This window comes from Zingiber officinale, chromosome 1A (genome assembly GCF_018446385.1).
Source record: "Zingiber officinale cultivar Zhangliang chromosome 1A, Zo_v1.1, whole genome shotgun sequence".
NCBI lineage: Eukaryota > Viridiplantae > Streptophyta > Magnoliopsida > Zingiberales > Zingiberaceae > Zingiber > Zingiber officinale.
This window is the reverse complement of record NC_055987.1, coordinates 159240984-159313072: the sequence shown is the minus strand read 5'-3', so window position 1 is coordinate 159313072 and position 72089 is coordinate 159240984.

Genomic DNA, 72089 nt, shown 5'->3' with positions numbered 1-72089 from the left:
TAATTGTCCAAATTTGCAACAAGGGTATGTGTCAATTAATTCTCTATTTGTATGTTAATTGTATTTGCAAATTAATTACCTTTATTAAATTGTATAAATATGACAATGTGCTGATTGACAGATCAACTTTGGATAATCATCATAACAACGATGATGACCCATACGAAGAAGAATTGGCATCAATAGCAGGCAAGGACAATTATTAAAGACAATATGCTGATTGATTAAAGACATTTATTACAAATAATAATTATCTTTATTATTGTAGGTTCTAACAATATGCGCTAGCAAATAATTCAATGGACAATTCGTATTGAAGGTTTATTTTTACTTTTGTTAATTATGTCTACTTAGTTCCATAGAAGATGCATGTACAATTTATTTTTAATTTGTTAGCTATTGCACTTATGTTAGCTTTAGTTGTGCTTATAGATGCTCATGGAGACCTAAATCTGAAGCTGTTCTAAAGGTGGAGAAGACGATGTATGCTGCATCATGGAGGAGTTGCAAAAACAAGCACCTAAATCTAAAGTTACTGCTTCTCTATGTAGTTTTTTTTTTTATCAAACATTCATCTGTTACAGACCATGTATGCATGTAAGCTTCTTGTGGATTTACTGGATGTTGTCTCTTCTAGCATAATTTGAACCCTTACAGTGTGCAACTGTCCTCAAGTTATCATTGAAACAGGTCCAACAGGATGGCTGACACTGAAGTGTTTAGATATTGTAGATGATATTAGCACTCAGTCTTAAGTAACTTCTGGGACAATAATGTAAAATGTTTACGTATTTCTTGAAATTATATTCTTCTTCTGTTTAATATTACCGCTTTAATTTGAATTCTGTCCATGTTTTATTCTGATGGTGCTTTCTAGGATCTGACCTTCAGTTGCCCACTTAAACTGATGGTTTGGATTAATTTAACATATTTAAAGCATGACAAATATCATTGTGCAAATACTGGGGTTCAGCCTCAGTTGAAGGAACTTTGCGAAAAGATGGATGCAAAGGGACTTTTGATGTATATCATAGATATGAAGAACCGTACCAGATTCACCACCTTACGTGAGGAACTTCCGTTAGCATTGAAATATGCAATTGAATCAATGAATAAGAAGTAATTTCCAAGATTTAATTTTCATTTGATGTGGTAAGTAATGACAAACACAACTGTTTAATTCATAAACAAACTGAAGCTCTTTCACAGAGAACAATATCAACTGCACTTTCAATATACAATAATCAATGGTATATAATGGCATATGAAGATCTTTGAATAAGGTTTTGGAGCACATCCCATGTTAGTACAGTTGTAATACGTTTTTAAAGCACATCCCATGAAGCAAATCCACAATTTAATCACATTACTTATAACAACGTAGATAAATCAATTTAGATTAAATCATCGTTTTAATTTCAATACAACACTTGTAACAGCATGTCTAATCATCATCATTATCATCACTGATCATAAGAGAATTTAACTGATGCTCTATCTCTTTTAATGCATCTTTCAACTTAATAATTTTTTCAGTTTTTGAAAGTTTTCTCTCCAAATCTGAACTTGACCTTGAACTTGAAGTTGCACATGATATTTTATTTGGACTAGATGCAAAGGAAGTTGGTGTAGATCTTTTTTCAAAGTATTCCTCATAAGCTTTTTGTGCCTCCTCTCTAGTTTTGAATGATTTGTGTATAGCGCCCTTAAAGCCATTAACATGATCAGAAGCTTCTACCCACGTTTCATAAATTCCCGGTTTACACCCAACAAATACAACATATGTTTTCCCCTGCATTTTAAAGAACATTCAGAATCTTATATAAACAAAATATTATAACTTAAATCAAATGATTTACCATAGATTGTCAGTCGAAGTTTTGCAAGTTTCCTGTAAATTGTAGAACCAAAAGAATATTAGCTATCACTAGTTTCTTATACAAGGAATATTTCAACTGTTTTAGATAACTCTTCAATTCTCTAATTTTCAATATGGTAGTAAATAACTAAAATGAATTATATTATTCAAACATCATAAAACCTTAGCATATAAATTAAGGCATCTACTGAATAGGTCAATTTCCTTGAAAAAACTCTGAAAAGTCCCAATACAAGCTACTTTTCCAAAGTTTGCAGTAGCTAGCAAGAGTCAAACATGAGAATCCAAAATTCAGCACTGCACTGCTCAATCAAGTAACACAGAAGATCACCCTACTCACCTTAGAATAGTACAGATAACATAAGATGGACAACAACCCTACAAAAACGTGCAAGAGGAATTCATCATAATCAATGTGATTAAATCACCATAACCAATGTGATTAAATCAGATAATACTTTAAGCCCTAAGATGGGAAGAGAGGAAAACTATGAACAAGCATTCTCACAGAGAGGGGTCGGCAGCGAGAACAAAGGCTTCGTGGAAGCTTCGGCGGAACCACAGGCTGGAAGGGGCAAGGAAAGCGAGATGGCGGCGAAGAAGGATCTGGAAGCTTCGGCGGAACCACAGCGCAGATCCAGCGGAATCAGGTGAGGGGCAAGGAAGGATAGCTTCGGCGGAACCACAGCGCAGATCCAGCGGAATCAGGCGAGGGGCAAGGAAGGACAGCTTCAGCGGAACCACAATGAAGGAGAAACTTTGCTGGCCAAGCTGTGCTACCCTAGCTCTGATTTTGCGTGTCGCTATGAGGAGAACAGGTCGCGACATGCCCTAGCTTCACGCGTTCTGTGAAGAAACCAAAAGCCAACTAAAAGTCAAAAAAGTAGAAAAAGCAAAATGAAGTAAAAAAGCAAATAGCTTCACGCGTTCTGTGAAGAAACCAAAAGCCAACTAAAAGTCAAAAAAGCAGAAAAAGCAAAATGAAGTAAAAAAGCAAATAAGCCACGTGGAGAAGCCAGGTGTGCAGGCGCGGACGAAGCGCGGAAACGAAGTCGCGCAGGTTAACATCTCTGTATATATATATATATATATATATATATATATATATATATATATATATATATATATATTAGAGAGAGAGAGAGAGAGAGAATTTTTATAAAATTTCGACCGTTTTCGTGGGGTGAACATACCGCCGAACCTTGATAATTCTCTATTGTTTCTTTCTCGTGTTCGATGCTTTTTCATGTTTTCTTGATGAGATTCCTTCGTTGCCTTGTTGCTACGATCTTCTTTTGTCTCTCCTCTTCTCCCATAATTGGAGTTGGAGAGGTTGTTGCCCAAGGTGCAATAATTGATATCAATGCAATGGTTTTCAGCATGTCGAGGACATCTTCTGCAAAATTTGATTTGATAAAGTTTGACGAAATCAGAAACTTTGGATTATGGCAGAGGAGGGTTAATGACTTGTTGATGCAATAAGACATGGTGAAGGCGTTAGAAGAAAAGAAACAAAAAATCATGGAAAGGATGGATTGGGAGGAGCTTCAGGCGAAGGCAGTGACAATGACCAAACTTTATCTTATGAATAATGTGATGTCCCATATCATAGACAAGGAATCATCGATGATAGTTTGGCAAAAGCTAGAAAGCCTTACATGTCAAAGTCGTTGACAAATAAGTTGTATCTTAAGCAGAAATTATTTGGATTGAAGATGACAGAAAGTGTTGGTGCAGGTTGCACTAATAATCTGGTTTTGATGTATGACAAATATGTTAAAGTTAGATGTGTTGTTTGTCTAACTACTCTACAAGTATGTAGGAGTTGACTGGTCTGAGGGACCTGACACCAGGCTGAAATTTAACTAGGTCTACGACCCTGATAGCTGGTGAGAAGTCCAGATAGATCCGCGGGGCCTAATATCTGGCGGGAAATTGGTTTGTTCCGCGGGGCCGGGCAACCGGCCGAAGTCCAGTTGGGTCAGCGGACTTAACAACTGGTGGAAAGACCTACCGGGTCAGAGGCAAGTCAAGTAACTGCAGTTGATAAGTGAAGGTAAACAACTAAATGAGAGATCTAGTGAGGGCGCGTTCCCCATTGAGGGAACTTTAGGCGTCAATCCAACTTAGGTCCATTTGGGAAGCCTAAGTTAAGATCTTGACTAGATTCTGGTCTCGAGGAGACATGATCAAATTACTACCCTATCTGCTATGTTGTGCTAACTTTGTTTTACAAGGTAGATATAATTTTTATTGCCCGGGCTAACCTTTTCTTGTAGGGAGAAGGCTGCTGAAGAAAAGGACTCCGGGCGCCAAGACTCTGAGCCGTTTGGAGGGGTTTCAGGTGCCCGAAATGGAACTATTTAAAGGACTTCGATCCGGAGCTTCAGAACAACAACCATGACAAGTTTTTCTCTTGTTCGGTGCTCCAAAAAAGCTCATACGATACTGTAAAGCTCCTACGACAACTTGCGACCAAGAATTTCCCATTTTATTGTTATTGGTAACTTTTATTTCCAGTTGTAATTAACTCCTGTAAACTTTTTACGAACTGTTAGTGAATTGTCCAATGAAAGCACTCGACGAGTGCAGGTCTTGGAGTAGGTGTCACACCCCAGGGGGAGTCCCTGCCAGAAGAAATTAGCAGCATCTCCCCTGTACGGGTGACAATCTAAAACATCCTACAACATACTCATACTCGGCCAACACGGTCGGAACAATATATATATGATAACATTCCACGCAGTTTAATAGTAAACTAAACTAATGCAATGATAAGGAAAACCATCTTAAAAATCCTACTCAATTATACCCATAAAGCTCAAAACTTATATCCTACTCAACTACACTCATAAAACATAAATCACAACGACGCAAATAAAATCAACTCACCTCTTCTGCCGTCCAGGCTTGCATGTAGCAGAACATATCCAAATAAATATAAAAAGAAAACCCATCGACAAATAAAAGACCATATAGTAATCCATAGAACAAAACTAGTACAAATCTAAAACGTAGTCTATATAGCATCATAAGAAAAACCAAATGACCAAATAAATATCCTTGCGATCTGCAGGGGGACTAGCGATTGGAATTCTCCGGACAGCCTCAACCTGATAATAGTAATAACACGGGGTGAGTCAACTCCTCAGCGGGTAACTACTGACATGCACAGTAAGAAATAGCCAATAGCAATAATTATGCGTACAGTCTCCAGATATAGGAATGATAAATGCAAACTGAAAGGAATAGGGAGTATCTGTACTAACCAGGACCTGGTGTATGGGTAATAGACCGAGAGGTATAGAAATCTTGTAAGCATGTCAAACATATGCATCCACCAAATATGCAGCATATAAGTGCAGCAAACATAAACAATAAATACATCAATGTTTATGATGCCAATGACATGTCCTGGTCACCCCTACTACAGTCTGCCGTCTCACACACAATGGTGAGACCGAGTGGGTAGGGCTGTGACAACTGTACACTCTGCCATCACTGCTCTTGAGTGACCGAGTGGACGGGATGTTGTCAGAGTACACCTATCATCCTTACCCCAAATCATAAGTGGGGGAGCTCAATGCTCTCATCTCCCTGAGCAAGTCTAGAGAGGGATCCTTGTCCTGCTACCATGTTGCGTTACACTACCCATGAGTAGACCAACGGAGCCCTTGACAGAGCAACCTGCTGCAACACACCCTGCCTGATAAAAATCACTAATCCATGAGTGGTTGTGTGTGCAGATCCATGTAATTGGCGATGTGCTCAACAATAATGGAGTCAACTATCGCACAGCATGCAATCATGCGAGATGGTGCATGATATTAAACATGGAAATATCCTGAACTTATCCATCTCTACATAATGTGTACCATAGGACAAATGGACCAAATCAATGGTCTAGGTACACAGGTCAGATGAGGTATAAAAATCTAGGTCCTGAACATAATAAGGCATGATTATGTCACTACCTCTATAAGCATATAAAATCATGTGAGTACTAACATGGAATGTATAACAAGTAAGCAAAACAAGCATGTAACAGGTATCCGATAGTGACAAACTGATGCAGACAAGAAACATAATTATTACTACTTATTAAAAACTACTATACATATCAAATGACATATCTAAAAAGATAAGTCAAAGTGCCCGCCTCTAATAGAAAGGTCCAATCCAGTCCAAATCCGACATCGAGATACTCGTCTCGCGTCAAAGTCCTGTGTTAAACAATACATATATATTTTTTGTTTAGCTAAATTCATATAAATAGCTAAATAAAATCTCTAACCCTAAATTAGGGCAAAACCCTAATCAACACATAAATATATACCTAATTCACACTTGACCAATTTGTATCAAATTCCCCTACACCTTACCTCAATTTACAACCCCCTGTTGATGCTGGAAAGAGGGGTTATCGTACACAAGAACAACCCACAGCAAAACCTCCCTCTGGATTCCTCTCCCAAAATTCAGCTAGGGCACACAACTCTCTGTCCTTGAATCTGTGTCTTCTCTGGGGAGGAGGCAAGGCACGGGAGGTGTGACCACAGTGAGGGAGAAGGTGCGGAGGCAGTAGCGCGAGGGAAGAAAAGCTCGCCACTGGATCGCTAGTCGACCGACGCTAGGGCACAAAAACGGCGGCGCTGCTCGGGTCAAGAGACGACAGCAGCGTCATCAGGGCACTGTGGCGGCAGTCGACGCTAGGGAAGAGGGAAAGAGAAGCGGAGGTCGGAGAAGCGAACTCGGCGGCGACACAATCAAATCTAGGGCACAGTTCCAAGAGAATCAAGAGAAGAAAAAGAATCACCAACTGTGCTAGGGCACGAGTCGGTGGAAATCCAGAGAAGAGGAAGATTCGGTTAAAATTAGCATACCTACGCCGACGATCGAGTGGATCTGGATCGATCCAGTGGCGTCGGGAGTCAGTTAAAGAAGACATGACGCTGTGTCTACAACCCAAAGAGGAATAGCGTCGGCTAGATCTGAGCTTATGATGTTGACGCCGATAGAAGAAGATCGTCAGAGCTAGAAGTCCCACTCCCATCGGCGTCGACTCATCCGCGCGAGAGAGAGGGAACAGAGAAGAAGAAGGGACGAAGAACAGAGGGTAGATCGGGGAAGAGAGGTCGGGATCGCAGTGATTTGGGGAAAAGCGGCTGTCGGGGAAGAAAAGAAGAAGAAGGAGGAGATGCAAGAAAACCCTCTATCGTGGCTTTAATTGCGCGGAAGTAACCGTCGTGTGCGGCGCCGGTTAGGAAAGGGAGGAAATGGCGTCGCGGTGGGGGAGAAAGAAAAAAAAAAAGAAAAAGGAAAATCAACTTTTCCTCGTTTAAATAGGGTAGCATATGTTAGAGTGTATACTAAAAATCTAGCTTTTGGTATAAACATTTATCTAGAAATAAGAATCACATTGGTCAAATATCTACATTTATGATAAATGTAGTTGTTCAATTAATTTATATTATAGATTATTGTAACGACCCGACCCTCTTGGCCTATTTGGCGATTTACTTGGCGACCTCTCATGTCGTCGACCGTCGGCCCTTATGTCGTCGGCCCATTTGGCGACATCACTTGGTTACCAGGATTCATTGACTCTGATACTTCGAACTCTAAACCTCCAGGTTTAAGTATTAGAGTTTATGAATCCTGGTAACCAAGTGAGATCATCTCACTTGATTACCAGGATTCATAAACTCTAATACTTAAACCTGGAGGTTTAGAGTTCGAATCCTGGGGGAGGCAAAAATCCACTGCCAGGGGTGGAAAGTCCTAGTGAGTAACGGCACGGCCAAGGGTTGTCGATCGACGACATTAGAGGTCGCCAAATGGGCCGACGACATAAGGTCCGACGGTCGACGACATGAGAGGTCGCCAAATAGACCGCCAAATAGGCCAAGAGGGCCGGGTCGTTACAATAAAAAGGCGTCTTTTTTATTGTAACGACCCGGCCCTTTTGGCCTCTTGGGCGGCCCTTGTGGCGGCCCTTATGTCGTCGGCTCATTTGGCGACCTCTCATGTCGTCGACCGACGACCCTATGATGCCTCCCCCAGGATTCGAACTCTAGACCTCCAGGCTTAAGTACTAGAGTTTATGAATCCTGGTAACCAAGTGAGATCATCTCACTTGGTTACCAGGATTCATAAACTCTAGTACTTAAGCCTGGAGGTCTAGAGTTCGAATCCTGGGGGAGGCAAAAATCCACTGGCCAGGGGTGGAAAGTCCTAGTGAGTAACGACACGACCAAAGGGTCGTCGGTCGACGACATGAGAGGTCGCCAAATGGGCCGACGACATAAGGACCGCCAGTTGGGCCGCCACAAGGGCCGCCCAAGAGGCCAAAGGGTCGGGTCGTTACAATAAAAATACTGTTTATTGGTGATCCGTTGACGGAAGACTTCTTCGTAAAACTTTGTCTCGAAGTCAACCCAGCTCATCTGGTTGACTGCTCACTTACTCTTAACTCGCTCACACTACATACAAGCATCTCCAGATAGGCAGAAAGAGGCACACTTAATGGTATTAACCTTCTCGACTTCTGGTCAGTCAAGAAGCTCCATTGTGCTCTCAAATGTCTTGAATCAAGCCTGGGCATCCCAGGGCTCACTCGTGCCTGAGAAGCTTTCTGGTTTCAGCTTCAGCCACTAGATGAGGTATGCTTCTTGTCTTCTAGATGTTGTGGCGACTTCTAGGACAACCGATAGGACTTCAGTCACCACTGGGGTCTCCACATTAATGGTTGGGAGAATAGGGGGAGCTGACTTCTGATTGGCCATTAGATTGGCAATCACTTGCTGCTGCTCGCTACTTGTCTCTGAAGTTGAGTAACAACTTCAGAGAGAATAGGCTCAGGGGTTCTAGGCTCTTCGTTCTCCTGAACTCGGTCCTCAGTACGAACAGTACGGGGACGTCCTCTTCTTGACATCTAATTATGCAGAGGAAAAAGACTAAATAGCTTCTCCAACCCTTCTAATCATACTTATATATGAATAAAGAAAAGGGAAACTAAATCTTCTATCTTACTTTAGTACTAAAAAAAAAAAGTACTCTATACTGCAATTAATAATAAGGAAAGCAGAATAAAGAAAGAATTTTAAATACTTTCTTACTTGGAGACGGCAAGGATGATGCTGATGTGTGTGTGATGCTGGAGAATGGGAACTGCTCTGATACCAACTATAACGAGGATCATGTTATCAGCACCTTATAAATTATAAATAGTAGCTCACGACCAAGATGGAAAAGAACAAACCATTGGAAGGTCGTAGTGTAATTAGGTATTAGTTTATCTTAACTATATAATTACACTAGTACACTTAGAGTGTATTGAGTAGGACCATTAGAGGTCGTTTCTTTTTATACTGACTTTATAAAAGAACAAAGACCTCAGTTATTATGGAAGTGTATGCTCTTAATCCTAATATAATAACAAGCACATATATTTGATATTTATTTCTTTAATTTATCAATGGGTGAGATTTAGTTTGATAAATCAATAAGCATGATAAGTTGAGAAATGATATCACTTATAGTGTGTGTTGTTGATTATAGAAGGAAACTGTGTCTTAGTGATCTAGGTTGATAATGTCCCCAAGAAGAGCTAATAAGGATTGTCATGTTAAACCCTGCAGGTGGACTTAGTCCAACATGACGATAAGGTTGAGTGGTACTACTCTTGGACTAAGATATTAATTAAGTGAGTTGTCAGTAACTCATTTAATTAGTGGACATTCGACATCTTAAACACAGGGAGACTAACACACTCATAACAAGAAGGAGCCCAAAATGTAATTTGGGATTGGTGCGGTAGTTCAATAATAGTTCTTTAGTAAAATGAATTATTATTGATGAAATTAAGTTATGTGTTCGGGGCGAACATGGGATACTTAATTTCATCAGGAGACCAAAACCAATTCCTCCTCTCAGTCCCTATCGTAGCCTCTTGTATATAGAGATTTATACCCACCACATACCCACCTTCTTACCCATCCTAATGGGGTCCACCAAGCTAGCTTGGAACCCAAGCTAGGGCCGGCCAAGACCAAGTGGATGAGCCAAGTTGGAGGCCGGCCACTAGAATATTAAAAAGGATTTTTATTAAAATTATTTCTTATGTGGATATCATGGTTTTAAAAGAGAGTTTAAAATTTGAATCTTTCTTTTTATAGCTTTCTACAAAAGATTAAGAAAAGATTTGAAATCTTTCCTTATTTGTAGATTGAAAGAAGATTTTAATTTTGAGAAAACTTTCCTTTTTAACCATGATCATAATTTAAAAGAGAGTTTTAAAAATTAAATATTCTCTTTTATTAGTTTCTACAAAAGATTAAGAAAAGATTTGATATCTTTCCTTATTTGTAGATTGAAAAGAGATTTTAATTTTTAGAGATAACTTTCTTTTTTGGAAATTATCCACATGTTTAAAAGAAAGATTTTAATTTATAAAATTTCCTTTTTATAACCCACCATGAAGGGAAAAGTTATTGTAGAAATTTTTATAAATTTCTGGAAACAAATTAGGAATTTTTACTTTTTGTTTTAATTAAAACTCTCCTTGTTTTGGGAAAAAAAGTGGTCGACCATGTAATAATGAAAAGGAAAATTGTTTTTAATTAAATAAATTTTTTCTTTTTATGGCAGAAGAATTAAGGAAGTTTTTAATTAAATTTCCTTATTTGCCAAGACCAAGAAATATAAAAGAGGAGGTAAAGGTGCCTTCATGAAAAAACGACTCTATTATTTTTCTTCCTCTCTTTTCTTCCTTGGTGGTGGCCGGCCCTATTATTTTTCCTTCTTTCTTCTTCATTGGCCAGACCTTGTAATCTCATGGAGCTTGAAGATGGCCGGATTTTAGCATGGAGAAGAAGGAGAGAAATGAAGTATCCCTTGGAGCTTGGTGGTGGTGACCGAACCACATCTATTCATGGAATATTTGTGGTGGCTGAATCATGCTTGGAGAAGAAGGTGGCTTAGGTGGATTCTCATCTCGATAGATCGTTGCCCACACAACGTCCGGGATAAGAAGAGGAATACAGTAGAAGATCAAGAGGTTATTTTTGCTTACAAAGAAAGGTATAACTAGTAATTATTTTCCGCATCATACTAGTTTTCTTTGTATAGTTATTTTTGGAAATACCAAACACAAGAGGCATATGATTCTAGAGTTTTCGGATTTGTTTCGAGGTTGTGTTTCTTTTCTTTTATTTTTTGAATTTGTGATTCAATTATTCTTTTTGGTTAACCTAGAGTTATTTAAGGAAATTAAATATTATCTTTCCTTAAAAGGCTTTATCTAGGCGGTGGTGGTTGCTCCCATATCCAAGAAGGCCATGTGCCTCGCCATGCAGTCCTGGAAGCTAATTTTGGAAATTAATATTTAATGGAATTAATAACATAGGTGGATTTGAATCAATAGTGTTAAGTTCCGCTTGCGATTCAAATCTAAACCATTAAGAACAGATAAGTTAAATTTGGAATCAATGATGTTAAGTTCCGTCTGCGATTCCTAATTTAACTTCTAAAGAACACAATAGGTTATTTAAGGAAAGGTTCGACACTTGTACAAAATTTTTGTACAGTGGAATCGGTACGATTTTCCTAGGACTAACCAACAATTGGTATCAGAGCTAGGGTATGCCTCTGTGTGTTTGGTTTTCAAATTAGGTTATGCACATGTCATACATAATTTAGGCAGGATAATAGTAGGATGTGCTAACTTTGTGGTTGTAGGCTCCAACTATTATGGCTTATAGATGTTGTGTGTGATTGGACCCTTGGACATGTCAAGGGCATTTTTTTGTGTGTGTATGATTATATGTAACTAATACAGCAGGAGCTGTATTAGCCCTAGGATTTTAGAATTTTATTTTCGATCTAGATTACATGTACATTCCCTCGTGGAATATAGGATCGATATATGTAAAATTTTATTTTTGTCGTGGATCGGATTCTTGCGAGACATGGTACTTTTGGAGCACCAGAGGCGCTGCGGAATAAGAAGCAAGATGGATGCGACAACTCGACCCGATGGCGGTGGCTAAAGATGGCAGCAGCTAGGGTTGGAGCACATGGAGGACAGTAACAGGAAAAGGTCATAATAGTTGGAAAATAAATTTCCATATTTATTGCTTTTATTTACTGTGATGTGTGTGTATGCATGTGATGTATGCTAGGATAGTTTAAAATTCCTCATTTTAAATAACTAAGTGGGAGAGGGATTTATTTTAATAAATTCCACGGTCTCCATTACTGGTTTGTAAGTGATGCAAACAAACTTGTGCGTTGGCTCTGAGTGCCTTCCTCCATATCGGATGAGTTTATTTATGGATCACTAGATCAAACGTCCATTTAGGATGACTATAGAAAATTAATTAAGAGCGTGTGATCTTCCCCATCGGAAGGGGCATAATCTTATTAATGGACTTAGCGTCAAGTAATGGTATACACTTAGGCACGTCTAATAGTATCCTCCCCATCGGAGTCACTGCTATTATTTGTGTAACTAAAGAAAAACCAACTATTAATTTGTCAAAAAGATAAGTTGACAATATAATAAAATTAAAACTCACCCCTACAAATGTCGAGTTTTTGTATACATCCACACTATCGTGGCATACAAAGTTCACGTTGTATGAGGTAATTTTATTTAGGATGACAAGAAAATAAAATTAATGGGAAAAACTCCTCTTACAAATGTTTGGTTTTGTATACGTCCATACCATCGTGTCATACAAAATTCACCGTGTTTGAGGTAATTTTATTTGTCATAAAGACTTATTGACAAGATAATTAATGGGTAAAACTCTCCTCTTACAAATGTTTGAATTTGTATACGTCCACACTATCGTGGCATGCAAAATTCACGGTATTTGAGGTGTTGGTGAATTTAAATGATATTATTTTGAGGAATCAATATTATTTCAAATTCAAAGTTTTTGACCAAATATTTGATAGACCAACTATTAATTTTATTTGTCATAAAGTTAGGATGATGAGATAATAAAATTAATGAATAAAATCTCCTTTTTGATTTTGTATACGTCCACACTATCGTGGCATACAAAATTCATGGGGATTTTAAGTTGTTGGTCTTGACCAAATATTTTTGTGATTCTTAGGATTTAAAATGTTTGTCAATCCCCTAATTATTATACTATAGAATAGACTTAGTAGTCCCAATTGTAATGTTTGGAAATAGGACTTGGACATTTAGGTAGACTGTCCTCTTAAAACTAAGAACAAAATAGGTGTATTTCATTCATTAGTTAATACATGATTAGTGGTGTTATCTACCGGTACCTGGTGTGTAGATACGGGAGCCACTGATCATGTCTGCAATTCATTGCAGAGGTTCCAGGAAACCCGATAACTATATGAAGGGGAAGTCACCGTCTACATGGGCATTGTTGTAAAAGTGGTAACTGTTGCAGTGGGAGATGCTTATCCTATGATAGGAATAAAATATGGATTTTAGAAATTGTCTTTACGTACTAAGTTTAGAAAGGACCTGATTGCAGTTTCTAAACTATTAAAGAATAGATATTGTGTCTATTTTGATAACAAAGTTGTTATCAAGAAAATAGGAAAGATATCTGTTCTGGTACGTTGGTTGACAACTTATAAATCCAATAACTCCTACAATGCAATAAATGGAAATTAGTAACACATCTTCTAACTTTAAGAGAAAGCAACCTTCGAAAATGAACCAATCACATCCTTAGCAGTCTAAGGCTAGGTTGTATTAACTTGAGTAGGATTCAAAGGATAATAATCAATGAACTCTTGGGTTCATTGGTAGTGGAAATCTTTCCAACCTGAGAGTCTTACTTGGAAGGAAAAATAACCGAGAAGCCTTTAAGTCTAAGGGATATGGAGCCAAAGATATAATGGAATTGGTTCATTCTGATTTGTGTGGTCCTATGACTATCCAGACAAGAGGTAGTTTTGAATATTTCGTCTATTTTATATACAACTATTCGAGACACAGATAGATTTACTTGATACACCACAAGTCTAAGTGCTTTGATTAGTTCAAAGAGTATGAGGCTGATGCGGAGAAATGTCAAAGTAAAAATATCGAGACACTACGGTGAGATCGTAGTAGCAAATACCTCTTGGGAGAATTTAGGAGTCACTTATCAGAAGTAGGGATTCAATCACAACTAACTGCACTTGGTACATCCCAACAGAATGGTGTAGTAGAAAGAAGGTATAAGGCTCTTATGGAATAATTAGATCGATGATGAGTTATTTAGAAAATTACCAAATTCATTTTAAGGATATACACTGGAAAGGAAAGCGAACATAGTACCTTCTAAGTCAGAACTCTCTACTCCCACAGAATTGCAGAATGGGCGTAAGCCTAGTCTGAAGCATATTCGGATTTGGGTGGTCTATCACGTGAGAGACACTGAAAAATTGGACATGAGTTCACTTGTTTATGAGTTATCCTAGAAAAATGAAAAGAGGTTTGTAGTCCTTAAAATCGGAAGGTCAATGCTCGATTTGAGAAAAGGACTATACTATAAACCACAAGCTAGCCCATGAGTAAAAATTGTTCTTAAGGAAATTAAAGGACACGTCTAACCTAGTACCAACTGTACAAGATGAAATATCACAAGAAACTGCAACACGTATCACAAATGATACACAATTGCAGAAAGTGCCTCATCGTAGTGGGAGGGTTGTTAGGAAGCCTAAAATATTCATGTTTTGGGAGAGTCTTTAGACTCGATCCCTAGTGGACATGAACCTGATCCCCGGACATATGACGAAGCACTCCAAGATAAAGATGCTGCATCTTTGCAAAGAGCAATAAATACAAAATTAGAATATATGTATTCTAATAGAATCTGGGAGCTTATAAAATCACCAAATGGTGTAAAAGCCATTGGGTGAAAATTAGTCTACAATAGGAAAAGAGGGATAGACAGGAAGGTAGAAAATTTCAAAGCAAGGCTTGAAAAAGGAAACTTTTCCACCGGTAGTCATGCTCAAGTCTATTCGGATTCTTTTATCTATTACTTCTCATATGGACTATGAGATTTAGCAAGTGGATGTCAAGACAACTTTCCTTAATGAAAGTCTTGAATAAAACATTCATATATAGCAACCAGAAGGGATCATTGCAAAGAGCAAAGAGCATCTTGTGTAAGCTCAATCAGTCTATGGACTGAAGTAAAGCTTCAAGGTCTTGGAACATCCGGTTTAATAAAGTAGTCCAGACCTATGGATTTATTTAATAACCGAATGAGTCTTGTGTATACAAAGAGTGTGATGGAAACGTGGTGGTATTTCTTGTACTATACGTAGATAACATTTTTAGTAGTTGGAAACAATATCAAAGTGTTGTCAGAAGTAAGGGTATGGTTACCCAAATAATTTGATATGAAGGAATTGGGAGAATGCATATATTCTTGGGATCAAAGGGATCGCAAGAAAAGAATATATTTTACTTATCCCAAGCTTCATATATAGAAACAATCTTAGCTCGTTTTAGCATGCAGAACTCCAAGAAAGGTTTCTTACCTTTTAGACATGGAGTAGCTTTATCTAAAGAGATGTCTCAGAAGACATCAAAGGAAATAAAGTACATGAAGGCAGTTCCTTATGCTTCGGCTGTAGGAAGTCTAATGTATGCAATGCTATGTACGAGACTGGATATCTGTTTTACCGTGGGCATGGTTAGCAAATATCAAAGCAACTCTGGACAAGGACATTTGTTTGCGGTAAAGCATATATTGAAGTACCTTAGAGGCACTAGAGATTATATGCTAGCTTACAAGGCAGATAATTTGGTCCCTATGGGTTACATGGATTTTAACATGCATCTAATCGGAAAGGGACAATAGTAAGTCAACCTCGGGGTTTTGTGTTTACTTTAGGAGGTAAAGTCATAACTATGCAAGAGTGATAAGCATAGGTGCTTTTTCGGACTCCACCATAGAAGCTGAGTATATAGCAGACTCTGAGGTAGCCATAGAAGCTGTATGGCTCAGATACTTCAAGATAGACTTAGATATGATTTCTGGTTTGCCCAAAATAATTTGGTGTAGTAGCAAACTCGAAAAAATCATAAGTCCATAAGGCAAGTAAACACAATAGAGCGCAAGTACCACCCAATACGAGAAATCGTATAAACGAGGAGAAGTTGTTGCCGCCTAGATTGCATCAGATGATGACCTATAGATCTTTTCACTAAGGCCCTTAAGGCAAGAGCTTTTGATGGGCATGTTGAAGGGTTGGGAATCAGATATATGGCAGCAGATATGGCAGCTTAGTCTTTTAGTATAAGTGGGAGATTGTTAGAGTGTATACTAAAAGCCTAGCTTTGGGTATAAATATTTATCTAGAAATAAGAATCACATTGGTCAAATATCTACATTTATGATAAATATAGTTGTTCAATTAATTTATATTGTAGATAATATGGTGTGTGGTGTCACACACAGAGGATCATGTTATCAGCACCTTATAAATTATAAACAGTAGCTCACGACCAAGATGGAAAGGAACAAACTATTGGAAGGTCGTAGGGTAATTAGGTATATATTAGTTTATCTTAACTATATAATTACACTAGTACACTTAGAGTGTATTGAGTAGGACCATTAGAGGTCGTTTCTTTTTATACTGACTTTATAAAAGAACAAATACCTCAGTTATTATGGAAGTGTGTGCTCTTAATCCTAATATAATAACAAGCACATATATTTGATATTTATTTCTTTAATTTATCAATGGGTGAGATTTAGTTCGATAAATCAATAAGCCTGATAAGTTGGGAAATGATATCACTTATAGTGTGTGTTGTTGATTATAGAAGGAAACTGTGTCCTAGTGATCTAGGTTGATAATGCCCCCAAAAGAAGCTCATAATGATTGTCATGTTAAACCCTGTAGGTGGACTTAGTCCAACATGACGATAAGGTTGAGTGGTACTACTCTTGGACTAAGATATTAATTAAGTGAGTTGTCAATAACTCATTTAATTAGTGGGCATTCGACATCTTAAATACAGGGAGACTAACACACTCATAACAAGAAGGAGCCCAAAATGTAATTTGGGATTGGTGCGGTAGTTCAATAATAGTTCTTTAGTAAAATGAATTATTATTGATGAAATTAAGTTATGTGTTCGGGGCGAACATGGGATGCTTAATTTCATCGGGAGACCAAAACCAATTCCTCCTCTCGGTCCCTATCGTAGCCTCTTATATATAGAGATTTATACTCATCACATACCCACCTTCTTACCCATCCTAATGGGGTCGGCCAAGCTAGCTTGGAACCCAAGCTAGGGTCGGCCAAGACCAAGTGGATGAGCCAAGTTGATGGTCGGCCAAAGCTTGGGTCCCAAGCTTAGGTGACCAACCACTAGAATATTAAAAAGGTTTTTTATTAAAATTATTTCTTATGTGGATATCATGGTTTTAAAAGAGAGTTTAAAATTTAAATCTTTCCTTTTATAGCTTTCTACAAAAGATTAAGAAAAGATTTGAAATCTTTTCTTATTTGTAGATTGAAAGAAAATTTTAATTTTGAGAAAACTTTCCTTTTTAACCATGATCATAATTTAAAAGTGAGTTTTAAAAATTAAATATTCTCTTTTATTAGTTTCTACAAAAGATTAAGAAAAGATTTGATATCTTTCCTTATTTGTAGATTGAAAAGATATTTTAATTTTTAGAGATAACTTTCCTTTTTGGAAATTATCCACATGTTTAAAAGAAATATTTTAATTTATAAAATTTCCTTTTTATAACCCACCATGAAGGAAAAAATTATTGGAGAAATTTTTATAAATTTTCGAAAACAAATTAGGAAGTTTCACTACAAAAATACCCGTAATTAACGACGGGAGTAGCGACGGAATTTATATTCCGTCGGTATTTTCCGACTGAACTAAATTGGTTCAGAATATACCGACGGAGTTATATTCAGTCGGTAATTACCGACGGAATATAAATTCCGTCGGTAATTACCGACTGATATAAATAAGCAGTCGGTAATTACCGACAGAATGTAATTCAGTCGGGAATACGAACGATAGGCAACGGATCTTGGTTAGCGGTCTTCATGAATTACCGACGGCCCTAGAATTCAGTCGGGAATTACCGACTGAATTATATTTCCGTCGGTGAGTTTTCGCCCGCACCCACTAATTTTAAACCCGTTAAAATTTCATACCGATAAGCTTTATTGCTTACCGACGGAATTATATTTCCGTCGGTAATCCCTGACGGAAATTACTATTCCGTCGGAAACTATCGAATTCCCAATACTCATTTACGATACATCACCGACGGAATTCATAATTCGTCAGTATATTGCCGACGAAATAATAATCCGTCGGTAAACTCCGTTACCCGCCGTTGGCCCTTTCTCCGACGGGAAACTTTTCTGTCGGTAATACTTACCGATGGATTTTATATTTCCGTCGGTAATTACCGACTGAATATAATTTCCGTCGGTAAATTGACCGCCAACCCAATTCTTTCCGATAGATAAAACTCCGTCGGTATTCCGTCGGAAAACGTATTTACCGACGGAATATTTAGTCGTTATTCGTGACTTTTTTTGTAGTGTTTTAATTTTTGTTTTAATTAAAACTCTCCTTGTTTTGGGGGAAAAAGTGGCCGACCATGTAATAATGAAAAGGGAAATTATTTTTAATTAAATAAATTTTTCCTTTTCATGGCAAAAGAATTAAGGAAGTTTTTAATTAAATTCTTTATTTGTCAATACCAAGGAATATAAAAGAGGAGGTAGAGGTGCCTTCATGAAAAAACGATTCTATTATTTTTCTTCCTCTCTTTTCTTCCTTGGTGGTGGCCGACCCTATTATTTTTCCTTCTTCCTTTTCTTTCTTCTTCATTGGCCGGACCTTGTAATCTCATGGAGCTTGAAGATGGTCGGATTTTAGCATGGAGAAGAAGGAGAGAAAGGAAGTATCTCTTGGAGCTTGGTGGTGGTGACCGAACCACATCTATTCATGGAATATTTGTGGTGGCCGAATCATGCTTGGAGAAGAAGGTGGCTTAGGTGGATTCTCATCTCGGTAGATCGTTGCCCATACAACGTTTGGGATAAGAAGAGGAATACGGTAGAAGATCAAGAGATTATTTTTGCTTACAAAGAAAGGTATAACTAGTAATTGTTTTCCGCATCATACTAGTTTTCTTTATATGGTTATTTTTGGAAATACCAAACACAAGAGGCATATGATTCTAGAGTTTTCGGATTTGTTTCAAGGTTGTGTTTGTTTTCTTTTATTTTTCAAATTTGTGATTCGATTGTTCTTTTTGGTTAACCTAGAGTTATTTAAGGAAATTAAATATTATCTTTCCTTAAAAGGCTTTGTCTAGGCGGTGGTGGTTGCTCCCATATCCAAGAAGGCCATGTGCCTCGCCATGCAGTCCTAGAAGCCAATTTTGGAAATTAATATTTAATGGAATTAATAACATAGGTGGATTTGAATCAATAGTGTTAAGTTCCGCTTGCGATTCAAATCTAAACCATTAAGAACAGATAAGTTAAATTTGGAATCAATGATGTTAAGTTCCGTCTGTGATTCCTAATTTAACTTCTAAATAACACAATAGGTTATTTAAGGAAAGGTTCGACACTTGTACAAAATTTTTGTATAGTGAAACCGGTACGATTTTCCTAGGACTAACCAACAGCCTAAACAGACTTTCCCGGAACCCAATATTTGATCCCCTTAAACTCGTCATACGAGCTCCGAAAAATTCTCAGAAAATTTCTAAAAATTCTGAAAAAATCCCTTATGGTTATTTGCCCTTTTTTCTGTTATTTTATAGTAGGAGTCGTTGAAGGCTCGGAACCAAGTAAAACTCGATTTGTTAGCATTAGTTTATTTTTCTTCCGCTGCGTACTTTGATTTAATTCATTCTCGATTTTCGATGATCGCTATTCACCCCCCCCCTTCTAGTGTTCTTTCTGATCCTACAAGTGATATCAGAGCAGGTACCGCTCTGAATTGGTGCAATCACCAATCAGGCAAGGGGGTGATTTTTTTCTCTTTTTCAAATTTTGAGCTTTTTGGTATAGTCCAAACTGGTACAATTACCCTTTTGGATAACTTTTTTCGTTGTAAACTACTCTGAATTGGTAAAATACCAATCGAGTCGTAATATTTTTTTCTTCTCCCATACTACTAATCCAAGACCTAGTCTTGGGATTTTTTTTTGTCTTTTCCTCATTTGTGTGCAAGGTTCATGGCCCGAAACGAGGGATACTCTACCGTATATTCTCCCCTCTTTAATGGTGATGACTTCCCATATTGGAAGAAATGGATGGAGGTATACCTGAAGACCAACTTCGATCAATGGTTCAACATCACCAAAGGATACAAGGCACCCATCAACAATGCCAGAATTCTAATGGACTTGAAAAATTGGAATCCGGAAATGAAGAAGAAGGCTCGGATCGACTTCAAAGCTCTAAACACAATCTAATGTGGGCTAACGAATGAAGAATTGAACATCATCGACCCGCATAAAAACCCAAAGGAGATCTGTGATAAATTGATTGAACTACACGAAGGCACCAGCAAGGCAAAGGTAACTAAAAAGGATTCAATTTTGAATAAGTTACTTATCATTAAAATGCAAGAAGAAGAGAAGGTGACATGGGATGAAGTGTCCTCCGAAGAATCGAACATCAAAGATCGGGAACATCACAACTACCTTGCGTTGATAGCATCTGGACTGGAATCACAAAGCGAGACAGACACAAGATGATGAGTCCGAAGATGAATCAAGCCACTAGTTCACACTCTTTTCTGAAGGTTCGAATGAGGTATATTCTATCCTAACCTCGAAATTCTTTAGAATAATTATGTTTTTGAATAAAAAATTAATTAAATATGAAAAACAAAATGAAACGCTCCTTGAGGAAAATTAGCACCTCAAAGAACAGATTGAAAGTACAAATCCAAATTAAGTTTTAAAACTTGAGGAGGAAAACACAATATTAAAGAATGAAATTAACAAACTTAAAGGATTGTTAGAAACCTTCACCACTAGATCTAAAAACTTGGATTTAATTCCTAAAATCCAAAAAGCTGTATACAATAAATTTGGGCTTGGATAAAAATCCAGCTCAACAAATAAAATATTTATATCACTTATAAGTCAAAATAAGAAACAAACTAAAGCTTGAGGTTCTGAAAGTGTGTCTAACCACGCAAGTAGAACTCAATCAGTTTTATGTACCTAAAACTGAAATTCATTATCTCAAGCCAAATCCAACTAAACATTTTTCAAAACTAAACCAAAATAAACCTTCAAAACTAAAATCCAAACTGAAGAATGGGTTAAAATCAAGCAAATCAAACCCAAACCCAACATGTAAAATATAGCCAAACAAATCAAACCCAAATAGAAAAAATAAATTCAAATCAAATAACTACAAAAATTGACATACAACTAAAACCTAACCGAAAAGGTCAATAATTCAAGGGGAGGCTCCAAGCTAGTTGCCACCTCCAAAACAATCATTTACCCGGTAGGGTAATTAGGATTAGATTAAAAAGGGACAAAAGTTTAATTTGAAAAATAGCATTGGAGAAGTTTTAGATGATAGTAGGTTAGAGAAGCTATGTCTATGCATGTCTAGGAAGATATGACTTTGACCTGGTACATTTGGTGTAACACCTGCCCTTACTTATAACCTTAGCTTATAGGACAATTGGACAGATGTTACCCTCCTTTATATCTAAATTTTTTTTGGCATTCTTACACATTATGTATGGTTTAGCCTGTAGGTCTACTTTCATTTGTTCGACTGATAGGACATGACTTGGAGCCAAGCAATGCTGCACGACCGTGTGAATCCACACGGCCGTGTCCCCTTGGCCGAGAGAGAGGTACACAGCCGTGTGAATCCACATGACCATATCCCCTTAGCCGAGGGGAAGAAGTGCACAACCGTGTGAATCCACACGGCCGTGTCACCTTGACAGAGAGGAAGGGGTGCACGGCCATGTGGATTCACACAGCTGTGTCACCTTGGGTCGAGAAGAAGAGGTGCACGACTATGTAAATCCACACGACCATGTCACCTTGGGCTGAGAAGAAGAGGTGCATGGTCGTGCGAATCCACACGGTCGTATCACCTTGGCCAAGAGCAGGGGGTAGGGGACCGTGTGAGTCTGCACGGCCATGACACGGGTTGTGCGGAGGTCACCCCTTGCTCCATAAGAGAGGTTGTTCTCCCCTGAGTACTCATCCTTGACTTACCCTTCTATCCCATTACTTGAGGAGGAGTCTTTGACACACCAATTACTACCAAACTATAAATTCATCATAATAACCATTACTAGTGTTTCAGATGGAGCAGAAATAAAGAAATACATTAGCACAACATAGCCAATTCCAAGATCTTCTTCCACTGTTCCGTCACACACACACACACACACACAAAACACTGCTCCTGCTGCCTCCTCCTACTCGAGCTTTCCTTTACCTTTATCTGCAGTATAAGAAAATGTAAATCTATAAGAGAATGCTTAGTAAGTACCATCTACTCACAAAATGATGCATTTAAAGAGAACATGTTTTCTTTTAAAAACTGATTGCGGAAAGCACAAAACTTACACTTGACCGTAATCCACGCTAAAACACATAAATCAGAATTAGATACATGACATGCATTTTTAAATATATTGATCATGCAAAACATAAACTCAAACCATGCTAGTAATATAAAGAAAACAGGAATCTTGGCATATTATAGAGTTCATCAATGTTGCCCTTTTAACTCAAGTTCTCGAACTTAGGAAGCTTCCACTAAGACAACCAATGAATTTTGAAATCTTTATATTACCTAACTAGTGAAAATAATAAACAACTTGCTTTGGGCCCGGCATTGTACCACACTTCTCGCGCATCCTTAATAAGATCCGAGGTAGCTAATCCCGAACCCATTAAGGTACTAGTAGGCGGTCTAGGAGCCTAGGGGTGATCTAGGAGCCCACCCATGGACCTTGTGTCCAGTACATGTCTTTCAAAAGTAAAATACTTTCTTTTAACTATTGATTCCTTGTACTTGCACTGGCTTGTCATTTAAACAAACACCTTATGTGCGCTTAATTCCCCCACACTTATAGGAAAGCACTTTAGGCACTTGATTATACTTCTTAGTCCCAAAACTTAATGGAAAGCAAATCAAGATGATCTAAACATGCTCTTAATCCCAACTTAAAGGGCATCTTACATATCATAGTATCTATCTCCTTTAACACGAAATAAGCATATCATAACATGCATCTTCCTTAACATGCTTAAAATACATCATAACATGTATTATAGAAGCTACTCATACTGCAGGTGAGAGATACTTACTTCTTTTCACTAGATCTTACTATTATAAGGTGTAGGGAAGACAATCCTCTCCCTTGCACACTTTAATTCTCCAAGCCACCCTTCCTCACGCGAACTACCTCCTTGGGAGAGACCCTCCCCTTAGATTCTCCCCTTGAAAAGCCTTAAGACTTGGAGCCCTAAGGTTCTTGGTCGAAACTTGAAAGGATGAAGGAGAAATTTCGGCTAGAGGAGAAGAGAAAAATGAAAAATAGGTTTTGATCTCATCCATCCCCTTTTATACTAAGTGGAAGTTGAAGCATCTCTTCACACATAATCTACATATAATGAATTGTTTCATATTGCTCATGTGATGTTTTACTACCATCTAATTGCTACTTAAACCAATCTCAACTAAGAGGTCTCGGGTTCAAATCCTAGTCTGGGTCATTCATGAATATATTTTTATTTCTTTTCTTTTCTTCCATTTCTTTTTGTTCTTTTTGGAGGAAAGGAAATTTACGAGTGTTACATTTGGCTTGGTGGAACTAACTGAAACTATCCCTTACCAATCCTAGCTGGTTAGACCAAAGTTTTGTTATTAAGTTCAATGTATAGGATTCTTTGGAAAATCTTGAAGGCATGGTTACTCTAATGATGTTCAGGTGACTCACCATAGGCCAGAAATTTATCCGAAGAATGCCTATTTGTTGAACTCAAAGCTAAATTTAAATCTAACGCAAAGTTAAATCAAATCCTGGAATTCAACTTAACTCATCTCACAAAATCATAGGATCTCTTTTGTTTAAAAACTTAGACCGGATGAGATAAATAAGGATTAAATTAAAATAAAGTAAACTTAAATTAAACTTAATAAGAATTAAAATACCAATGTTAATTTAATTAAACCCTAAAATTAAAATATATGTTAATTAACATATTACATTTAAATTATTTTAGAAATTCTTATTTAAAAAATCCTTTTAAAAGCATAGACACAACGTAAAACTTAAATTAATAAATCAAAAATCATAAGTTATCTTAATCAATTTTAATTTCATCGTTAATCAAAATCTTAATGCTACTTTAATTAAATCGAATTAAAATCAAATTCACACTTAACTAAAAGCTTGTTTCTCCAAATTTTTAGGAATCTAAATGGATATTGGATAGTGGTTGCTCCCGACACATGATCGGGGACCAAACAATGTTCAAAAAGTTAACCTTCAAAAGACTAGGAACAGTTGCCTTTGGAAATAACGGTAAACTAAAAGTAATTGGAATAGGCAACATTGAATTAGAATCCAACTTTATTATTAATAAAGTATTTCTTATTGAAAATTTCAACTTTATTATTAATCCACTGAATGCTTAATTAAACATATGAAAGTGTAGGATCGAAAAAATTTAGATATCTCCACAATGACATGATATTGTCCACTTTGAGCCTAGACCCTCATAGCTTTGCTCTTGGGATCTTCCCAAGAGGCCTCATGCCAATGGAGATATCTTTTCTCTTATAAACCCATGATCTTTCCCTTGTGTTTTCAATATGGGACTATATTTGCAACCTTGCAACCCAACAATCCCCCCCTCAAATAAAGGACCATAGGCTTCCCGCGTCTGATCCTTGACCCACCAGGTTTTCCTGCCCCTCGGTCCACCCGACCTACTAGGACTTCATTGCCTAGTCGCAACTAGGACTTCCTGCCTGATGTCTGGTCCTCTTGATCCGAACATAAGAGCCCCCACTTTCTTTGTTTGAGGTCAATATTGTACCCACATGGCTCAATCATACCATAGCTCTTGTGCACAGTCGGAGGTTAAACCTTCTGGCAGTCCGGGCTCTGATACCAATTGTAGGATCGAAAATAATTTAGATATCTCCACAATGACATGATATTGTCTACTTTGGGGCTAGGCCATCATGGCTTTGCTCTTGGGATCTACCCAAGAGGCCTCATGCCAATGGAGATATCTTTTCTCTTATAAACCCATGATTTTTCCCATGTGTTTTCAATATGGGACTATGTTTGCAACCTTGCAACCCAATAGAAAGATCCTACAATAAAATTAAAAGGACTTAGGGACAATAATATTTATACAATTAACCTAGCCAGGTTCTCACTTGAGTGTCACTTGACATAAAAAGAGGAAACCTGACTATGACACAGGAGGATGCCCCATACCAACTTTAGAAACCTCATCAAACTAAATGATTTAGTTAGAGGATTACCAAAACTAACTAACTTAAACTCAACAGTTTGTAATGCTTGTTAACAAGAAAAATAGACCAAATCAACCGACAAACCAACTAATCAATTTCAAACTAATTCAACACTTGAATTATTACACTTAGATTTATTTGACTCACATGGGATTAAATCCATAAATGAAAATTTATATTGTCTAGTAATAATAGATGATTACTCAAGATTCACTTGGGTAAAATTTAAAAAAAAATAAAGGTGAAACATTTAGTAATTTTTGTAAACAATTTGAAAATGAAAAAGACTCAAAAATCAAAAGAATTAGGAGTGACAACGATGGGGAATTTAAAAATCATAGGTTTACAAAATTCTGCCTAGAAAATGGGTACCATCAAGAATTATTATGTCCCTATACACCTCAACAAAATGGAATAGTAGAAAGAAAAAATAGAACACTTCAAGAAGCCACTAGAACAATACTTAATGAATATCAATTACCAAAATATTTTTGGACAGAAGCTGTTAGTACAGTCTGCTATGTCCAAAATAGAACAATAATAAATAAAAATATAATAATTCCATTCAAAATCTATTATAATAAATTACCTAGAATTAAATGTAAAATACCAGAAAATAGGCAAATATTAATAAGGGAATTTTTTGGAAATTTTTTGGGAATTTTTCGGAGCTTGTTTGGACGAGTTAACAGGGATAAAAATGGGGTCCGGAAAAGCCTGTTTAGGCTACCATATTTTAATGAGGAAAAGTTTTATTTCCTTTTTCCTATTTCCTTTTCTTTTTCTTTTTGTTTTTTTTTCTTTTCCTCCCCGAATGTCCGAGTTCCTCCCCAACCCCGACGCCGATTTCCCCTCATCCTTCTTCCTCCGAGCCCTAACCGCCCTAACCGGCGATCTCTTCCACTTCTTCTTCTTCTCCTCTGCCCGAGCCAGATCTTTCCTCTTCCTCCTTCCTCGCGACGCCCATCTCCACTGCCAGCACTGCCGACGCACGGAGCACTGCCGCCGGCGACGCACAGAGCACTACCGCACACCCCGGTGCCCTAGCATCTCCGCCGACGCCACTGACTCCTCTTGACCGCTTCTCTGTGCCGGCACCCGAACCCCAGCGCCGACCCCCTTTCTCTGTGCCCTAGCATTTCCGCCGACGCCGAGCAGCGCCGGCCTTCTTCTCCTCGTCGGCACTCAAGTCGCCGTTATGCCCTAGATCTTTGCCGCCGGCCACCGCGAGCCCTAGCTGGCCATCGGCGCCCGTTGTCCCTTTGCTGTGGAGATCCCCACGCCGCCGTCACTTGACCTAGCCGACCATCAAGAAGCCTGCTGCCATCGTCGATGAAGCTTCAGCCACCTACTCGAGGTGTTGTTCCACCGTCGATATTTTTGGTCTTTTTGATCAGTTGAGGATCAACAGAAGGTTTTGGGTATAAGATGTAAGGCTTCAATTTGATTCATCTTGCAATCTTGAGATATTGAGCTAGTGTGTGAGCCTAACATGTGTTTGTTTGGGTAGCAACCCTTTGATTTACAGCAGCGACCATCCTATGTTGTGAGCCAACAGAGAAGTCTTCGAATTGGTAAGTTTTGTGTTAAGTTATGTTAGCAAGAAATGTTCATGTAGGTATATATATTGAATTATGTTTTAATTGGATTATATGGTTAGGTGATAGAGTTATATTAGGTGAGATTTGGTTGATTTAAAATCAAATGATGTAATTAGGGTTAATGAAGCTAACCCTAGTTGGTCGAGGTTTATGGATTAGGGTTTTGCCCTAATTTAGAGTTAAAGAATTTATTTAGCTATTTATAGGAATTTAGCTAAAATATCGTATATCTATTGGATACAGGACTTTGACGCGAGACGAGTATCTCGATGTCGGATTTAGACATTCATATTAGAGGCGGGTACTTTTGACTTATGTCTTTTGATATGCATAGTAATGAATTTAACAAATAGCAAAGATTATGTTTCTTATTTGTTTCGGTTAGTCACTACCCGATACCAGTTACATGTTTGGTTGTTTGTTTGTTTTGCATCTCATGTTATTATTTACCTGATTACACATGCTTAGGGGTAGTGATATAACCATGTTTCACCATGTTCAGGACCTAGGTGTGATACCCTATCTGATCTGTAACTTTTGATATGAATTATTGATTATGGTGCACATCATATATGTATATAGATTGATTCAGTATATTACCATGCTTATTGACATGCACCATTCACATGATTGCATGCTGTGTGATAGATTGCTCCATTATTGTCGAGCACATCGCCAGTTTCATCACTGTTCGGTGCTCCGTTGTGACGCTTATGGATAGCGTGACGCAGCGTGGTAGCACGTCAGTTTGCTCTTCCGGTGCTCCGTTGGTCCACTCATGGGTAGTGTGACGCAGCGTGTAGCACGTTAGAGATCCCTCCCCGTCATCGTGTACCGGGAGATGAGAGTATTGCGCTCCCCCATTTATGATTTGGGGTAGGAGTATGTGTGTACTCCGACAGCATCCCGTCCTCTCGGTCACTCATCAGCAGTAGTGATGCAGAGTGCACGGTCGTCACAGCCCTACCCACTCGGTCCCACTTTTGTTGTGAGTTGGCTGACTGGCGTCAGGGGTGACCATGACATTGGCATCATATGCATGATGCATTTATTGATTGTGTTTGTGTTTGCTACATTTATATGCTGCACATTGTTTGGATACCTATGTTTGACATGCATACAGGATTTCTATACCTCTCGGATTGCTTGTCTTTATACCCAGGTCCTGGTTAGTACAGTATTCTCCTGTTTACTTCAGTTTGTATTCACCTTTATTACATCAGGAGACTGTACGCATGATTAGTGCTAGGTGTTATTTCCTTACTTTGCATATCAGTTGTACCTGCTGAGTGTTGGACTCACCCCGCCTCCATTGTTGATATTTTCAGGTTGAGGCTGTCCGGAGCAGTTCCAGTCGCTAGTCCCCATCTGCACGTAGTGCTAGTCCTTTGCTGGTCTTGAGTTGTTATTTTATCTTAGTTTTTCTATCAGACTTTGTTTTTAGTCTTGTATTGTTTTACTTATGGATATTGTATGGATTCTTTTCGTTTGATGGATTTTTGGTATGATTTGGATTTATTCTACTACATGCCTGCCTAGACGGCAGAAGAGGTGAGTTCATCGGATTTGAGCTTTACGAGTGTAGTTGAGTAGGATTGATTTTTGAGTCATGGTATTACTACTTTGGTTTGCTTATATTTATATAAACTGCGTGGTGATGGTTTATTTACATGTTATTATTCCAGCCGCATGTGGCTGAAGTATATGAGGATGTAGAAAAGTTTCAGATTGTCCGCCGTACAGGGGAGATGCTGCCGAATTTTTCTCGTACAGGGACTCCTCCGGGGCGTGACATTAAATACTTTAAGGTATTTGGATGCCCTGTATACATACTAAACACAAGAGAATATTTAAGAAAATTTACATCCAAAGTAGAAAATGGAATCTTTGTAGAGTACTCCATAAACAGTAGGGGATATAGAATTTACAATAAAACTACCCTAAGTATTAAGGAAACGACCAATGTAAAATTTGATGAAATTACTAAAGAAACTAACTCATCTCAACCGCAATACCAACCAATTGATTTCACTAGAGCTAGCACTGATCTAGGGGAAGCAAGTGAAAATCCAATTGATGAATATGAAATTGAACAAAATATATAATAAGAAAATGAACAAACACAAACTGAGGCTAGAACAACAAGAACTAGCTCAGACCACTCAGTTGAACAAATTATAGGTGATCCAGACCTATGAGTTCAGACTAGATCATCTTTTAGAAATCTAAGTCAAATATCATTAATTTCTAAAATCAAACCTAAAACAATAGAAGAATCCCTACTTGACCCAGACCGGATCATAGCCATGCAGGAAGAGCTGGCCCAATTTGAGAGAAATGAAGTTTGAGACTTAGTACCACTACTTGATAATAAAAAGGTAATAGAAACAATATGGGTATTCAGAAATAAACTAAGTGAAAATGGGGAAATTATTAGAAACGGGGCTAGACTAGTAGCCAAAGGGTTTCGTCAAGTAGAGGGATTTGACTATGATGAACATATTTTCCAGTGGCTAGACTTGAGTTTATCAGAATGCTACTAAGCTATGCAACCCATAAAGATTTTAAGTTTTATCAAATGGATGTTAAATCTGTCTTCCTAAATGGGCTAATAAAAGAAAAAGTTTATGTAGGTCAACCATCTGGGTTTGAAAATATAGATCATCCTGACCATGTCTTTAAACTCAAGAAAGCATTGTATGGTCTTAAACAAACACCTAGGGCCTGGTATGAAAGGCTAACCTCCTACCTAATCTCTAAAGGGTTCAACCAAGGTCAAATTGATCCAACTTTATTTGTAAAATTAATTAAACAAGATATCTTTATAACCCAAATATATGTAGACGACATAATTTTTTGCTCAACCAACTCAGAATTTTTACAAGAATTTATAACTTTAATGGAACAAGAATTTGAAATGAGCCTTGTAGGTAAACTAACTTATTTTTTAGGATTACAGATTAAACAAACTAATAAAGGAAATTATGTTTACCAACAAAAATACATTAAAGAATTACTTAAAAAGTTTGGAATAGAAAATACCAACGAATTAAAAACACCAATGGTAACTAACACAACCTTAGATAGTGACCAAAATGCGAAACCCATAGACCTAAAATACTATAGGAGTGTCATAGGCAACCTTTTATACCTAACTGCAAACCAACTTGATATTTTATTTGCAGTTAGTATATGTGTCAGATACCAAATCTGTGCTAAGGAATCTCACTTAACTAATGTAAAAAGAATATTTAGATATTTAAAAGGTACAATAAATGTAGGAATATGGTACCCTAGAACACTCAATTTTGAACTAACTGGTTACTCTAACTCCGATTATCCCGCCTGTAAATCAGATTGTAAAAGTACAAGTGGTGGATGTCAATTACTTGGACCATCACTTGTCAGCTGGTTTAGTAGAAAACAACACTGTGTTGCTTTATCTACTACTGAAGCCGAATACATAGCAAAGGGTGAGTGTGTAGCACAATTAGTATGGATGATGCACACACTAAAATACTTTAACTTGGAATATAAAAGTGTAAAAATCTATATTGATAACATCAGCTCAATTAACTTAACCAAAAATCCAGTGCATCATTCAAAAACCAAACATATTGAAATAAAATATTATTTTATTAGAGATCACGTCACCAAAAGAGATATTGAACTCAATTATGTTGAGTCCAAGTCAAATTTGGCTGACATTTTCACTAAACCACTATCTGAATCTGAATTCAGTAGTTTACGAAGACAACTGGGAATGTGCACAATAGAATAGGATTTTCCTTTGAAAATTTTCTAATAATTTACAAATTCTAGGAAAATCATTTACTTATGTTTTCAAAACTTTTCTATTTCTCTAGTGTTGAAAAATTGTTTTGGCCTTAGTCTAAATCAAACTCATAGAAAGTATGAACCTATAGATCTAAGAAACGAGAATTTCACAAATACACTAGGTCTATCTTGATTGTGTATTCATAAACATAGAATGACGTGAGATGCGTAGGCTACTTGCCTGGACTTCAGATGCTTATATTAGTGCATCAACATAAGTTTGGATGTAAAATAGTAAAATACAGTGATCAAGCTAAGCAATCCTTCTTAGTAAATAATGAGTTGGATCAAATCTTGCTTAACTTGACTAACCAAGTGAACACTGATATCCTTTGTATATCTAGTCAGTAACTAACGGTTAGATATATTGAAAATTGAATGATTACTTTCTTAAATGTTATCAAATTAAGTGGGAGAAATTGTTTAGACAATTTAAACATTTTTTAAAAAATTCTTGACAAACTTACTTTGAAAAACTTCATTCAAATATTTTAAAAATCTCTTTGAAAAACATTTTTAGAATGTTTTAAAAAGTTATTATGTGTAAAAATTACTCTTAAAATGTTAGGAAAATTAATTTGAAGAATTTATTTATTATTTTTTACCTTAAATATCTTTATTAGAAAATTTTCTTTGCAATTACTTTGAAATTACTTTTAGAAAAGTTTTTGAGATCACTTTAAAATTCGTACTTAGAAAATTTTGTTTAACATTGTTTTGCCAAAGTTATTTTGATTTTTTTAAAAAAACTTAAAGAAGTTTTTGCAAAGTTTTACTTCTAAAAATAGTTTTAAAAATAACTCCTTAGAAATTTGCTTTAAACTTCCCTTAAAAATAATATTAAGAAATTTCTCTTTAAACCTTCTTTTGAAAATCTTATTTAGAGAATTTTTCCTTTAATTGCTTCTTAACTTTTCTGTCAAGTTCTTTAAAAAGTACTACTTAGAAAAATTTAAATCTTTGGAAATTAATTTTAAAAAGAATTTTAAAATATTTTTGAAAATTTACTTGCAAATTTTTTAAAATATTTACTCCTCCCTCAAATAAAGCTAAGTTTTTATTTAAAACCGTCACTTTGCAATTCTTTTAAGTAGTTGGTTTTTCAAAACCTTATTTTCTTTCAAAATTACTTGACATATGTATTTGAGGCTTGCTTGAAAAACTAAGATTGGAAAATTCTTTTGCTCAAATTGTTACTTAGTTATTTATGCTTTATGCATGTATTTTTTGATGTATGACAAAGGGGAAGAATAGTGGGTTAGGTTAGAAAAATCTACTCACTTTAGACATTTTATGCTTTATTGCCTAATTGTATTTTTTTCTAACTTTAACCCGGGTTGTCATTACATCAAAAAGTGGGATATTGTTGGTGCAGGTTGCACTGATAATCTAGTTTTGATGTATGACAAATATGTTAAAGTTGGATATGCTATTTGTCTAACTACTATACCAAGTGTGTAGGAGTTAACTGATCTGAGGGACTTAACACCAGGCTGAAATCCAGATAGGTCTTCAAGGCTTGATATCTGGCGGGAAGTCCAGTTGGGTCTGTGGGACCTGACAACTGGCCGAAGTCCAGTTGGGTCAGCGGACCTGACAATTGGCGAAAAGACCTGGTGGGTCAGAGGCAAGTCAAGTAACTGCAGTTAGTAACTGAAGGTAAGCAACTGGAGGAGAGATACAGTGAGGATGCATTCCCCGTTGAGAGAACTGTAGGCGTCGATCCAACTTAGGCCCATTTGGGAAGCCTAAGTTGAGATTTTCACTAGATTCTGGTCTCAAGGAGACAGGATCAAATTACTACCCTATCTGCTATGTTGTGCTAACTCTATTTTATAGAGTAAATATAATTTTTATTGTTTGGACTAACCTTTTCTTGTAGGGAGAAGGCTACTGAAGAAAAGGACTCCGGGTGCCCAGACTCTAGGCGCCCAGAGTTGGTCCGGGCCCCCGGAGTAGACTGGCCCAGGTGGGCCATAGGTGCCTAGGCGATTCGAGCGCCCGAAATTGAAAATCATCCACAAGCTAACGTGGAGTGCGTCGATTGGTTGGGCCATGTGGTCCAAGCGCCTAGAGGGGTTCCAAGCGCCCGAAATGGACCTATTTAAAGGCCTTCAACCAGGAGCTTCAGAACAACAACCATGACAAGTTTCTCTCTTGCTCAATGCTCTGAAAAAGCTCCTGCGATGCTGTGAAGCTCCTCTAACAACCGATGACTAAGACTTTCCCATTTTGTTATTATTGGTAACTTTTATTTCTAGTTCTTGTAATTAACTCCTATAAACTTTTTGCAAATTGTTAGTGGATTGCCCAACGAAAGCACTCAACAGGTGCGAGCCTTGGAGTAGGAGTCCTCGAAGGATTCGAACCAACTAAAACTCGGTTTGTTAGCATTGGTTTATTTTTCTTCCACTGCGTACTTCGATTTAATTCACTCTCAATTTTTGGCAATCATTATTCACCCCCCTCTAGCATTCTTTCCGATCCTACAAAAAGAACTGATCTAAGCCAACACATCAATGTGTTCAAGTAGATTGTGAGTGATCTTAAATAGGTTGATGTGAAGATCGAGGAAGAAGACAAGGCGCTGATATTATGGAATTCTCTATCTTCATCTCTTACGTATGAGAACTTGGTTACTATACTCTGATGTGGGGGAAAGGAACACTCAAATTGAAAAAGGTCATAGGTACTTTGTTTGGCTTACATTGGCAGAAGAAAGTAAGTGATGAAGTCTCTCAAGGACTCATGCTGAATAGTAACTAAAAACGTGATAAGAGTAAAATTCGATATGGATCAGACAACGATAATAAGGCATGTTCTAAGTAAAGGAGAAAGAAGGTAATCATGTGCTACAAGTGTGGAGGTAAAGGTCATATGAAGAGACATTATCTAGAGAAGAAGAAAAATATTGCAAAGAACAAAAGTAGTTTGACAAAATTTGCAAACATAGTTGAAGAGGATAATTTAGTGAGCAGTAACGAAGATATGCTATCAGTTCTATCGAGTTTGAAGCAATTGACGGATGCATGAATCTTAGATTTTGTGTGTCCATATCACATAACGTCAAACAATGAGTTGTTTGACACCTATAGGGGGGTGAATATGATTCAGGAGGATCCGTAGATTATTATTATTATTATTGATAACTTTTACCTTTTGGTGTTTAAGGTAATTTTGGTATTTTAGGTATTTTTAATAATTTCTATTTTGTTGTATTTTTTATATTTTGAGTCCTTTAGATATTTTATGATTGTGAGTCTTTTTTCCTTTTTGATAAGAATTTTTTCCTTTCTTTACAAATTAGGGATTGAGGTCAATATATTGAGATTGATTTCCTTTATTTGGCCTTAATGTTTAGAGTTTATATAAAGGTATGTTTAGTTAATGTTTGGAGAATAATTTTGGTTTAATAATATTTTCGACAGTGCTAATATTTTTCCTATTTCCTGGTATTCCTCTTTAGACTAGTAGGTTTTAGAAGATTATTTTTGATATTTGTGCATGAATCAATGGATTCAATAGCCAATATAATAATCGTTATTTCGTCTCAGTTGGTATCAGAGCTCTAGATCCCATGGATGGTAGTCATGATCATTGTCATGATAGGCAACTTCTGGCTGAGGAAGTCTCACACCATGGTTGTAGCTCCCAAGATAAGATATTTGAAGATCTACAGAAACAGTTTTCTAAGTGTTTAGCAACACGACCATCTGACACTAAGCCACCATCTGACACTAATCTAAATTCGAGGATGAGTTTTTTTCAACCTAGGGTGACTGATGCAGACGATCTATAGATTATTATTATTATTTTGGTAGCTTTTACTTTTTATGGTATTTAAGGTGGTTTTTGATATTTTGGGTATTTTTAATAATTTCTATTTTATTGTATTTTTATATTTTAAGTCTATTTAGAGATTTTAAGATATGAGTCTTTTTTATTTTTTGATAAGATTTATTTTTTTTCTTTACAAGTTAGGGATTGAGGTAATATATTAGGATTTATTTCTTTTCTTTGGTCTTAATGTTTAGAGTCTATATAAGGGTATAATTAGTTAATGTTTGGAGAAGATTTTTTGTCTAATAATATTTTTAACAATGCCATTATTTTTCCTATTTTTATTTTTTGAGGCTGTTTAGAGATTTTAAGATAAGAGTCTTTTTTCTTTTTTGATAAGAATTATTTTTTTTCTTTACAAGTTAGGGATTGAGGTCAGTATATTAGGATTTATTTCTTTTCTTTGGTCTTAATGTTTAGAGTCTATATAAGGGTCTATTTAGTTAATGTTTGGAGAAGATTTTTTGTCTAATAATATTTTTGACAGTGTCATTATTTTTCCTAATTCCCAGTATTCCTCTTTGAATCAACAGGTTTTAGAAGATTATTTTCGATATTCATGCACGAATCAACAGATTCAATAGTCCGCAAGATAATTGTTATATCGCCTTGCTTCAGGATTCTGGTTCAATGTTGATGAGGAACAATGTGTCTTGCTAAATTATCGGCATAGGGAACTTTATAATTAAGATGTTTGATGGTGTGCTCAGAACCTTATATAGTGTCAAACACATACCAGATCTAAGGAAGAATTTGATCTTGCTAAACATATTGGATTGTATTGGTTGTAGTTACAAATCAGTGAGCGGGGTGATGAAGGTTAGCAAGAGACTCTGACAATAATGAAAGGACAAAAGTTAGCAGGAAATATCTACAAGTTGATAGGGACTATGGTTGTAGGTGAAGTTGTCGTAGTAGAATCTAAATCAGACAGTATAGTTTTGTGGCATATGCAACTAGGGCATATGAGCGAATGTAGGATGTTGGAACTTCATAAAAGAAATTTGTTGAAAGGTGTTAATACATTCAAACATGAATTCTTCAAATTCTATATTCTTGGGAAATAGAGCAAGGTATAATATAAGACAACAACTCATAAGACAGAGGAGATTCTGGACTATGTACATATGGATCTCTAGGGACTAACCAGTGCAACATCACATGGAGGATACTTGTATTTTATGAGTTTTATTGATAACTATTCATGACAGGTATGATTATACTTCATGTGTCACAAATCAGAGACTTTTTCAAAGTTTAAAGTGTGGAAAATCGAAATGGAGAACCAGATCAGAAAGAAGATCAAATGCCTTTGGTACGATAATGGGACTGAGTACACGAATTCAAAGTTTCAAGAATGTTGTGAACAACATGGGATTATGAAGCATTTCTCGGTTCACAAGACACCTCAGCAAAATGGTGTGGCGGAAAGGTTTAACAAGATAATCATTGAGAAGATGAGATATCTTAGGATAAATGCAGGACTTGCAACGAACTTCTGAGCTGAAGCAGTTAACATGGCAAGCTATCTAATTAATAGATCACCAAGAGCAGCACTAGAAGACAAAGTATAAGAAGAAGTGTGAATAGGGAATCAAGTTGATTACTCTCACCTTTAAGTATTTGGATGTCCAGCATATATGCACATATCTAGTGAGGAAAGATCAAAGTTGGATGCGAAATCAAAATAGTGCATCTTTTTGGGGTATCAAAAAGAAGTTAAATGTTTCAAGCTTTGGGATCCTAAGACAAACAAAGTAGTGATTAATGGAGATGTGATGTTTGACGAGAAGACCATGTTACAATATACTCAGGGAGAAGAAGAAAAAATAATACCACAAAACAACAGCAAAGAGAAAGTGTTAGTCTGTCGTGGGACGACTAGAAGGGGATGAATAGTCTGCCAAACAAGTTAGAACAATTCTCTTACTTTCTATTATAGTAAGGACACACAATTTAATTAATTAAAATAAATGACTTAAAATAATAGGAATTCTAAAAATTATTTAATTACAACGTAGATGGTTCTTAATCCAAGGTAAAAAAACTCACTATGAAAATCTTCTTTTTTGATCAAGATCGGAGGCGGACAAGCCTCTTATAGCGATTAGAAGTTTAAGAAAAAAAGTACAGAAGTGAATACTATTTTTTGTTATTGAACTCCTAGCTCCAGGGTGCTATTTATAACATTTTGGGCAAAGTTACCATTATGTTGACATGGTTTGGAGGCACCTTTAGTGTCATCCAGGGCGCCCTCAAAGGATAAAGTTTTATTCACATATGTAATGGCTCTTCAATGACTCTATCAAGTTAGAGGCACCTTCAATGTGATCTAAGGTACCTCAACTACTGTTCATCCGAGGAACCTTTAGTCATAACTGTGGCGCCTATAGCATTATTCATCCGAGGCATCTCCAGTCTCATCCGAGGCGTCTCGAGTACTGTTCATCAGAATGGTCAATTTCAACATTGACTATTCTTTGTTCTACTCACTTGGGTGATGTTCTGCTCATCCAGTGTTGAGCTCACTCTAACTCAACTCTGGCCTTCTCCTTGATCAGTCTTCCTCCTTTTCTTCTCATCCCTAAGATGCTCCGTGTGTGTCCTTCTCGCTCCACCGGTGTACTCTTCCGCAACTCCTCGTCCTTTGGATGCACCAGTCTGTCGATTGCTTCCCATACCATCCTTATCGCTCACTGTATCTTTCACTCGACTTCTTATGTTCCTAAGTCCCTGCACACTTAGACACAAGACATTAGACATATACATAACATAACTTAACTCGGTTGACTACATCAAGACTATCCTAGGGTACTCACAATCTCTTCTTTTTTGATGTGCAACAACTTGAATTAAGGTTTGGGCAAACCAAACAAATAAGTAATGAAAGAAATTATTACATCAAATATTATATTTAAGTACAAGTATAAAACAATCAAAATATATTGCAATTGAACAAAAAAAATTAATTGCAATTAAATCTCCCCTTAAACTTAACACCTATTTACTTTTCTCATTTGATCACATAAAAAATATGGAGGAAAATGAAAAATTATAGTAAAATATTTGAGAAACTTTCTAGGGTTATTCACAAATAATATAATATTTTATGTTTTATCGAAGTTTATTTTTAAAATAAATAAATTTTAAAAATTGAACAACAGAATAGCTAAAAATAATTTTTTTGACAATTTTTATATTAACAGATAGCATTTTTATCTAAAATCAAATAGAAAATTTGACGAACATTTAGTTTATCCAATGCCAAAAAAAATAACTAAAATAAATTCAAGCATGTATATAAAATTAAATTAATAAGCTAGAACATATTTTAGGATACAGAATAAATTTCTACCTACTGAATTAATTAGATTTTTTTTAGAATATTATTTCATGATATTTTTATAATTAAACCCCTATAATTTTTTAAATACTAATTTATTGCTCTATTATTTCTAAAATTTGAAACCCATAAAAGATTCAAATGTATGCATGTAGAATTCTTTTCTAATAATTCTATTTTATCTTTTAATTTTATATTTTCAGTTTGAATTTTATTAAAATCATTCTAATAAGCTTGCATTTTGTTTGTTTGAATCAATATATTTATTCCTCATTTTGCATAAAGTTCTACTTAACATTTGTATAACATCGTAAAGTTAATCAATAGGTAAGAAATGTACATCACTTACCGTATCAGACTCGTAAGTAGATGCACCTCCTTCATCGTTGCTCTCTTTTGAAATAGCTTTGTCGTCTTCTTCTTGGTGTAGGTAAGCAAAAGGTTGAAAAAGGGTTCCAAGCGCTTAGACTTGGCCCAGGCGCCTAAAGGTCCAGGCTATAACGCCCGAAAATTCTGAAAACAAATTATTAGAAATATCTTAGTATTTTTCTGGAATTTTAGGATATTTTTATGGAATTTTTAGAGTAGCAGAAGTAGCAAAAACAAATAGGAACTTAAAATAGCCTACGCGGGTATTGAACCCGAGACCTATTGGATCCTACGACTTATAGTGGACTCTAGTAACCAAGTGAACCCAGCAGGGCCGTGCTGAAAGGAAATAGAAACAATTATATTTATGTTTTAGTTGGGCGAATTAATTCCTTAATATAAATAGGAATTAATAAGTTGGGAGATAGAATTTTAATCGGCAACTTCTCCTCTCCTCACCCTAACCTCACGCCGCCCTTCCCCTTTTCCTCTCTCGACGCACCAAGCACTAAGGGGCTCTAGGAGCACCTCCCGGCAACATCAAGGATACGAGGACGCTCCCCTCCGCGAGAGGAACGCATAGACGCGAGAAGATCGTCGAAGAGATCTCTCCTCCGGAAAACTTAGCGATTAGATTCGTAAGAAAATCCGAACAGGAGGTAAGAAACCCCTCACTTGCAGTATAAGTAGCTTCCGTTTGATGTTTAGGCATTAGTTTAGTTTTATGCAGATTTTTGGCACACAGGGTGTGCATTAGCGCACACCGAGTGCTCGATTAAATGCGTAGCTCAGGTAAATGTCACCTTGGGCATTTTAATAGTCTAGATAAATGCAATAGAAGCATTTTATAGCTCATGTAGTCTTGCTACAGCTTTTATGGGACTAGATGTCCAATGGGTGGGCTCCCACAGTCGCCTCTAAGTTCAGACAACCTAGTTCTAGGTTTAGATAACCTAGTAAAAGCAAGACAAGAAATATTAGCTATGTCCAGTATTTTACTTTTAGCAATGGCACTGTACTGGATTAGATATCCATCGGGTTGGGCTCTCATAGTCGTCCCTAGGTTCAGATAACCTAGTAACCCTACTAAATTCAGAACTTGCAAACTCAGGTCTAGTTAGGGATGCGCGCATAGTATGTACAGATGCCGGACCCATCAGCAGCATGATTATTATTTTAATCTATTTATGAAAATAGTTTTCAAACATCACAAAATAGTTATGTGAGTTTAGTACAGCTTTAGCACCAGATTAGTATTAGCCTAGCCTAGCTTTGGTACCAGTTTAGCTTTCTGTTGATGCAACATGATAGTTTATAATTAGCTTTATTGCCATGATCAGTTTTGCTTCTATGTGTTGTATGCCATGTCATGCTTAGCATATTCAGAATGTATTTCAAATAGCATGTTTTAAAAACATAATTTGCATCGTATGCATGTTTTAGTGAGGTAGATGGTTTCTTACTAAGCACAAAGCTTACAGATACTCTTTCCTTATACTGCAGATAAAGGTAAAGGAAAGATGGACTAGCGGAGGCTGGAGGACAATGCAACGACAGTGTGTGTGGAAAAAGGAACTTGGAATAACGATGTTTGGAAACTAGCCCACTTAGAACATAGCATTCTCTTTATGTCATTACTTTCTTGCACTTTAGTTGTTTAAGTGTTTAGAATTGTGACCGTTATGCATAGAATCTTTGGTTGTCATGATTTTAGTTAGCTAACCATGAGTAGTATTATGCCTAGTAGTTTTATTTGATGTTATAGAATTGATACATGTGATTTCGGCACGAAGCAGTGCTGAAATCAGAGCTCAGCTGTGAAATCAGAAACCCCCAATCGATCAGTCGATCGATTGGAGGCTTCCCAATCGATCGATTGATCGATTGGGTAGCTATTATTCGCAAACAGAAGGTCTCAGGATCGATCAGCCGATCGATTGATTCAGTTCAATCGATCAGCCGATCGATCGGGTCTGACACCAGCGAACAGAGCCTTACTGAATTGATCCTCCGATCGATTGGCAAGTCTGGATCGATCAGCCGATCGATCCAGAAATTTCTACCGTGCACAGAAGCACACTGGATCGATCAATGGATCGATCAGGGAATTAGCTCCGACGAACAGAGAGCTCCCGAATCGATCCTTGGATCGATTGATTAGCCTGGATCGATCAGCCGATCGATCCAGAATTTTACCCGAGTACAGTAATGAGCTGGATCGATCCGCAGATCGATCCAACAGCTTGCAATCGATTAGGTTCCACCTGGATCGATTGGGAAGCTGGGTTTTGACCCAGTGACCTTGTAATTCAGCTCCTTGACCATAGGGGATGTAGGATATGCCATGTATACCTTAGATTGCATCCCTTAGCACATTTAGAACCAAGAACTTGTGTTAGCATAGCAAAGTTTTAAATTGGTACAGCTTTCCGCACTTAGACTTAGTGATGGTCATGGATATAGCTTAGCACAGCATAATGTGACGGTCCGACTTTACAGCCTAGTCAGTAGAAAACGGGTCGTTACACAGGCGCCCAGGCAAGGAGGCGAAGCAGTGGGCAACTGTTGAGGTGACACACACTGGTTGATTGGCACACATGATGTCCAGGTGCTCTGATTGGTCCGGGCACTCGGAGATGTATAAAATTTTAGAGATTGAGTTTCATCGAGGTGTAACTACTTCATCAACATTCCCACCCAAGGGTGGTCCAGACGCTCGAAAAGAACCTATAAAAAGGACTTCGACCAGAGTCTTCTGGAAATAATTTGCTCCAATTTTTATACTTGTGCACTGTTCTAAGAAGACTCTGATGACATCGAATGGCTGCTTCGACAATTGACAATCATCTACATCTTTTTTGTTGTCAATAACATTTACTTTATAGTTCTTGTACTCAAATTTTATAAATCTTTACGAACTGATAGTAATTGCCCAACGAAAGCATTCACTAAGTGTGGGCCTTGGAGTAGGAGTCGTTGAAGGCTCTGAACCAAGTAAAAATTACTTGTGTTAGCACTTGATTCTTTCTTTCTTTCTTTCGCTGCATATTCTCATGATTTTCAAAAAAACAATGAATGTTATTCACTCTCCCCTCTAGCGTCCTTTCAATCCTACAGTTCTATCTCAGAGTCTTTTGATGATGACTTATCCTATGTTGCTTTTAGATTCTTGTGTTTGGAACTTCTTGTTCCTTTGTCTTTTTCTTTTCTTTGTTCTTCAATCTGGGGCAGTTGTCCTTAATATACCCTTCTTCTTGGTAGTTGTAGAACCTTACTTTCCTTCTACCTCGTAGAAGCTTCTTGGCTTGTATCTCATTAAATTTGTTAGTTTTAAAAAATTTATTGAATTTTCTTACCATGAATGCTTCTTCGTTTTCATCAAGCGATGATTCTAAATCTGACTCGATCTTCTTCACTTACAGTGCTAAACCCCTGATTCAGCTCCTTTCTTTATCCTACACACCGAGACTTGTGTAATTCAAAAGTTGAAAATATTTTTTTTTAAAGTACTTATTGTTGATGCAGCGGAGGCAGGCAAGAAAGGAGTGAATTGCATACAAAATAAAATGCAAACCCTTTCTCAATCTTCAACTAGATTAGATTAGTATGATTAAATTAAATAATAATAAAGTGGAACAATTAAAGAAAGAAAAGTAAGAGGACAGTCTATTTACTTAGTTATAACCTAGGTGGTTGTTATTTCAAGATGTTGAAGAAAGCTCAACTAGAAAGTGCTCCGTTGCTGAAGGTGGAGTAGTCTCTTACACACTTTTAAGCTTACAATAGACTAGGAAAATGAATACAGGATTTGTAGTTTAGTTATTATTGAATTCTTAGCTTCAGGGTTTTTTTTTAACTCCTGAAAAAACCTATCCGTTGCTCGAAGGCACCTCTAAGGAGGCCCAAGGCACCTTCAATTAGATAAACTTTTATCCACGCAACAATAGTCACTTAACGGCTCTACCTTGTTTGGAGGCTCCTTTAAGGTGTTTGAAGGCGCCTTCAGTACTGTTCATCCGAGGTGCCCTTAAACACATTGGAGGTGTCTTCGGTATTGTATACAGCAGCTTCGCTGCTAAAGCTCGAGGTGCCTTCAAAGCCATTGGAGGCACCTCTAGCACTGTTCATCCGAATTGTCTTTTCTCCATGCTCGCTTAGGTGATGATCCGACTATCTGGAATTGAGCTCACTCGAACCCAACTTCAACCTTCTCCTCGAGTAGGCTTCCTCTCAGATTTCTCGTCCCTCAAATGTCATGCACGTCCTTCTTGGCCACTGGTGTACTATTCTGCAGCTTCTCGTTCCTCGGATACATTGAGTCCATCAACTCCTTTCCCGTGTCATCCTTCTTGCTAGTTGCATCTTCTGCTCGACTTCTTGTACTCCCAAGTCCCTGCACATTTAGAAACAAGACATCAAATACAAATATGACCTAACTTAACTTGGTTGACCACATTAAAACTATCACGGGATATATACACTTACCTTCAAGTCCTTTAAGATATAATAGACATCTACTATTGATGTCCACTCTTAGGTTCTCAAAAAAGTGTTAAGCATGTATCTGAGTAACTCTCAATTCGTTACCATTTCTCCAAGGTTGTTGAGTACAGTTATCAGGATCTTTTAGTTTCGTGTGCAGCTGAGCCACCTTCTCTCGGTTTTCCATCCGGAGGTTTGTTAGTTAATTTCGAAGAATGTCCTATCTTGGTAACTTGGCCTTTGACGTTCTTTCATGAAATTCTAGGAACTTCTCCCAGAGTTCTTTGGCAGAGTCATAAGCCCTGATCTGATTGACTTCTTAGGGCGATAGTATGCTCAGTAGATAGAACTCTACTTGGTTGTTGGCCAAAAAGTCAACCTACTGCTTCTTGTTTCATTGGAGCTCTTCTTTTTTCCTCTCCGTTCTCATCCCGAGGTGCTTCAAAATTATATTTTATTGTAAAAAGTATATCAAAGTTAGTTTTAAAGAATACTTCCATACGACGCTTCCATAGCGCAAACATCATCTTAAACTGTGGTGGATGAATGCTCGATCAGGCCATCATCTTATTGTTGGCACACCGTGGTAGTTTTGATGTGATCAACCAAGTTAGGTTAGGTCCTGTTGGTGTTTAACCATGTGTCAAAGTGTGCAGGAGCTTAAGAGCACAGGAAGTCGAGCAGAAGATGCAACTAGCGAGAAAGACGACACGAGAGAGAGTCGACGGGCTCGGTGTGTCTGAGGGACGAGGTACTGCGGAAGAGTACACCAGTGGACGAGAAGGACGTACCCAGCAGTCCAAGGTGTAACAACCCACCCTTCTTACTACTACTACTCTCTAAGGATGACCGTTACTTAACTACTAACTCTACTTAACCGGTATGATTAAATATCACATGGAAACCCTACCAAAAAATTTCGGCAGAGTCTCCCCTGTACCGGTGACCAAATCTATAATACACAAGATATATACGCAGCCACATGCGGTTGGAACACATTTTATTCACAACCACGCAATAATAAATTCATACTATAATCAAAAGACTAGACTAGCAACAAGTACTAAACACAACTCCCAGAATAGGACATAAATAAGCTACAATACGAATCAAACTCAATCACAATCACATAACTTCATAATAGTGTTAAAGGAAAGAACTAAAACATAAACTCTAATCAAATAGGTCCTACAAGTTTGATAATACTCTCTGGATCTCTCCACAGTCGCAGTCATCACACACCTTCATCACCACCACCATCCTGTCGTCTCCCTTCATATCTTAGCTTTTCCTTTATCTGCGGTAGGAGGAAAAAGAAAAGATCTATAAGCGAAAACGCTTAGTAAGTACTAATCTATCTCACAAAACTCGAAATGCATAAATGTAATGCAATAATACTGAAACTGAAATGCTAAAGCAAATCCGCATGTGCTCATGGTATACAGAGAATGAAACTGAATACTAAACATGCTCACTATCTAACAGGATAATAAGAAATGAACACTGTAAGCTTAGAATTAAAGAAACTAACTTTTATTTATTCTAAGCATAAAACTTATTATATTTTCTTATATCCTTGTAATAGAAATTAATCTTTTAATTTCTATCTTTTACTTTCTTCTTCTTTCTTTCTTTCTTTCTTTCTTTCTTTTGGTTTTCTTTTCTTTGGGCCCAGGCTTAGTACCATCTCATGCGCGTTCCCTAATAGGTTGGGGTTGCGAGCCACCAATCCTAAAAGAGCAGACCTCGGTCTACCAGGGCCAAGACCTCGGAAATGGTCACCTGGATTTGTTTAACGACAAGCTCTTGGATGTCGGGTACTAGCCTCTTGCTTGACTTACTTGTTATCTTTCTTATTCTTTTATCTTCCTTATTATCTTTTATTAAAGATTGTGGGAGTCCTTTAAATATACTTAACAAGTATGGGTGTATAATCAACTAACCATGCTATATAACAGAATAAAACCAGTAACTTAAAGCCTTTGAATCATACGGTGAAAACATGGCAAAGGATGCTATTTTAGTGCTTCTAAACATGCTGTAAAATCAAGTATGGAATGATTCTAATCATGCTATAAATAAAGCAAAAGGAAGCTAACTTTGGGCTTTCTAAGTATGCTGTAATAAAAGCAATATATGTAACTCTACACTTTCTATCATGCTGTAGAAACAGAGCATGGAATGCTACTTTAAGGGCTTCTAAACCTGCTATTAAAACATGACAAAGAATACTACTTTAAGGCCTTTAAACATGCTATACAAAATAAGGTAACATGCTACTTTAAACTTCTTAAACATGCTATAAACGAAGCGTAAAGGAAACTAATTTCTTGGCCTTCTAAGTATGCTGTAAAGACAAGTATAGGATGCTACTTAGAAATTCTCATCATGCTATAATGGAAGCAAAGGAATGCGACTCAGGTTTATAAGCATGCTGTCCAAAATATTTACTTATCAAATTTGAGTATGTACAACATGACCCTAAAGCAAAGAGGTTCATGAACAACATACGCTCAAGAATAAAATGCATACAATTCTAATTAGCACTAAACCATTCTACTTGCTCAATTAGCCTAGATGATACTTGGAGTTCCCTATGCAGGTCACGGCATAAACCCAAACTTCATGTGCAGGTCACGGCAGGTATCAAGGCTTCCTGTGCAGGTCTCGGCAGCACTCAGATGGCACCGAAAATCCACCCACTTCAACCCCGCAAGCTCAAATCATGCTATACTTAGGCTTAAAACCGAAATCTACAAACCCTAATGTTAAAGGATGTTGTTCGGCTATGAACAGGGCATGGAAAGGAAACAAAACCGAGCTTACAATTCTACACGGCAAGCAAAAATCTGAAAGCAACCATACCAAACGAAGCAACTCCTACCACAGGTGAGAGTAGTACTTACCCTTGATTGCTTGGACTTACAACCGAGAAGAGGAAATTTAGGGGTTCGGATGGAGCTTGAAGATCTTGGTCCCTTCTCGTCCGTGCGTTCACCTTGCCGAGAGAAGCTCGGATGTGTGGCGAACCCTCGGAGGAAGAAGCTCGCCGACCGCCGGAGTTAAGCCCTAAGCCAGCTTTCTTCGTTTCCGCCGAGAGAGAAGGCGCCGTCGCGAGGGAGAAGGAGAAGAAAGATTTCGGGAGAAAATGTTGGGTTTTTGGAAAATCCAAAACCTAATTCCCTTTTATATATAAGGGTTTTATTCCAAACTATACTATATCCTTAATTCTCTCTATATAGGGTTAACAGAAATCTCCTAGCTTAGTTGGTCAGGCCGGTTTTGGCTTGGGTCAGTCTGACCCGAGGTCCCGGGTTCAAACCTTGCTTCCAACGCTTTTTGCCTAAACTTCTTTGGCTTTGTAAAAATACTAAACGACCTCCAAAAATTACGTAAAAATACTCTAAAAATTTCTAAAAATCTCTAGAATATTTTAAAAGCATTTTCAAATATCTTTATGGACATTTGAAACTCAGAATAGGGAAAATTGGGTCGTTACACAAGGGATGAGAAGCCGGAGCGGAAGCCTACTCGAGGAGAAGACCAAAAAAAGGATTCGGGTGAGCCCAATTCCAGATGACCACGATCACCTAGGCAATCAGAGCAGAAGAAGAGTGAAAGGAGGATGGAAACACTACTGGAGGTGTCTTTAAAGGGAATTGAAGGAGCCTCCAAGGTGCCTCCGTGCCTCACTATTGAAGGTGCCTTCTATGGCTAGAAGGTGCCTTCAATGAATAGTACAAAGGCGCCTTTCAACCCTATGGAAGACACCTTCAACCAAGCTGATTTTAGTCGTTGTCAAAGGATAAAGCTTTATTCTTTGGTGCCTCACTGGAGGCGCCTTCCAGCCGTATGGAAAGCGCCTTCAAGCTGCGGATAAGATTCTACAGAAGCTATCAAAAGACCCATGGACCTAGGAAATAAGTAACAAATGTGGTATTCATTTCCTAGCTACTTTTTGAGCTTCCAACGAGTGTAAGAGGCTTCTCCGTCAAGATCTTTTAGTGTGTTTACTTGTCTTACATTAACAACCTCCCCGGTTGTAACCAAGTATCTCTTTTGGCCTCATTTTTTTTAGTTATTCATTTATTTTGTCTTTTAATTTAAGTTAAAAGTCGAGGAAGGTTTTTCTTAATAGCTAGTTCACCTCCCCTCCTTCCGGCCTACCTGTGTCAACAAGTGGTATCAGAGCCAGGCTCACTTCAGGAGGACTAACCGCTGAATGAAGCATACGAGATGGTCGGATCAAGCATCTACCCACCGAAGTTCGAGGGGGATTTGGCCAACTGGAAGAAGAAGATGGAGATATTTTTCAAAACTGATTTCGATTTGCTTTTAATAATGGAATTTGGTTTTGTAGCACCCGAAGGCAAAGAAAAATATCATTGGACCAAAAAGGAGCAGGTTAATTTTGTGGCAAACGGTAAAGCAGAGTTCAATCTGCTAAGCGTCTTACCCCACAGGAAGTCAACTGGATCGAACCCTACGAGTCTATAAAGGAGCTCTGGGAGAAATTCCTGGAACTACACAAAGGAACCTCGGAGGCGAAACTCACGAGACGGGATCTACTTAGAAACTAGATCAATAACATCAAACTAGAAGAAGGCGAAACTGTTGCACACCTTCACTCAAGGATCAAGGAACTCATCACTGGACTCACGAATCTCGGAGAAAAGGTAAGTAACCGAGATTCACTAAGGTACGCTCTTAATGCATTCCCTAGAAATACTGAATAGGTATCATTAGTATATGCTTATTATATATCTAAGGATCTAGATTCAACTACTTTAGAAGAATTATTTTCAACTTTTGAAGTCCATGAAACGAGATGTGAAGGTCCAAAGAAGGAGCATAACATTGCCTTAAAAACAAAAGCGGACAAACAAAATTCATAATCTTCTCTCAATGAAAATGAAACAGCATTAATGGCACGTAAATTTAAAAAGTTATTTAAAACTAAAAGATTTAATCAAGTGTAGGGTAGAAAAAGAAGGATAAGATGCTACCACTACAATGAAGAAGGGCATGTGAAAGATAACTACCCTAAATTGAAAGACAAGGACAAGAGCAAGAACAAGAACAAGAAGCCGACCCAAGCGAACAAGTACAGGAATATGAAGGTGGCGTGGAACGAAATGTCGTCCGAATTAGAAATTACAGCCATCGCCGGACTTGCACTAGTAGCAAGTCACCAAGAAGAAGGAGACGAAGCAAGCTCGTCCGAAATGAGCATCGAAAGCATCGATGAAGGGGGAGCGACATCAGAAGAAAGCAGTACTTTAGGGAGAGCTTCGGATCAGGGGATCAACAAGGTAAGTCAAGTACAGTCTCTTCCTCCTGATAAATTATTTCAGTTTGTTAAATTATTAACAAAGAATTGTTGTAAATTAGAAAAAAAAAAGTTAAAGAATTAAAGTCAACTCTAGCTAAATCTTGTTGATTAGAAGACTATGATAAAATAAAAAATGAGAATGAAAAATTACAAAAAAAAGATAAAAACTTTGAAAAGTCACACATGCTCAAATATTCAATATATTTGTGGATTGAATTGGTACCTTAAATACCATAAGGGCCAAATTAGAAAATTTTTAAAGAAATACGCACCTAAGAAATTTTTAATTAACCTAGTAGGAAGGAACCTATATTAGGTTCCAAAATCATATTTGGACTAAATATTTTTTAATTATGGCTTTCAGAGTAAATTAAATATTAAATTTCTTTAAGAGCCTTTATCTAGAAAGTGGTTGTTGTTCTAATATCCAAAAAGGCCTAGTGTCTCGCCATAGCCTGAAAGCTAATTATTGAAATAAGTATTTAATTGACTAACTGTTGAGCATTTAGAAGTTATAAAAATACCTTAATTTTATGTTAAAAATTAATTAAATATTTTTAAAATTAATCTTTATCTTTTTAAAATAGTTAGAAATTTTTTTAACTCTTAGACTTTTAAATGAACCCCATTTTTAATGTGATCAAAAGGGGGAGTAGGGAAGAACAAGTCTAGAGGGTGTTTGCAAAAAAAAAAATTGCAAAAAGTTTAAATTTTTTCTTGAAAATTGTTTTCTTTTCTAATTTTTTTTATTTTTTTTTGGCAAATTTTACTTAGAAAATAGTTTGCTTACTTGCAAAAATGAGAAATATTTTTCATTACCCTAATTTAACTTGAGTTTGATCACATCAAAAAGGGAGAGATTGTTGGTACCCCGTGGTAGTTTTAATGTGATCAACCAAGTCAGGTTAGGTTCTGTTGGTGTTTAACCCTGTGTCTAAGTGTGCAGGAGCTTAGGAGCACAGGAAGTTGAGCGGAAGACGCGACTAGAGAGAAGGACGACATGAGAGAGAGTCAACGGGTTCGGTGCATCCGAGGGACAAGGTACTATGGAAGAGTACACCGACGGACGAGAAAGACGCGTGCGGTGGTCCGAGGGACGAGAAGCTGGAATGGAAGCCTGCTTGAGGAGAAGGACGGAAAAAGGATTTGAGTGAGCCCTATTCCGGATGGTCGTGATCACCCGGCAATCGGAGCAGCAGAAGGCCAAAAGGATAATGGAAACACTACTGGAGGTGCCTTCAAAGGGAATTGAAGGAGCCTCCAAGGCACCTCCGTGCCTCACTGTGGAAGGCGCCTTCCATGACTAGAAGACGCCTTTGATGAATAGTATGAAGGCGCCTTCCAGTCCTATGGAAGACGCCTTCGACCAGGCTGATTTTAGTGGATGTCAAAGGATAAAGCTTTATCCTTTGGTGCCTTGTTGGAGGCGCCTTCTAGCTGTATGGAAGGCATTTTTAAGCTGCAGATAAGATTTTACAGAGGCTATAAAAAAAATCCCTGGACCTAAGAAATAAGTAACAACTTCGGTATTCATTTCTTAACTACTTTCTGAGCTTCCAACGAGTGTAAGAGGCTTCTCTGTGTTCATAGAAGGAGATCTTTTAGTGTGTTTACTTGCCTTAAATTAACAACATTCCCGATTATAACCAAGTAACTCTTTTGGCCTTATTTTTTTTAGTTGTTCATTTATTTTGTTCTTTTAATCTGAGTTAAAAGTCGAGAAAGGTTTTTCTTAATAGCTAGTTCACCTCCCCTCCTTCCGGCCTACATGGGCCAACACTTATTGCTTTAGTGGTGGTTAGTCCTTCTAAGGTGTCCAAGATCTGATACCAATTGCTAGAGGAGGTGAATAGCCTACTAAACAAGATAGAAAAATTCTCTTGCTTTCTATTATAGTAAGGACACATAATTTAATTAATTAAAATACATGACTTAAAAAAAATTGGAACTCCAGAAATTACTTAGTTACAATTTAGGTGATTGCTAATCCAAGACATAAAAAGCTTACTATGAAAATATCCTTCCTCGATTAGTATCGAAGGCGGAGAAGTCCCTTACAATGATTAGAAGTTCAAAAACAGAAGTACAAAAGTGAATACTATTTTTTGCATTGTTGAACCTAGCTCTAGGGTGCTATTTATAGCATTTTGGACAAAATTACCATTATACTGATGTGGCTTAGAGGCACCTCCAATGTTATCAAGGTGCCCTCAATGGATAAAGTTTTATTCATGCAGGCAACGACTCTTTAACGACCCTACCACGTTGGAGGCGTCTTCAATGTGATCTGAGACACCTTAGCTATTATTCATCTAAGATGACTCTAGTTAGAATTGAGGCACCTCCATCACTATTCATCTGAGGCACCTCCAGCCCCATTTGAGGCATTTCGAGTACTATTCATTTGAATGACCAATTTTATTATTAACCATTCTTCGTTCTACTCGCTTGGGTGATGTTCAGGTCATTCAGAGTTAAGGTCACCAAAATCCGACTCCGGACTTCTCCTCGAGTAAGGTTCCTCTCTAGCTTCTCTTCCCTCAGACACTCTATGTGCATCATTCTTACTCCACCGGTGTACTCTTCCGTAGCTTCTCATTCTTTGGATTCATCGAGTCCATCAACTCTGATCCGGCAGTAAGAATGGGGGACCCCATTTAGCCGAGTCAACGCCACGTGGAAAGGTAAAAGGCCGAGCTGATTATGATGGTGACGACCGGCTGAAGCTTCCGAGCGGAAGCGAGGCACCCCGGCGGGGAGTCGGGGTTCCGACGCTCATGATGAACAGTATAATAGTGCCGATCGAATGGCCCGCTCGGCCGAAGGAATGAAGTATCAACACTGCGAACAGTCCCGAGCACGCGACCAGGAAGCTCCCGAGCGGATCAGCACGTCCGACCGGTCGGACGTGAGGAAACCGCCGACCGGTTGGACGCTCGGCATGGAGACAAGGACAGAAATATCCTCTGACAGCAGGTGATACGCAGGATCTTAGGGCATGGGCTCATTGTCCCATCAGATACGTGCTCGAACTGTAGCAGTAAGGGGTCAGGCAAGCTCATCTGACAAGCTCATACTAAGGTATGGCACAGAACACGTGTGCACCTCGGTATGAGTGCACATGCCTCTTCACAGCCCTATATAAGGGTCCTCACTCTTCGCCGGAGGGACTCTCTCTGGCATGTTGGAGCCTCATATCTGCTGTCTGCTTGCCTGACTTGAGCGTCGGAGGGTCGTCGCCGGGGACCCCTCCCCGGCCCGACTTCTGTGCAGGTTCGCCGGAGGTCGGTGCAGTTGGTCGGAGATAGAGGAGAGCGCCAGGTGCCCAGCGCCCGTCGATTCAGCGACTCGGACAGGATCAAATTGGCGCCGTCTGTGGGAACGCGCCTGTATCCGAGCGGAATAGATGGACGAGGCTGGATGACCTCACACCGTGATGCTCCCCCAGGAGAAACTCGACGCTCTAATGGAGGCAAGAGCAGCTAAGCTCGTGGAGCAACAGAGACAAAAGGCTCAAGCTGAGCAGATATCCGAGTGACCCAGGAGGACCGACCGGAGAAACATTAAAAATGGGGGCAAAATAAGGGTCCGACCAGCACTCAAGTGGGAGTAACTCCTGCCCCGATATTGGTCCGACAAAGGGGTCTTCATCAGGCGAGGCGACTGGCCAATAAGTTTCGACAAGTATAACGTATACTCCTCACTCTACGGGTATTCGGGAGTTGAGAAATTGGGTCCTAGTCGTGCCGATCGATAGGTCAGTTCTTTCAATTACCTGTTGCTCATAGATTGGTAGTTTAAGTAAAAACTCCCGTGCCGCTCGGCCGGGAGCATATTAACCGAGCCCCGAGCTCGAATGGGAAACCCGTGCCGCTCGGCCGGGAGCATATTAACCGAGCCCCGAGCTCGATGGGAAACCCGTGCCGCTCGGCCGGGAGCATATTAACCGAGCCCCGAGCTCGATGAAAGACCCGTGCCGCTCGGCCGGGGGTATAGAAACCGAGCCCCGAGCTCGATGGGAAGACCCCGTGCCGCTCGGCCGGGAGTATATTAACCGAACCCCGAGCTCGATGATCGAAGGCCCCGTACCGTTCAGCCGGAGGTAAATTATCCGAGCAAAGCGCTCGAGGAACGAAGGCCCCCGAGCCGATCGGGCGGAGGTAAAATTATTCGAGCAAAATGCTCCAAATCGAAGGCCCCGTGCCATTCGGACGGAGGTATATTATCCGAGCCAAAATACTCGATGAAGTAGATCCTGAGTCGTGCGGCCAGGAGGGCATTATCCAAGCTGGGGGAAAGGCAAAGAGCTACGCCGAACGGAAGTGTCAAAATTAGCCTTAACGGCCGTCTAGCCCAGACGTTAAACCGTAGAGCCACGCCGACCGGCTATAAATATCCGCGCCGACGAGCACCGTCGTTAAAGATCAAGAGACGAGCCGGCGTCTATAAACCCTCCGAGCGGAATACCGACGAGCACCGTCGTTAAAGATCGAGAGTCGCGCCGTCCGGCTATAAATATCCGCGCCGACGAGCACCGACGTTAAAGATCAAGAGACGAGCCGGCGTCTATAAACCCTCCGAGCGGAATACCGACGAGCACCGTCGTTAAAGATCGAGAGCCGCGCCGACCGGCTATAAATATCCGCGCCGACGAGCACCGTCGTTAAAGATCAAGAGACGAGCCGGCGTCTATAAACCCTCCGAGCGGAAGACCGACGAGCACCGTCGTTAAAGATCGAGAGCCGCGCCGACCGGCTATAAATATCCGCGCCGACGAGCACCGTCGTTAAAGATCGAGAGACGAGCCAGCGTCTATAAATCCCCGAGCGGAAGACCGACGAGCTCCGTCGTTAAAAATCGAGAGCCGCGCCAACCGGCTATAAATATCCGCGCCGACGAGCACCGTCGTTAAAGATCAGGAGACGAGCCGGCGTCTATAAACCCTCCGAGCGGAATACCGACGAGCACCGTCGTTAAAGATCGAGAGCCGCGCCGACCGGCTATAAATATCCGCGCCGACGAGCACCGTCGTTAAAGATCAAGAGACGAGCCGGCGTCTATAAACCCTCCGAGCGGAATACCGACGAGCACCGTCGTTAAAGATCGAGAGCCGCGCCGTCCGGCTATAAATATCCGCGCCGACGAGCACCGTCGTTAAAGATCAAGAGACGAGCCGGCGTCTATAAACCCTCCGAGCGGAATACCGACGAGCACCGTCGTTAAAGATCGAGAGCCGCGCCGACCGGCTATAAATATCCGCGCCGACGAGCACCGTCGTTAAAGATCAAGAGACGAGCCGGCGTCTATAAACCCTCCGAGCGGAATACCGACGAGCACCGTCGTTAAAGATCGAGAGCCGCGCCGACCGGCTATAAATATCCGCGCCGACGAGCACCGTCGTTAAAGATCAAGAGACGAGCCGGCGTCTATAAACCCTCCGAGCGGAAGACCGACGAGCCCCGACGTTAAAGATCGAGAGCCGCGCCGACCGGCTATAAATATCCGCGCCGACGAGCACCGTCGTTAAAGATCAAGAGACGAGCCGGCGTCTATAAACCCTCCGAGCGGAATACCGACGAGCACCGTCGTTAAAGATCGAGAGCCACGCCGACCGGCTATAAATATCCGCGCCGACGAGCACCGTCGTTAAAGATCAAGAGACGAGCCGGCGTCTATAAACCCTCCGAGCGGAAGACCGACGAGCACCGTCGTTAAAGATCGAGAGCCGCGCCGACCGGCTATAAATATCCGCGCCGACGAGCACCGTCGTTAAAGATCAAGAGACGAGCCGGCGTCTATAAACCCTCCGAGCGGAATACCGACGAGCACCGTCGTTAAAGATCGAGAGCCGCGCCGTCCGGCTATAAATAACCGCGCCGACGAGCACCGTCGTTAAAGATCAAGAGACGAGCCGGCGTCTATAAACCCTCCGAGCGGAAGACCGACGAGCTCCGTCGTTAAACATCGAGAGCCGCGCCGACCGGCTATAAATAACCGCGTCGTCGAGCACCGACGTTAAAAATCGAGAGACGAGCCGGCGTCTATAAACGTCCGAGCGGAAAGCCGACGAGCCCCGTCGTTAAAAATCGAGAGCCGCGCCGACCGGCTATAAATAACCGCGCCGTCGAGCACCGACGTTAAAAATCGAGAGACGAGCCGGCGTCTATAAACGTCCGAGCGGAAAGCCGACGAGCCCCGTCGTTAAAAATCGAGAGCCGCGCCGACCGGCTATAAATAACCGCGCCGTCGAGCTCCGACGTTAAAAATCGAGAGACGAGCCAGCGTCTATAAATCCCCGAGCGGAAGACCGACGAGCTCCGTCGTTAAAAATCGAGAGCCGCGCCAACCGGCTATAAATAACCGCGCCGTCGAGCACCGACCTTAAATATCGAGAGACGACGATCACCCGCTCGGACATACAGTCCAGTCAGTCGGACTTAATCGCCTCCTTCGACTAGACTTGAAGGGGAGGCAAGTGATCCGGCAGTAAGAATGGGGGACCCCATTTAGCCGAGTCAACGCCACGTGGAAAGGTAAAAGGCCGAGTTGATTATGATGGTGACGACCGGCTGAAGCTTCCGAGCGGAAGTGAGGCACCCCGGCGGGGAGTCGGGGTTCCGACGCTCATGATGAACAGTATAATAGTGCCGATCGAATGGCCCGCTCGGCCGAAGGAATGAAGTATCAACACTGCGAACAGTCCCGAGCACGCGACCAGGAAGCTCCCGAGCGGATCAGCACGTCCGACCGGTCGGACGTGAGGAAACCGCCGACCGGTCGGACGCTCGGCATGGAGACAAGGACAGAAATATCCTCTGACAGCAGGTGATACGCAGGATCTTAGGGCATGGGCTCACTGTCCCATCAGATACGTGCTCGAACTGTAGCAGTAAGGGGTCAGGCAAGCTCATCTGACAAGCCCATACTAAGGTATGGCACAGAACACGTGTGCACCTCGGTATGAGTGCACATGCCTCTTCACAGCCCTATATAAGGGTCCTCACTCTTCGCCGGAGGGACTCTCTCTGGCATGTTGGAGCCTCATATCTGCTTGCCTGACTTGAGCGTCGGAGGGTCGTCGCCGGGGACCCCTCCCCGGCCCGACTTCTGTGCAGGTTCGCCGGAGGTCGGTGCAGTTGGTCGAAGATAGAGGAGAGCGCCAGGTGCCCAGCGCCCGTCGATTCAGCGACTCGGACAGGATCAAACTCATTTCCCGTGCCATCTTTCTTGCTCACTACATCTTTCACTCGACTTCTTGTATTCATGAGTCTTTGCACACTTAGACACAAGACATCAAACACACACAGTACCTAACTTAACTTGATTGACCACATTAAAACTATCTCGGGTACTTACATAAAGACCTGTGCAAGTGGAGCTAGAGACTCATAACTCTGATGATACTAGTTCGAGGCACACAGAGCATCATATTATAGCTGGAAACAAGATGAGATGAGCCATAAAGTCACTCACTCGATATAGATTCGAGGATTTGATATCTTATGCACTCATCACTAGTAGCGGATACCCTATATTTTTTCAAGAGGTAGTTCACAACTTTGAGAAGGATAAGTGGATGAGTGTTATGGTGGAGGAGATGGAAACACTACATAAGAATCAAATGTGGGATTTAGTGAAACTTCTTGAGGAAAAGTGAGCTATAGAGTGCAAGTGGGTCTTCAAGAAAAAGGAAGCAATGTTAGAGGAAGAAGAAGTAAAGTTCAAGGCTCATTTGGTAGTAAAGGGGTACTCACAAAGAAAAAGGATTGACTACGATAAAAGTTTTTTTCTAGCGGTTAGATATACGTCTATCAAAGCAATGTTGGCTTTGGTAGCATGTCACGATTTGTAGCTGGAGCAAATGGATATGAAGAAGGTGTTTCTTCATGGTGATTTAGGGGAGCAAATTTTTATATTACAACCTGAGGGATTTAGTCAGCCTGGATAAGAGCATTTAGTTTGCAAGTTGAAGAAAGTGTTATATGGATAGAAATAATCTCCTAGGCAATGCTACAAGCATTTCAATTGGTACATGATTCAAATATAGGAGATGTGAAGATGATTAATGCATATACGTGAAGAGCCTTTGAAATAGATCACTGGTTTTCTTACTACTATATGTGGATGACATACTTATTACTTCAAAGAAGATGAAATAGTTCGACAAATTGAAGAGACTGTTGAGCAAGGTATTCGACATGAAAGATTTAAGGTCAAGAAGATTCTTGAGATGGAGATTCACATGAATATAGCTGTAGGAAAATTATGTTGTTTCAACGTAGCTATGTGGAGAAGGTACTAGATAGGTTCAACATGAGTAATGCAAAGTCAGTGAGTACACTTCTAGTGCAATACTTCAAGTTATCTAGATAATGTAGAAAGATGGATGATGAGATCTAGGAGATGTCGAAGGTTTCACATACCAATGCAGTTGGTTGTTTGATGTATGTCATGATTTATACAAGACCATATTTGTCGTAAATAGTTAGTATGGTAAGCAAGTTTCTCTCAAATCCTAGTCGACCACATTAGGATACAGTGGAGTGGATTTTCAGATAATTGAGGAATATAATTGATTATGCCATCTTATTTATCAGATAACTAGAAGATCCTTTAGTTACTGGATACGTGGATACAAACTATGAAGGAGATTTAGACGACAGGAGGTCTACTACAGGATACGTGTTCACTGTAACGGGAGGTCCAATCTGTTAGAAGTTTCTAGTACAAACTATTATTGTATTGTCCACTATAGAGTCGAAATACATGGCAATAGTTGAAGCAGCGAATGAAGCTTTATAGCTTACAGGGTTAATCAGAGAAGTAGGCGTTTAACAAGGTGGAGTCAAATTATTGTGTAATACTTAGAGTACTACCTATTTAAAGAAGAATCGGGTATATTATGCAAGGACCAGACATATTGATGTGAGAGTTCACAAGATCAGAGAGTTGATTACTTCAGGGGAAATTCAACTTGAGAAGGTTCATACTATAGTTAATGCTACAAATATGTTGACAAAACTAGTGACTACAGAAAGTTCAAGCATTACTTGAACTTGATCCTTGTCTCTAGATGCTAGAAGAATGAAGCACAAACTCGAAGGGATGGATATTCGTCAAGATGGAGATTGTTGATACGTGGCTCATATCTGAGCAACTGTTAATATGAATAACATTGTGAAAAGAGGGAAGAAGGGACACGACCTCGCATAGGTGAGTCGTGTATGGTTCTGGAGGCGTGGCATGGCCAAGCACGGGTGTGCCCACCGGACACGGCTTGGCCGTGTCTGGCACTAGAGGCTTGACATGCCCAGGCATGGGTGTGCCCACTAGACACAGCTTGGCCGTGTTCGAATTTGGATGAGCAGAATGGTCAGGCACGACCCGACCGTGTCTCGTCCAAGAAGCGACTAAAAACTTGGAAAGGGGTTTTTTTTTTGGCATTTTTGGTCTAAAATATCATGTACAAGTTTGGGCACTATATATATGAGATTATTGTAAACCTAATGTAAGAATTGAGAGAATTCTAATAAAGTTTAGGACGTTTTCATGAAGTAGACACACCGTCAAACCATGATAATTTACTGTCATTTCTTCTTCTTATTTCTTTCTCGTGTTCGGCACATCTCGTGTTCTCTTGATGGGATTCCTTCATTTCCTTGTTGTTGAACGTTCTTCTTTTTTTCTTCTCTTCTTCTTCCACAACTAGAATTGGAGAGGTTGTTGCCCATAATGCAGCATTATCCTAATTCCAAATTCTAGATGCGTATATACATACCTTAAGGTGCTCACCTAATCATCATGTGTATTTTTTAAATTTTTTTTTAACTTTAATATTATAACTTATTAAATTGTAAACTGTAAGCCATTATAATTTCTTGGGACGAGTTGGTAGGGGCGCTGAGGGCGAACGTATTCACCTTTTGCCACCACTAAGATGTGTCTGGGCTCCCAAAAATACGGAGAGTCGTGCATATATATATATATATATATATATATATATATATATATATGCACGACTCTCCGTATTTTTGGGAGCCTAGATTACTTTCGAGAATATTTGATACGCTACGCACATCTTAGTGGTGGCAAAAGGTGAATACGTTCACCCTCAGCACCCCTACCAACTCGTCCCAGGATTAACATGGAGGAGGTAAATCACGGACGACTACTAGCCTTTGGAATAGTGACTAGCACATAAGAGAGACATTTACCTCGACTTTATCAAAATTCGAACCCCAGACCTCATGGTGGCAATACCTCATGTATTAGCCACTAAACCCATCCGAGGGGACTCTACGTGCATCCTAGTACGTAATGACAAATGATACAGCGCGTAGTGGCGGGGCCTAGAAGAAGGCAGGAGAAGAGTCAAGGCTATGTGGCAGTGAAAAGACAAGGTGATGCGGTAGTCAAGAGTCAAGATGATGTGTGATCCTGTCCGAGTCGCTGAATCGACGGGCGCTGGGCACCTGGCGCTCTCCTCTATCTCCGACCAACTGCACCGACCTCCGGCGAACCTGCACAGAAGTCGGGCCGGGGAGGGGTCCCCGGCGACGACCCTCCGACGCTCAAGTCAGGCAAGTAGACAGCAGATATGAGGCTCCAACATGCCAGAGAGAGTCCCTCCGGCGAAGAGTGAGGACCCTTATATAGGGCTGTGAAGAGGCATGTGCACTCATACCGAGGTGCACACGTGTTCTGTGCCATACCTTAGTATGGGCTTGTCAGATGAGCTTGCCTGACCCCTTACTGCTACAGTTCGAGCACGTATCTGATGGGACAGTGAGCCCATGCCCTAAGATCCTGCGTATCACCTGCTGTCAGAGGATATTTCTGTCCTTGTCTCCATGCCGAGCGTCCGACCGGTCGGCGGTTTCCTCACGTCCGACCGGTCGGACGTGCTGATCCGCTCGGGAGCTTCCTGGTCGCGTGCTCGGGACTGTTCGCAGTGTTGATACTTCATTCCTTCGGCCGAGCGGGCCATTCGATCGGCACTATTATACTGTTCATCATGAGCGTCGGAACCCCGACTCCCCGCCGGGGTGCCTCGCTTCCGCTCGGAAGCTTCAGCCGGTCGTCACCATCATAATCAGCTCGGCCTTTTACCTTTCCACGTGGCGTTGACTCGGCTAAATGGGGTCCCCCATTCTTACTGCCGGATCAATGTGGCAGTCAATAGTCGAGGTGACTTGGCGGTCAAAAATCGAGCATAGGAGGCGATCAAGAGTCAGGTATATGTGGTAGTCAAAGGTCGAGCAGACCTGTCAATCAAGGGGTCAGGGTAGCAGAAAGACAAAGGACGACGACGGGTGAAGCTCAGGGGCAGGCGTTGCAGGGGATAGCAGCCCAGGAGAATGGGTTTGCTGAAAATGCGAGTCAAGGAATACAGGTTGAGATCAGCAGAGCTGTTCAGAGACAGATCGATCTACAGGCCTGCGTTCGAAGGATCGGAGCACAAGTCACAGGGTACAGGTCGGGGGCGGCAGAATTGATCAGAGTCAGCTCGGTCTGCAAGCTTGCGTTCGAAGGCTGGGGAGCAGGGCATAGGGCAGGTATCATAGATAGGGCTCGCCAGATCTACGGGGATACGGCGCAAAGCCATAGACACACGTTCGAAGGCCTGATTTAGGCAGCAAAGGTAACAAAGTGAAGCAGGTCTGACAAGGGGATGTGAAGCAGATACGGGCTATAATAGACCGAAAGAGCTAAACGACAAAGGAGTCAGGGAATCATAACTACCTGTCAGGGGATAATTGTCACATACCAGGGGATATGCGTAAAGGCGGAGGTTCCTAAACAAGAAGATGTCTTTATAGCCAATAATAGCGAGACAGGTGTCATTTACTACAGGACAAAGCCCAGCGTCTAACGTTTTCTGACATGCTTGCAGGTTCTAGAAGCCCTTGCTGGTGCATAAAAAGGGGAGGATTCCTCGTACGCGGGTACGCTCACTCGTCATTCTTCACCAATCTTTCACTTTTTTGAATTCTTCTCTTACACTTTCTGGGAAAAAAGTACCTGACTTGAGCGTCGGAGAGCCTGATCCGGGGACTTTTTCCCTGGTTTCTGGCTTCTAACATGAGGTGGGATCGTCTGATTGTGTGCAGGACCTGCAGCCTCGTCAGCCGCCCATGGGAGCTTGTTCCTACACACGTCTAGGTCATCCTTGAGCCACCGCGACTCTCCGTCAACAACTCATACACCGCGACCGGCCTTCATCCGACTCAGTCTCCGGACGGAATCAACAAAGAAACTAAATACACTTGTCTCCAACGTCCCCATCATCTACGCACACCCTAGTGCACTCATGAGGGGCAGCTGCCCACGTGATAATCGTCGGTTAGCAATGTCATGTGAACATTTGCCCGTAGCCGTACATCGGAGTATTTGATCATTATGCATGCCTCGATGCACGCTTGAGGGCAGCTGCCCATATGGTAGGATTGACCAGTGCCTGCCATATGGATAGCTATCCTCAAGCTCATATATACGAGGATGGATAGCGTATAGCGTATTATCCCCATGTATGTATATATATATATATATATATATATATGTATATATATATATATATATATATATATATATATATATGTATATATATATATATATATATATATATATATATATATATATATATAAAATATGTATTCATTATTTTATAACCAGGAAAGATTATTAGATATTCCTTTAGAATTGTTATGTAAATTATAATAATTCGGTGGCTTGGAAAGGCAATAATGTCACATGGGCTGTGGGAAGTTGTCACATGGGCTGCGTGGATCCCACATGGCGACTGAACCAATTTAGCTTCTTGCTGTTTGAGACTGACCCACACAGAATCATTATTGAACTAATCCCTAATTATTTGTGGGTGTTGAGATAATAACAATGTTACGTCAGCAGCTTAAATGAGTACTTTCGTTGGTTTCCCTCGCATTTTAGCAGCTAATGAATTATGTTATTTAATATATTGAATACTTTGCAGTTGATCCATTAAAAATGTGTCACATTCTTTAATTGTAGCATTATTGCCACTAAAACTATCATGAACTTGCTAATTAATGCGTGAGACTTTTTGTTTGTATAGCCAAAGGAGAATGGCTGTAAAATACTATTTTGTTGAACACCGCTAAAAAAATCTAAAATTTCTATTAAAATGGAAAAAAAAGTACTAGTCTAAGTCAATCACATGCAAATATTCCTTTTTAGGTATATCTTCACTTATTTTATAACTATTATAAAGGTTCGAGAATAAGATAATCAACAAACTATGACTTAAGGCTTTAGTCCCTCTGTGAAAAATTTCATAATTAAGTTCTAAATAGTTTATTGTCTCCTAACAAAAATATGACGTTGTCCAAGCACAAATCAAATATTATATTCACTTTCATAATCTTAAGTGTGTCTCAAGTTTCTAGGTCTTTGGTAACACTTCATTCTAAGCTTCAATTTTTAAGTTAATTAATTAAAGTCAATTCCAAAGTAATAAACTCCAAAATATTCATAATTTGCATCTCGCTATGTTTCATGCCCTTGAGTCCTATAACCACCTCTGAAGTTCAATTCCATCACCACTAGATCTAGGTTATCTAACTATTAATTGCGCCAAGTTGACATCTCTAATTGATACAAGCTCTAGATCCATGTTCTATGTCATAAAGTCTTCAAATCTCACAGTCAATCTATGTCATTGAGTCGTCAAGTGGATTGAGCTACCCAAGCTTGCTTTATGCAACTTGACCAGCATTGCATTCCATCAAGTGTTTTGAGCTGCTCTTGAGCTTTAAAATCTCCAAGAATATAGTAACAATGACTATCGGCTCTACTAGAATTTTATTGATAAATTTTGTCTGATTACTTTGGTAATTATAAATTATAAAGTAATATAGAGTAATGACCTTTGGTTATAAAATTGATGAAGTAAAATACTATTTTAGACTTTATATGTTAAAAAAAATGTGGACTTCACATCTATTTTTAAGTGATATTTTATTTTGTAATATTTTTTAAGTGATATTTTACTTTGTAATATTTGTTTAATGAAGTAATAAGCCGTAAAATAAAATTTATAATTTTAAAGTGTTGAAGTAATGAGTTTAAACTAGTTAAAATATTTTCCTTATTAATATTTTTCCACCTGATCCCATTTTGTTAAAACCTTAGGCAATTGAGAGTAGATAGGCGAGAAGATAGGAGAAAACGGAGACAATGACAATGAGAGGAGAGAGACAGAGCAGTATTGGAAACTCTTTTCCCTCCTATTCGGACTCAGGTTTCGACTTTTCCAACGCATAGGTCGCGGTAAGCCTTGAAAATTTTTCAACAAAATAAATAAAAACAAATCTTATCGAGTTGATGCATTTGATGGAGGTCATCGGTGCCTCCTTATTCTTGGCCTGATCTGCCCCTGCCGCCTCGTGGAAGCAAGCATGTTCGTTCTACCCAGCACAGACCAGGCGACTGAAGGCGATGGATATGGCGATAAAGAATAACATCGCTGGAGGCAGAGGCTACGCCGGGGTGCCCAACTATAACTACGTGGTGTCTCTTGATACTAACTCTTCCTCCCTCACTCGCCCCCTTAATGAGATCCCAAGGGACCTGAACAAGAGAGAGTCGAATAAGATCATCAATGCCTCCTACAACTCAATCCAACTCAATCCCCTGGTGAGGCACTAATTTATAGTTGATCATGCTTGAGAACACCGATGAACGAGCCACCGTTGAGTTGACATGGATACTGACATTGTATTCGATCGTCTTAGCACATGGACTAGTGGAGAGATCCACCGGGGCTTGGAGAAAAAGTACTAGAAAAAGAGGGTTAGAATTATGGCTGGAATGTTCCCAGCATAGCCACTCGACTCTTGAGTAAGATTCCGGCGAGGGAGATCCAAGAAGGGAAAGATGAACAATGGTCTAGGGTTTATGGATGTGTGTGTTGTTAGATATTTTTAAATATATGGGTATATGGATCTTCGGTGTTGAAATCCAACAATTGGGCCCAGTTAGTCATCTCGACGATAAGTCAATAATTCTAACTGGTGGAGCTCGGTATGGCGATGTGGACTTTGTCCCATTTATACTCTCGACATCCTCTTTCGGTGATCAAAGTACCCCTTCGGGTAAGAGACATATCTTTCTTGGTATTGTTGTTATCGACATAATCTCGTCGGTCATCGAGTTATCCTTTCGGATATCAATACAATCCCTTTGGGTAAACTTATCCATAAGGATAAGAGTATTAAGGTCGAGATGAAGGCTAGACCTTCTTTCCTTAAGATAATATTGCCCCACCCAAGGGCTTGCAGTTTATTGGCAATCGTCTCCCAAAATATAACGACTTGCGTCTCGAAATAGGAGCACTCCAAATTTTGAGCCCTGTCAAACTTTCGAATCCTTGAAACTCATAAGAAAGGAGGGAGAGAAGAGAACCCAAGAGGAAAATTCGCAACTTGAGAATTAAGTAAGTTGAGTAGAAGAAATGAGAGTTGTTTTATAGGGATGAAAGGTTACTCTCAAGAGGTGAAAGGATATGAGATGTGTCTTTTTCCCTAAACCTTTTCACTTAAACCTTTTCATTATGATTAATTAATTTAATTGATTAACTATTTACTTAATTTATTATAAATATTAATTATTCAATTAATTAATATCATAATGATTAATCTTTTAATCAATCAATTAATTAATCAATGAAATTAATTATAATTTCATATCTCTCAATGGTTCCACATATTCGAGTTAACGTTCATTTATAAATTCAACTCGTATGCGAGTAAAACTTTCGTCTGATCATATCAGGCCAACCTTTCATTGATATTAATTTCTCATTCACTCGAGAAATTGGTTGACGACGGTATACTCGCAAAATAGATGTCTTATCCCTATTGGTCACCAATGTTGATGCAGAATGCACCAGAATCGAACCTGGGTTTTGATATTATCAAAGGTTCAAGTTAAGTGATGTTGTGATCTAACAAGTTAACTAAGTGTACAGGATATTTACTCTACTGGGAAGTCTTAGCAGATCGTGGAAGCCAGGTAGGAAGCCCAAGTGGGTCGAGAGAACTCGACACTTAGCAGGGAAGCTCGATAGGTCTGGAGGACCAATGATCGAGGGAAAGTCTTGGTGAGCCGATCGGATGTTAAGCGGCAAAATCCAAACATGTCTGGAGGACAAATGTTTGGTAGGTAGGTTGAGGTAAGCAAACTGGAGAGGAGCGACAGTGAGGTCGTGTTCTGAGAATGAACAAACCCTACGTCACTAATCCAACTGAAGAAATCGGGAAGGTTTTCAAGTTGAGATCAAGACAGTGCTACTGTTAATTACTACTCATGCATCATACTATACTGTGCTAACCTTTATTTAGCAGGGATATATTGTGTTTAACTTTGCTTTACAGGAATCGGCCTAATTGGTCGACCGAACCCAGGGATTGATCGACCGAACTAGATTGACTCATACCAGAATTCAGACTAAAATAGAACAGAGTTCGATTAAAGGCTGATTGGTCGACCAAACCAGATGATCGATAGATCGAACCATAATGACATGGCAGAGATCAGATCAAGCCGAAGCAAAGAAGGAAGCCAGGCTGATGGTCGACCGAACATAGGGATCAGTTGATCGAAAGATCACTTCATTAATGTAGAATTAAGTGTGAATCTCGACGAACAGGGAAGTTCACTGTTCGATCGATCGAACAAGGTGATCGGTCAACCAAACCATTAAAGCTCATAAATGTGTGAAGATCGGATCTTGGAGAAGAAGGAAGGGAACGCGTTCAGTCGACCGATAGAAGGTTCTGTTGATCGAATGGATCAATCGATCGATGGGTTTATCAGTTGACCGAACCATGCTTATAAAAGGGGAGCTCGAGGTTCGAGGTAGATCATCAGTTTTCGATTCACCTATGTACTAAAGCTCTGTTCGTGTCACTACTCTGTTTCTCATCTTCAAGCAAGCTACTGCACCATCCAGAAGTAACCAAGCTCAATCAACTACATATTGTCGGTATATTTTTTAGGCTTGTATTATTTTAATTTCTAAAAGATAATAGTGTGTTACTATCTTACATTCATCATTTTGTATGCATTACTTCTTTCTAAAGATTTCGGAAAGAAAAATTCTAGTACATTGCCCTAACGGTGCGATCAAGAGATCGCGGGTCTTGGAGTAGGAGTCGACCTAGGCTCTGAATCAAGTAACCAACTTATGTTATCTGTATTGCTTTCGTTTTGATTTTCGCTGCTTATTCTGATTTGTTTTACAAGCAAAAGAAAAGTTTTTAATGCGCGATATTCACGCCCCCTCTATCGTATCTTTTGATCCTTTAACCAAAATCAAATTTTCAACAATCCCCCACATGAATGGAAGTTATGGATAAGTTTCAAGTCTCAAACAAGAGTTTCATCGGAAGACTATTGCATCAGGAGAGGTAGCTTTTGACTTTGAACCTTCCATAATGGAATACGATCGAATTTACTTGGTCGTTCCAATGAACTGTCTTAAATTGTTTAGCCGTTGGTGTAAACTAAGACAATCATATCCACACAATAGTCCCTAGGTTTTTACCAGTTCTCTATTGTGTCTGTTTTGACCATGGACAAAACTTGGGATTCAGAAGTATTTCATTGAAGCGACATGTCTTCACATTTATATAGGTGATCTCCTATTAAGAATATCTTACAATACCCTATTATACCCTTTACAATATAATATAGAAATTGATCCGGAGGTTAGAACAGAGGACTCCCATTCTGAGGGGTCAATGCCACGTGGAGGTCAAAGGGCCAGGTGGTCCGTCGAAGAAGGGTGAGCTGACCGGAGAGGGGTCAATGCCACGCTGTAGCCGTCCGGCCAAGTGGCCGGCCGGAGAAGGAGTGGCCGACCTCCCGACCGGTCCCGGCAGACCGACCGGTGAATAGCCGAGGGCAATAGGCGCCCCGACTGAAGTCGGGGTTCCGACGCTCAATAGAACAGTAGCAAGGAGCCGAGCGGAAGGCCTAAGATAAGGTGATACTGCTAACAGGCCCTACATAGTACCCTACCGAAAATCTCCCCAGCATATCGATGCATACGGCAGGCCGGCGAGATGGGAATTCCGTTTGGACGGACGTACCGGCCTGTGGGGTAGGGAAGGACAAGGACATCTTCTGACAGCTGTCAAGTCCTAGGGCTAGGCCATACTCTAAGTCTGACAGCTAGGTGTTCTCTTGTCCCATCGAAGATGTGCTTGGACTGTAGCAGTATGGCGTCAGGTAAGTTTTCTGACAAACACATACCGAGGTATGGGCTGCAGACACGTAGGCACCTCGGTGGATGTGCAGGAGCTCTTTCACTGCTCTATATAAAGAGCCTCATACTTCGCCGGAGGTACACGAGATACAACCTTGGTGCCACTTTTTTCACCACTTGCTTGCCTGACTTGAGCGTCGGAGGGTCGCCGCCGGGAACCCCTTCCCGGCCCGACTTCTGTGCAGGTTCGCCGGAGCTTCGTGAGACTAGCCGGAGATCTACATCGACGACCCGGAGAGCGCCACGTGCCCAGCGTCTGTTGATTCAGCATTCGGACAGGATCAGAAATCAGTAAGAACTTTTGTTCATCCTTTACTTATTTTATAGGTTGCACCTTTTTTCTCCAGGAATGAGTTGGAGTAATTACTTCTAAGTGCCTCAAATCTTGTAGCTTAGTTGTCCCTTTTGAACCATGATCTTGGGATCTCCAGTCAACATGGTTGTGTTACCACTACTCGATTTAAATGTTAAGTTTTAGACTCATTTCTCTAGACATGCAATATAATTGATCTCTTGATAGGCCTAGCAGATCCGCACAATTCTTCATATTCAATGGAGATTTTACTACTAGAGATCTACTACTTTTAATGATATTAAGTCATTTCAAAACTCACCATTTTACACTAGTGTCAATCTCATAATTTCTTAGATACCACAATGTATCATATATATTGACACATGGTTAACCCCATATTTATAGGCTTTATTAAAAGGTCCATGACCTTTCAATACCTTATAGAGATTTTTCATTTCTATCTCACTGAGGCTTATGGTTTATCGAGAGGATAATTTCCCCATAATTTTCAGTATAAACCCAAAACTTATCAACATAGCTTTATCATCTTCTCAATATTTAAGACACTATTGTTGAATTGAAGTGAATGTGATATAGTCGATTATTGAATGTTGCTCTTCCTTAAGAAATATTCCTTGAGCAATATCCTACATTATCTCCCTCAATCATCATGGATGATCTTGCTTAGTTGATTTTTCTAACCACATTTCTAGTGTTTTATTAAACACTTCAAGGGTCTCAATCTTCTTAAAAGCAAGTCTTCATAACTCCACTCTTCTGATTTTATCGAGTTAAAACTACAGTTGTCTAATTAGGATGATGATCACGATTACACTTATTGTCAAAAAAGTACTGAATCTAGAAAGTATGCATCACTTGGTCTTCCAATTTCACCGAGCTAGAGCTATGATTGTCTAATTAGAGTGTTGACCAGGATTGACTCAGGAGGTATACATCCCTTGTTCTTCCAATCTCATCGAGCCAAACTTGTGGTAATCTGGTCAGAGTGTTGACCAAGATTGTATTTACTCTTCGAGAGACACTCGACTCAAGAAGTATACATCCTTTAGTCTTCCAATATTATCAAGCCAAAGTTGTGATCATTGTTGGCGCAATATCCCCTGGGTTAGGTTGACCTAGTTGACTAAACTTGAGTTGACTCAAGCTTGAGTCCTGATGTTTGAGTTTCGATATTTGACAATACATAAAGATTATAGATGTAATCGTCCGATTGGAGAGATTGTTGATACAATTCCCCTTTGGTCAAGGACTGACCAGTTTTATGTGAAGAAGAGTTAAGTAGGTCAAGATTGACCGGATACTTAACTAGGAAAGTCTTAACTGGATGTTAGGAAGGTGAAAATCCTAGTGAGTGAAACTAGGTGAAAGTCCTGATGAGTGAAGTCGGGCAGATGGAAAGCCCTAGTGAGTGAAGCTAGGAAGAAGGAAAGTCCTAGTGAGTGAAGTTAGGTAGATGGAAAGACCTGGTGAGTAAAGCCAGACACGTGGAAATCTAGGTGGGTCAAGGTTGACCGAACACTTGGAGCTGGGAAGCCCAAGTAGGTCAAAGGACTAACTAGATACTTTACACGAGGAAATCTAGATGGGTCAAGAGTGACCGGACATCTGGTGGAAGTCCAAGTGGGTCATGGAGGATCGGACGCTTGGCATGAGATTGTAAGTCCAAGTGAGTCAAGGTTGACTGGACGCTTGGCACGAGGAAATACAGATAGGTCAAGGGTGACCGAACATCTAGTGGAAGTCCAAGTGGGTCATGATTAATCGGACACTTGGCAAGAGGAGAAAAGTCCAAGTGGGTCAAAGGATTGACCAGACACTTGGTGAAGAAGTCCTAGTAGGTCAAGGTTGACCGGATGCTAGGCATGAGAAGTTCCAACAGGTCACGGTTGATCGGATATTGGAATTGGGGACCCTAGACTTGAGTTAACCAAGTCAAAGGGAAGTTAATCGATCAACCGATCGATTAAACTGTGGTTCAATCAATCAGCCGATTGATTGAAGGTGTGCTGCGAAGAAGGCTGGCCCAATCGATCAACCGATTTAGGAAGTGAAATAGTGAGCACAGAATGCTCCCCAATCGATCAGCCGATCAATTAGGCTCCCCAATCGATTGGGGCAAGTGTTCTCGCGCAGACGCGAGAGCATAGAAGAAGGCTGCATCGATCAGCCGATCGATTCAGCCTCCCCAATCGATCAGCCGATCAATTGAGAGACGACCGTTGTGCAGGATAAAGCCATTGGCGAGCGTCTTCCTCTGCATCTCTTCCTCTCCACTTCTTGCGATGATTTCTCACAGGTTCAGGCCAAATCTTAAAGCTTCTTGGAGTAAAGTGTTGTTGCACTTCGAAGGTCAAGAGGTGTTCCACATAAGGAGAAGCAAGCTAAGGTTTTGTAAATCTTGTAAGATTTGTATTATATAAGCTTGTTTTTCTTTCTTCTTGTATTGCGAGGTTGTACAAGGTTTCTCCGCCTTCGGTAGTTACCGAGAAGGAGTGTTTTATTAGTGGATGAGTGAGTAAGGGTCGGATCCTTAGATTAGTCACCTCTTCTTGAGATGGATACCAAGTAAATCCTAGTGTTAGCGTTGTGAGTGTGCTTTGTGTGTATTTTCGTTGCATATCATCATCATCAAAGCAAGACAATGAAGCGCGACGAGCTATTCACCCCCCCTAGCTACAAATCGACCCTAACAAGTGGTATCAGAGCGAGGTCGCTCTTCACCGTAATCATCGCCAGAAGGGGCAACGAGATAGAGGGAGAAGAAGTTGAAGCACAAAAGCCAACAAGTCGAAGACTTCATCAAGAGCTCAACTTCAAATGGAATTCCAAGATGGACTTGGATTCGACACAAGGGTGTCTCCACCATTCACAATGACAAGCTTCGATTATTGGAAAACAAGAATAAAAAATTTCTTCATGATAGAGATAGAGCAATGGTTTTCTCTAATCGAAGGCTTTGAAGATCCAACAAATTCAAAGGGCAAGCTCCTCAGGAAAAATAAATGGAGTCAAGAGCAAATTCAAAAGAACGAGGCAAATGATAAAGTGACCAAGCTATTGGTCAATTTATTGCCTAGCAATATTTTGACTCAAATTGGAGAATACAAGAATGCCAAGGAGCTATGGAGCAAATTGGATAAAGTTCATGAGGAATCCTCCACTGTACCAATTCAAGAAAAAACTAAAGAGGGCAACTCATTGGATCAAGAAGGAGAGGAGCCCGAAGTTGAGAGATACTCAACATCGGAGGAAGAAGAAGAGGCTTTATCTTCAACGAGGCACGATGAAAAGGATAAAGAGGGAGCATACTCCTTGTTCCATGTACAAGATGAAGATGAAGAAGTCTCCACCTCTAGGATTGAGGGGGAACGACATTCGATGACTCCAGATCAAGAAGAAGGAGAAGCTTCTACTTCCGGGTCAAGTGAAGAAGTTGGGACATCCTCCAAAAATCAAGAGACATCAAATGAAGGATCATGTGTCACCCCTACAAGCAAAGGTATAACAATTTTAATTGTTAATAATAAAAATCATATTATATGCTTTGAGTGTAGGGAAAAAGGGCACTACAAGAGTAAGTGTCCAAAATTGGCCAAGAAGAAATGTCAAGTGGCACCTAAGGGCAAGGAGAAGCCCAAGGAGACCACCTCCACAACAAAGAAGAGCAAGGAACACATTGTGTGTTTTTCTTGTAACCAAAAATGACATTACCGGGGCCAATGTCCAAAGAGGAAGAAATCAGTCAAGCCTAAAGGAGGAAACACAAGTCAAGGGGGAGCTTCCAAGGTAAAACCCAAAGTATCATTTATTGAGTCTATCCCCTTGAGTAATGATAAAAAGCATGCTAGGAATAGTTTATATCATTTTAATGCTATTTATCATAAAAATAAGAGGTATGATAGTGTTAAAGGAAAACATGTAGCTCTTCATGCCAAGACTACCTCACCTAAGGTTAGAAAGGTAGATAAAAACTTAGGCAATAATTCTAAAAATTTTAGTTATAAGCCTAAAAATAGAAATGCTCATAGGAATCAAGAAAAATCCAAAACTATGGATTTAATGATGGAAAACCAAGTCTTGAGGTCAAAACGTGATAAAATAGAAAAGACCCTAAAAAGGATGAAAAATATCCTCAAGAGACAAAATGAGCACAACCTAAGGCTAGGAACACAAAGGTCACCCAATGGTCATAGGGGTTTGAGATACAAATCTCAAACCAAGAAGGATGTTCCTTCTTATCATAGAGTTCCATACAGTTATGGGAGAAATCCTAGGTCGAATGGTCAAGTCAAAAATTCAAGGGAAGTTATCCCTAAAAGTGTTTTTGCAAAGAGTAAGGTGACTAAGACTTCTAAGAAGTCTAACAAAGTCACTAAGAATGTCACAATAGAAGCTATCCCTAGAGTTGACCTAAAGGAAGTGGTCAAGGCTTCTAAGAAGCCTAGAAAGGTCATTAGGAAGGTAAATAAGGAAGTTATCCCTAGTGAGTACCTCGAGCATCCAAGGAGCACCAATATCTTTTGGGTTCCGAGGAGTATATTCTCTACCCCTTAAATGGGTTAGAGAGTGTCAACTTCAAATGGGAAGGGTGGTTAACCCAACATTGATAAAGTTGACACTTGGAGGCATTGTCAAAGTTTTTTGTTAACCCTTGAAAATGAAATGGATTATTGTTTACTTTTTGGAAGAGTAAAATGTGCCAAAATTTAAGGAATTAAACTTAATTTAAATTAGCACACTTGAAAAAAGCAATGCCAAGTTGGGATTTTGGTATTTTCTTAAGGAGTTAAGAGCAAATTTAAGTCTTAATTTAAGTGATTACTGTTGGAACCCTAGGTTGTTTTGATGTGATCAAACAAGTTAGGTTAGGTTCAGTGGTGTTTTGACCCTGTGTCTAAGTGTGCAGGAACTTAGGAGCACAGGAAGTCGAGCGGAAGACGCAGCTAGCGAGAAGGATGGTACGGGAGAGAGCTGACGGGCTCGGTGCATTTGAGGGATGAGGCGCTATGGAAGAGTACACCAGCGGATGAGAAGGAAGCATGCGGTATTTCCGAGGGACGAAAAGCCGGAGTGGATGATTGCTCGAGGAGCAAGAGACGCAACCAGTAATAAAGTCGACACGGGAGAGAGCCGACAAGCTTGGTGTGTCCAAGGGACGAAGAGCTACAGATGAGTACGCTGGCGGGCGAGAAGGAAGCAACGTGACGATTCCGAGGGGCAA